Source organism: Strongylocentrotus purpuratus, unplaced genomic scaffold (genome assembly GCF_000002235.5).
Source record: "Strongylocentrotus purpuratus isolate Spur 01 unplaced genomic scaffold, Spur_5.0 spur5_scaffold_2, whole genome shotgun sequence".
NCBI lineage: Eukaryota > Metazoa > Echinodermata > Echinoidea > Camarodonta > Strongylocentrotidae > Strongylocentrotus > Strongylocentrotus purpuratus.
The window spans coordinates 25148223-25214215 of record NW_022145605.1 but is presented as its reverse complement, the minus strand read 5'-3'; the positions used below and the strand labels follow the sequence as shown (position 1 = coordinate 25214215).

At 37.0% G+C, this 65993-nt stretch overlaps 2 protein-coding genes and 1 long non-coding RNA gene across 4 annotated transcripts; 1 reads left to right on the top strand and 2 right to left on the bottom strand.

Annotated features, from left to right (window-relative positions):
• Nucleotides 1-5692: 5692 nt before the first annotated feature.
• LOC585114 (ATPase MORC2A) lies at nt 5693-48442 on the bottom strand. Of its 2 annotated transcripts, XM_030992060.1 has the most exons (27): nt 48233-48313; nt 47432-47607; nt 44983-45036; nt 43399-43433; nt 30225-30293; nt 29322-29412; nt 28582-28768; nt 26375-26465; nt 25550-25676; nt 25197-25325; nt 23622-23701; nt 22739-22821; nt 21527-21753; nt 20663-20817; nt 19834-19962; nt 19184-19289; nt 17467-17560; nt 16989-17027; nt 15663-15839; nt 14109-14198; nt 13228-13470; nt 10346-10518; nt 9679-9712; nt 8850-9199; nt 7515-7647; nt 6876-6998; nt 5693-6309 (listed from the first exon to the last, which is right to left on the bottom strand). In XM_030992060.1, the coding sequence occupies exons 2-27, from the start codon at nt 47497-47499 to the stop codon at nt 6220-6222; spliced, it is 3177 nt and encodes a 1058-aa protein (XP_030847920.1). In that variant the 5' UTR covers nt 47500-47607; nt 48233-48313; the 3' UTR covers nt 5693-6219. The 2 variants fall into 2 exon arrangements, with proteins under 2 accessions (XP_030847920.1, XP_030847919.1); XM_030992059.1 differs by lacking the exon at nt 47432-47607 and having other exon boundaries at nt 48233-48442.
• A 268-nt stretch (nt 48443-48710) lies between these two features.
• LOC115926776 lies at nt 48711-51506 on the top strand. Its single transcript, XR_004065260.1, has 2 exons — nt 48711-48793; nt 50569-51506. It is a non-coding gene; the product is annotated as an uncharacterized LOC115926776 (long non-coding RNA).
• A 1964-nt stretch (nt 51507-53470) lies between these two features.
• On the bottom strand, nt 53471-64729 carry LOC754340 (transmembrane protein 248). The gene is made up of 7 exons (XM_003725178.3): nt 64517-64729; nt 63073-63280; nt 61160-61454; nt 59656-59797; nt 58116-58281; nt 55770-55916; nt 53471-55405 (listed from the first exon to the last, which is right to left on the bottom strand). The coding sequence occupies exons 2-7, from the start codon at nt 63226-63228 to the stop codon at nt 55388-55390; spliced, it is 924 nt and encodes a 307-aa protein (XP_003725226.2). The 5' UTR covers nt 63229-63280; nt 64517-64729; the 3' UTR covers nt 53471-55387.
• Nucleotides 64730-65993: the final 1264 nt, after the last annotated feature.

The window sequence follows — 65993 nt, the reverse complement described above, 5'->3', positions numbered from 1 at the left end:
CGAAGTTTTATGAGAGGCTGTGTGTGACATAATTCTCTTGATTTGTGACCATCGGCTACAGGTAATTGGTTGGATGATTGATATTTTGACGATAGAGTGTGTGATGCAGTGGCGTACGCAGGATTTTTTCAAGGAGGGGGGGGGGGGGGTTTAAAATCGGGCCAAAAATTTCGCAACGACTCAGCCAGCCAGCCGCGGGGGGGGGGGGGGGGGGGGGGGGGGGAAGGAGGTAAGAGGACACTTTTTACATTTTTTTTTTGGTCTCCAAAAAATCGCAACGACTCAGCCAGCCTCTGCTCTGAATAAGCGGGGGGGGGGGGGGGGGGGGGGTAAGAGGACACTTTTTGGGGGGTCTCGAAATTTGAAAGTTGGACATTTTGTTCCGTTTTTAGGTCAGCCGTTGGCATAATTTTTTTTAAAACTTTTGTTTTAAAATTAAAAAACAAAAAACAAAACAAACAAACAAACTTTTTTTTTTTTTGAGGGGGGGGGGGGGGATTTTGTCGGCAGAAATGAAAACGATAATATGACATATACGTGCCAATAAAATGTGTGATTTTCCTACAAAAGTTGTGAACGAAATTCCGTTTTTAGAGAGTACTTGGAAATGCCAAAGTGAAGGGGAAACAAAACGTCAACTCGATTGCTCACTTCACTCGCTCGAATATAGAAGGGAAAATCAATTTTACCAATAAGTTGATCCATTTCGATGATCAGTCGTTACGTTTGTATCAAATTCTCTTGAACCAATGGACAGTGGTGTAAAAGCAAAAGTTGAGGGCGCTGAGGCAGCGAGAATCAATATATTTTTAAACGTATCAGGATAAAAAAAAAACAAACATGGACAATCATCCCCGGAAAATTACCCCCCCCCCCCCCAGGACAATAAACCCCCTGAAAATTACCCCCACCCCTGCAAATTACCCTCTAAGACAATAACCATCCCCGAAAATTGCCCTCTCATTCAAGGGGAAGTCCACCCGAAAATAGATTGGCTCTAATGGAGGGGGGGGGGGGGGGGTAATTGAATGTCCTAGGGGTAATTTTCTGGGAGGTAATTGTCCTGGGGGGGGGGGGGGGGGATTGTCCCGCTGGTAATTGATCGGGGTGATTTTCCAGGGGATAATTGTCCGATAACGATGCCAGCACCACGAACACAATAATTACGTAGCCCTTGGTTAATTGTATTATTTTGCAACTTTATATTAGCATGGTTACAGCACTTTTCATAAGACGGGCAAATCACAGTCTCACGTAGAATTCACCTGTTTTTATTTCATTCGATTAGGCAGCGTTGGACGTCTTTCCAAATTTCAGGGGCGGGGTGGGGGGTTTGGTGGTTGGGGGGAGGGGGTATCCCTTTGAAATTTTCGAAGGCGTGGCATTCCCCACTGAATATTTGACTTTGCATTTCGTATTAAAGGCCCTGAAGCCTCTCTTTAGCTGTAAGAAACAAGCCTTCGACAAATCTTCCTTTATAACAACTAAGGTTTTAAGTTATTCTACAACAATTTTAGAGATAAAGTAAAAAATGTGAGGAGACATTATGTTGTTTTTTGTGAAACCTTATTTAAAGAACATTTAGAAGTTGAATAGTATGTATGGGCCTGAATAAAATAATCAAAATTCAGAGAATGTGCCGACTCCCTATCAATCATTGCCCCTCCTTGTAGTAAGACATAATATGTATCTCCCTGTTCCTAATTTTGTTCAACCTGAGAAGAGAGTTGATATTCAGGGAAATTACAGATAGGAATGGTGTCGGTGTTGGCGGTGTACAAATTAATGATTGACGCTAATTTGGTAACACTGTATTGTGTGCAGAAACTTTGTCTCAGTAATTACATCTTTAATTTACGGATGGGGCCCATGGCCCCTGTCGGGGGATCAAGGGTGTGTAGCCCCGGAAGCTTTTTAGTTTAAAAAAAACAACACCATTCAGAACCTTCAAGAGCGAGCGATAGAAATTATAATTTTCTCTCTGAAATTCACACAGCCCCTATAATTTCGTCATCTCCCTGGGCAGCAATCATCTCTCTTTCTCTCTTTTACGTACTGTTTTACTTTCTTCCAAAGTCTTAGTATGTAGTATGCACATGTCGAGCCAACTCATCAGCAATGTATGTACGGGGTGTTGTATTCTTCTTATTGTTTTCTCTCTCTCTCTCTCTCTCTCCTTTCTCCCTCTCCCTCTATCTTCTTCTCTTTTGTATTTTTTCCTCCTTTTTCTTCCGTCGCTCTTTTTTCCCTTTCCCTTTTAAGGCCGCCCCCCCAAAAGGAGGGGATGGGGGTTAATTCGCACCCCCCCCCCCCGATTCGCTACTGATTTACACATTAATACATTATGCATAGCTTACGATGGGGTGGGGTTTCCATCCTATCCGATATATTGCCAATCCGTTACACAACGTAACGATTTATTTCTTCCTCTCTCCTTTTCCTCTCTTGTTCTCTTGTTCTCTTGTACCTTCTTTCCTCCTGTTTTTCTTCTGTCGCCCTCTCTGCCCCTTTTTGATGCCGTCAAAAGGGGGCCGCGGCCGATTCGCCCCCACCTGTATCCACCATCGCACACATACAGTACTCTCCCGAGAAAAATGGAAGAAAAAAAAGCTAGTTTTACAGACAATCGTTTCCTAAACAAAAAATAAAAGAGGTTTAACAAAAATCAAAATAACTGAGAGAACTGCATCGTTAAACATTTTTTCAAAAGATTTTGTCAGCTTTATTCATTTTGAAGTGAACATTATGTATATGAACAATACAACTGCAATACATTACAGTCTACATTGAGAAACTACATGTGAACAAAAGAACATTTAAACTTTGTATGTAAGAACTGATTTTAGTTTATAGGTCTGGGTTGTTCTAGAAATGAAAAAAAACTGTTGATATCTATACACATTTGAATCACAAACACAAAGTTCAATGTTTCTGCATATGATGAGATGACCTTTGAAAGTAATGTTACTTTCAAGGGAAATTGCCGGTTAAAAACAACAATAAGGAAGTTAAGCTTCTTTCTTCATGACACATCTTGACTTATGAAAAGTATAATGTGAAATACGTATTTTTGCTTCCTATCATTTTTCTACCAATTTTTTTTTATAGGGGATTCACACGCAAAGTATACCAAAATCTCCCCTCCCCCATTTTAATCATTAGTATTTAAATGTTATCTGGAGTGCTAGTGCTGATGGAAAATGAATGAAAATGAAATAAAATGAAACTTTGAGTGTTTAATATTACATCAATTATATGTGTCAAATTTTTGAAAGAAATGTATGAAAAGCATAGGCAGCCCCTTTTTTAAGTACCCCAAAGTGTTCTATTATACATGATAAGTGCCCTTATCCAAATCTGAGAGGCACGCCTTTTACATTGACAAGAGCCCCTTTTCCTTTGTAATAATTGCCTCTCTGCCCTTATAATAAGTGCCCTTTTCACCTCTAACTACCCCTTTCAAATATGATAAGTTCCCCTGGTTAATACTTTTGACAATTTTAGGAAGTTAAATGGTAAATTAAATATTATACAAATAAGAATAAAATGTAAAGTCCACTCTGGTATCGAGTGATACTTCAAAAATACCTAAAATGATAAAAACAGATCATTATTATCATCATTATCATTACAAAAAATACAGCATCTTGAGAAATGCCATATTTGATGTACGCTGTAAGCCCAGCACACGCTACACGATTCTCCTGAGATCCAATTTTCTTAGGAAGTGCGGATATATTAGATATGGAAATTCAAACAAGCGCTATCCTCTTTATTTAGGTTATAAATAATGATAAGAAAATCAACAAACAGAATTTCAGTGCATTTAACTGTTATAGTTAGAATAAAGGCAGAATCAGCTTCAAATCGTAGACAATCAGACTATTGGAGTGACGTCACTACGATTCTGAGCCAATTTAGCTTTTCCCCCTCCAAGGAGCCCGAATCCCTTGGAAATTAGCTTTTATTACTCATATGACTATTCAGATCCTTTTAGTCATTAAGATTCACATGTTTAAATGTTCATATAAAATTATATCACAAATTATTCCAAAATCGGATCATCATCATCAAATCATGTAGTGTGCACCGGCATTAGATGCTGTTATTTTAATCTTGATTTAATTCAATTGTATTTATCACTTGACTGGAAACATGTAATATAGTTCTCAGAAGCTCCAATATTGGGAGGGGGGGTTTAACTATGTGGACAAGTGTGCATATCATTAAACATTAACAGTACTATGAACTCATTTTTTAAATGATAATAACTAGCACATGGTTGAGAAATGTTGATAGTTAATGATGACATTGAATGTGGTACAAAAATAGATATTTCTACTCAAACAGAAAACAGAACAACATGCAGACACATAAATCATCAAAGATATGCCAACCAACCGACTTACCGTAGTGCATAGTGAAATCAGACTGATAGATACAAATATGATACAAATATAATACATATAATTATACCCTAATGGCAAAAATTACTGACCATACTATTCAGAGTTATCATATAAACGACCCAATTTTGGGGGGCGGCGGGGAGAAGTATAAACGGTGAAGTTGGACATAAGTAGTGCAAGTAACTTGTCTTTAATTCCATAAAAAGAAAACTAATTTTGTTACGAGGATACCTCCTTCTCCTATCCAAATTTTTAATACAGCATCTAACAATGATGAATGTTTTGAACATACCGGTATGCAAGAATGTGTTTATTTTATTTAATTTTGCAAGCATCATGTAATGGTTTTTTTTTAAATCTGTCAATGGGAAGCCAAATCTTGGCTGTATTGTGAGCAGCATTTCTTTCTTTAAGAACCATCGGCTTGATCAACCAATAACAATGACCTAGCAAAATAAAACCTACCTCGATCTGCAGAAAGGTTTCTTCATGTAGCACATAGAGCACATAACTCCTGGGGATAACGTTCATGCTTTAATAGTGGCTGCCACAAAGGTTTGGAATGGCCTTTCATGCTTTATCTCAATAGCTTTCAAAACAAGATCATTTGAAAAAGCACTTGAGACATCTCTTCAATTTGCAAAAGAAAAATAGCCATTCTGATCATTTATAACGACTACTGACTGAACACTGCAAATTAGTTCTTCAGCTATTTCATAATGTTTGAATTGGATGTACCATGCACAGTGCACCTACAGACTTTTCTTGATTATGTATTATATTTTGTGAGAAAGTGCCATGATTGCTTGAGCCCGCAGATCCTGGCACTACAGAAAACATTGTTATTATTATTAGATATTGATACAATTTTCAAACTTGATGTGTTCCAATTCTTCCTCATTATTTGTTCAATTGATCTTGTTTTACTCTCATTGAAGATGCTCTGTGGAAATGGAAAGCAATTCTTACAGACTAAAAGGTACATGAACATATCAAACACTACTAAAGACATCATGATGGCCTGCATTGTTGATGTTCAATCATCTGGACAAGGCAATATCCAGATTGTGTCCCTCGCACCTGTGATCAAAATACATGAATGTCGCCAAAGAGCATCCGCGACCCAAGGTAAGAAGCATTTGGAACGATGTATGCAAAGTAACTGGTCATAACAGGATTAACAGTTGCAAAGTCATTTGTCACACAGGAGATTCTTGCTAAAAAAAATCTTTAACATATGACCTCATATGACCTTAGCAGTGACCTGTGGCAGCACCAAGTGCGTATCTGAGAGTCTTTCAGGTAAAACTCTAACATTTTTTGTACAGGCGACAGAAAACGGACAAGGGATGGACACCTCTTGAACCCCGTCAATACTGTTTAATATCACAACCAAACAGCCCTTTTATTGTCTCGCCCACCAAAGATGAAGGCGAGACACTAAAAATGGCTCTAGGGTTAGGATTACCACAAAGTTATTCCATAAATTCAAATTTGGCATGTTCAACGCTGTCCTGCATCCACATCTTCAAGCACCAATAAGTCATCTTTGTTCCTGGTAATGCTCTTCCAAGAGCAACAAGGTCTGGTTCCATTTTGTTTGAGACAGGCCTTCTAGGACACCAGACCTATCATTTAGTTACATATCAGCAATTTTTAAGCCATCCGGTGTTACACAGATCCATATGAATGGGATTCAAAGTCAGCCTCCTTCACTGCACTGGAGAATGTCAGATTAGTATGGGTACTTCATCCTTAAACAGCAAAGTTTCTCCAAAGTGGTGTTCGATGAATGCTCTCTCTCACTCTCTCATGAGTCCTGTGCATCTTGGTCTTTCAAACAAACCGCCAGCAAGTTGTCAATTTCATCTCCTTTCATGCTCTCAATTGACAGACCATCCTATTACAAGACAAATAGATAAAGATATCTTTGTAATCAATGACATTCTACTTTTTCAATTGTCTCAGCATAGCTCTACTACTACTGCTGCTTCTACTACTAGTATAGTATTATTACTACTTCTACTACTTCAACTACTACTACTATTACTACTACTACTACTACTACTACTACTACTACTACTACTACTACTACTACTACTACTACTACTACTACCACTACTACCACTACCACTACTACTACTACTACTATACTACTACTACACTGTTGTACTTCTACTACTACTACTACAACTATCTAGTACTATCACTACTACTACTTCCACCACTACTGCTACTACTACTACTTCTACTACTACTAACGCCTACTTCTAGATATAACCACACTCAAATGCAGTGAACAAAGACAAATTGGCTACCATACTTTCCTCTGAGAAATGGTCATAATTTTTTTAATTTTCATCTTTTTTTTTACAATTTGATATTAATTTCACTTGCTCACTTGTCTCAGCACTGATTTGTGTCTAACTCCCCTAATGAAGTAATGAGGGACGGAATAGACCTTACCTGTGTGTCATGTAATGTTGAAAGGAGTTGTGCCACCATCTTGCGAAGATTGTTGAGTTTACCCTGAGCTGTTACTGCCTCCTTTTCCTTCTCCTCAGCATTTACCTGGTATCTGCCAACCAGCTGAAATTAAAATGAAACAAATATGAACTATTTAAAGTAATCATAATAAAAACAATAATCTGGATTTATTTTATATAGCGCTTCATACGAAAAACCGTCTCCAAGCGCTTTACAGTTACAAATAACCCTGTCATCAGATTCATTCGAGCACAATGTTCACCTTCTTCACTCCCTGGGGAGTATTCCTAATATATTTTCACCATGAGGGCATATGGCAAATACCGTCTATCACAAAAGCTTTTTTCCCTGTCTCTCTCCTGTGTATGGAGTAGCAAATGTAGATTAATGCCTTGCCAAGGATATTAGTACCGCGTTCAGTCACAATCATTAAATGACAACTCATAATTACATGCAGTACAAGGCTTATTCTACAGAATAATCTTTTAGGCACAATATACAAAATGTTTGTACATGTATATCGAAAACTGCTGCGAAACAAAAATATTATGAAGATCATATTTTAATCATATATCTACCATTAAATAAACAGAATAAAGTGAAGGGGACGAAACTTACATCTCGCAGTCCCTTTTCATAGTGGTCAAAGAAATGGTCAAGTGGAAACTCGGTCAGTTTCTTGGCGTCCATATCATTGATGTCATCTTTGGACATCGTCCATTCTGGAGGAAGGAAATACCTCAAACATGTCCTGTTTGGAGGAAGAAAAGAGGAGAAAGAACTTGTATTAATACTTTGCTTCCTATAAAAAAAATAATGATAAAAACGTGATTATAAAGCGCTTACCACCAAAGTCTCTTAGCGCTAAATATATTACAAATATGTTACAATATATATATTTATATATTATAACATTTATATATTTATATATTATTATATTATCCATATATTATAATTATATACAAATATATTACAATTTTTTGTCTTTTTTTTAATTCTCTGAGTAATGAGAAAAACCTTGTTCCACATACTGTACTTTCAGGTATGCTTTAAATTAAGTTGAAGTCTCTAATGAATATAATTATTGTGTACATCTAAGCAGAGCATGGCAACTTTCATCATTTCTAAATTTTGTTCAACTCACATGACCTGTTGCATAGCTATGTGTGATTGAGAAGTGTTTATTTCAATTATCAATTATTCTTAAAAACAACAACATAATTCTTCCAGTTATTTGTACAATTTATTAATTGTGCTCATGCATATTTGAATAACTACTTTCTATTTGCACATTTCCATTATTGTTATATAATTCTAAAAAGAGGCATCCTACCACAACTTTTTGAGCGATTTTTCTTTCCTTTGAAAACTTTTTTTCCTTCAGATCCAGTTAATTACTGAGGAAGTCCTGAAAGGAAACAGGTTTTAAAGTTCCTGTGACCTCCAGCAGCATCTGTTCTTTCCATCAACTCATCACATTACCTTACGCAAACATATTAATCAATATCAACTATACACATGATTACACAATATTACTGATACAAGTAATAAATGGTTATGAGTTAATCTTTTAACAAATTATGCTTTGCTCCTTATACTAATAATAAATTACATTTGGAGTCTGGCCTTCTCGATTACTTTCAGATTGCCTTCGCACCAGATTGGGATATGTGCAGGACAGAGAGGTACGCAGTCTAAATAGAACCAAAATGCATGCTCAATAGTACAAAATGCATGCTCGTTCAATAGATTTGTTTATAGAATATCATGTTACCAACAATCTACAAGTAACGCCTGGCTGGAATGCTTCCAATGACCGGGGTAATAGTATATCTGTAAAGCGCTTAGAGACATCGTAGAAGTATTAAGCGCAAATAAAAGCGGAATATTATTATTAGGTGTTGTATAAAAATAGTTATATCTGAAAACATGTATTTTGTTCTGTACACTGACCTGAAACCATCACAGAGTGAGCCATTCAGTTGGGTCAATTTCTCCACCTCCTCTGGATTTGAGCTCCCTCCTGCCTCCTCGGTACTCTTTCCTTTTGAGTCTCCTTTCCCTATCTCTTCCTTTGGTTCTACCGAGTCAGCTACATCATTTGGTTTACTTTCCTTTTTCTTCTCCTCATCATTCTCCTTCTTTTCCTTCTCCTTTCCTTTCACCTCTTTGTCTGGTTCCTCATGTGGTGTTTCCTTATCAGGCTTCTTCTCTTCTTCTTTCTTCTCTTCCGGCTTCTCTTCTGGTTTGTTTGTTTCCTGATTGCATGTGTCGTCTTGTGAAGACATAGAATCTTCACTACCCTGAAAACAAAATGTGTATAGAAAATATTAACAACAATACCAATGTGTTACCCTTTTTATAGCGTAATACATAATACATTCCGATGCGCTTTACATTAGATATCATAAAAAATAATACATAAATATGAAAGACAACCGAGAATTAAAACAGAAAGTAAAACATGTAAAACATAAATGAGCTGAAACTTCCTCTGCTTTCAGTTAAAAATATCTTCTGAGTACAGGGTCATATGATGCATATTTAAAACACCGTCACTATTCTTAATTTTCATAGGGTATCAGCGAAAAAAAGACACAGGAGCGGTGAGCAAGGTAACTTGAAAAAGAGCTTGTGTAAAAAAGAAACCTCACAATACTTACATATCACTGTGAAACAATCACAATTATACAATATCAAATCCCAAAAGAGCTCCCTTGAACATAAAAGTACATGTTTTACTCTGTGCGAGGGGGTATATGGTACTTATTGATTTACTCACCTGTAACCGAAGATCGGAGCTATCTTTATCATACCTGAAACAAAGAAGAGATTTATTACATTAAATAATATGTTGGTGTAAAAGAAATGTGTTTATTACTATAATCTGTTACCTTAAACACTGTATTCAGACAAAGTAGGTATATTGCTGATTAACATGCAACAGCCCTCAGGTTTTATGAATGTTAAATTTTGTAATGATCTCTATACGACCATTGCAGCATTGAAGGGAAATCAAACCATAAACCATTCCACATGGCCATGGTAAAGATAATATATGCAACTGGATTCCATACTGGCCACTCTTCTACTAAAATGTAATTCCATGGGCTATATCTGTTCCACATCATTATATACTTTGGAACACTTTCAGATTGTTATCTATCAAATGCATTTATATAGATAAGTAAAATACAAAGTAAGTAACAAATTTGCCCAGTATAGTTCATTACTTTAGTTCATCATTTATATATTTTTGATGACATCCATGATGTTTCATTATGGTCCAATAGTCATATAAAAATATCAGAGGTCAAAATGTCAGAGGTAAATATGTCAGAGGTAAAATGCCTGACGCTCAATTTCTAGTACAACTTGGGTCATGCCATTCAGAATTTGTTACATTATTATTAAACATTAGATAAATCACAAAATATTAGATTAATTACCATTTGTCAAACTTGTCCTTGGGATGGTCATCAAATTTGACCTTCCATTTGTCTCCACTGTCTGGCTTTCTGCTGACCTTTGCCACATGACCTTTGTGCCACTGACCCTTGATCAAGGTTTCAACTTTAATCCCCACTCCTTCCAGCTCTGTGTCTGTCTCACTGTTTGCATTCTGAACCACAGGAATTAAAAGGGATACTTCTTACCACAAATTATGCAACATGGTTTAATAAATGAAGAGTGCTTGGGTTGAAGGAGAGCATTGTATACAGAAAGCTGGTATCAGGTAATACACAGTGTTAGTCAAGGAAATGTGTTTTTCATGGTGCAAAGAGATGTTCTGAAGACCAGTCAGTTTCCTTTCCTTCAAACTCTAAAAAATTATGATTAAAGCCCCTTAGCTCCTAGCTAGTGTAAAACATTGGGCAGGCTTAACCCTTACTGTACTGAGCTATTTCGAGCACTCTCTGACTTCCATGATCTCGGCCGTCGAATGTCTGATGAACGCGAAAATTTGCATGTTTGTAGATATTTACGTAAGGAACAAGATGGTATAATTATTTTTTTCCTAATATGCACATTTTTGTCGTTTTAGCCTAATTAATTATGCATATTACAGAAAACTCTACATATTTGTCTGTAGACTTGTGAAGAATCTTGAAAATGTATTGAATAAATGTTTCCTTCACCTCAAATTCATGAGGTTCATTATTTTTCTGATTTTTGAAAATGCATAGGTTAATTTGCATAAATTATGAATACGCATTCATGAATATCAAATCTGGAAATATATATAGGGAACTAGAATCATTACAAAAATTGTCAGACTCCACTTTTTTAATGTTAATTGAAACCCATTATTCATATGAAACTTCTTTTCTAACACGAAATAGTTATTTGATGTAATTAATAATGATAATTTATGCAAATTTGATGCGATTTTCAACTATTTATTTTCTTATGTATTTTATTGTTTTTTATTTCTTATTATATCTATTGTTTTATTTCTGATGTATTCTTTTGTTCTGAAATACATCAAGTTACTTTAAGAAACATATAAAAGCAATTTGATATCAATTCATATCTTCACATTTCTGCTTGTACATGAATATATCAATTATAGCACTTTTTTGATGACATGCGCATACTAATTGTTATGTAACACCTTACAGGTATATCCGATTTCGACGAAAATGGTATCAAAATGTGCGTAAGACTTGAGGGAAACTAGATGGAACTTCGACTGCGCGCAGTCGAAAATGATGCCTCCGTCATAGAGCAATTTTACAAACCAAAACAGAAGAAATTTTTCAAATTCAAGTTCAATTGTAATCCATTAAGAGGTTCTCAGAATATCGTGATTACAAGCAATTTCTCATATACATATATGACCCTTTGATCTTTGACCTGATGACCCTAAAATCTACTCAGTTCATTGGCTCTGCAAGATGTCCTGAGTTAAATAGTAATCCATCTGTCAGTTCTAATGAGAATGCGTTCACAAGTTATTTTTGGATACATAATGAGCCCATGACCTTTGACCTCATGACCCATGAATCTACTCAGTTCATTGGCTCTGCAAGATACATACATGATCGAAATTTGGCAGGAATCCATCAATCTGTTCTAATGAGAATGCGATCACAAGCTATTTTTGCATACATAATGAGCCCTGTGACCTTTGACCTTTGACCTCGTGACCCCAAAATCTATTCAGTTCATCGGCTCTGCAAGATACATACATGACCAAAGTTTGGCAGGAATCCATCGATCGGTTCTTGAGATAATGCGATCACGAGCTCTTTTTGCATACCTAATGAGCCCTGTGACCTGTGACCTTTGACCTTGTGACCCCAAAATCTAATCAGTTCATCGGCTCTGCAAGATACATACAAGACTAAAGTTTGGCAGGAATCCATCAATCGGTTCTTCAGATAACGCGATCACGAGCTGTTTTTGCATACATAATGAGCCGTGACCTTTGACCTTTGACCTCGTGACCCCAAAATCTAATCAGTTCATCGGCTCTGCAAGTAACATACATGACCAAAGTTTGGCAGGAATCCATCAATCGGTTCTTCAGATAACGCGATCACGAGAACGGGACGTACGGACGGACGGACGGACAACCCGAAAACATAATGCCTCCGGCTACTTCGTAACGGAGGCATAAAAAGTCATGAAATGACAATTCAAAATTCTGAGCGGTTGCGGCGCGTTCTCCGAAAATGTCGAGGGGGGGGGGCCTCCCAGGCCCCCCTTCCCAGTACAGTAAGGGTTAAGCCTGGTTCAGGTATGACACAGAAAAACCACGGCACGTCACATTTCTGAATGAATCAGTCATCATAAGATATTTCCTTCCTTCAATATATTATTAAATCCTTAAAATTACACCTTCATTCTACATAAAATGCAAGCAGTTTTAAAGTGAACTCTTTTATAGGGATTGTTTTTTTAATGCTTATATGTGTATCAAAAGGATCAAGGATACACATTTCTCTCACACTTTGACCTTTTCCAATATTGTGCACTATTACTTCTAATAATAGTAATCATGAAGAGCACAAACTTTCTTTAACAAAAGGGGGATAAAATACTGGCAATGCTGCTCTGTTAGTCAAACATACTGATTTTTATACTATTTTGGAATGATACATGTGAAGCTTTTGAATACCTCTTGTATTTTAAAAATTGTATACATATATGTATTTTTATGCTGAGTGAATAACTTTAAAGGACAATTTAAAAAAAATCATGTAATTGAAAAAATAATCACATAGATTGCACTGAGTACTTTCAAGAGTTTTGATGCTACAAATATTTAATATGTGTTGCATTTAAAATAAATACAGGAGACTTATAGATATCTATTTTCTGTTACCTTCTCTGTTGTGTCTGCAGATTCCTGCGAGTCTTGAGACGACTCACTCACTTTCCTCTTCTTCTTAGGACTAGGCTCTACTGAGAGGACCGAGACCGAAGCTTGTGGTGAGCTTGAGATAGGGGCAGGGCTGGGGCGCTTGGCTGGGGCGATGGCAGCTGATCGCTTGGCGGGTTTGGGGCTTACTGGGCGCTGTTGAACAACGGGCGAAGCTTTACCAATGGGTTTCACCTTGGATGAAAACTGCTCGAAAAGAAATGAGAATGTTATCTTAGAATCAGCAGAATTTCATTCTTTAATTTCTATTGTTAATTTTTCTTAGAAAGTGTGATTTGAGGGTCAAAACTACAAAAACATGTAAATAATCATGAAATACTAATAGATTTGATGTGACTATTATTATTGTTATTATCACCATCATCATCATCATCATCATCATCATCATCATCATCATCATCATCATCATCATTAGTTTTCTCATTCATTTATTTATTTATAGATTGACAAAGACAAAATCAAGAAAAAAACTATGTCACAAGTTGTTTAGTCCTGTGAAGCATAAAGCCTCTAGCACCACCTTAAGCCATTATCGATGGTATAAGCTTTAAAAAGAAGATACTTGGACAATATCAGTTTTGTGGTGGCTGCCACCACGATTGAAAGGAGAATGCCTATAGCATGTTACTGCTATATAGGCATGACAATGAAACAATAAAACATGAGAGGAAATATCCAAGAACACCAATTCAAGGTAGAAAATGTCCTTATTCTTCTATACTCTTTTCATGATAATATGTGAATTTCATTTCTTGTCATCTACTTTTTGACACAACTATGATGGGGTCAAATTAAACCTCTTGAGTGCTGAATATTGACTTTACCTTCTTTGTGACTACCGGTAGCTCTTCTCTGGGCTTTGGAGCTGGTTTTGGTTGAGGCTTTGGTTGAGGCTTCGGTTGAGGCTTGGGCATCTGGAAGAAGTGTACAAGCAAATTTTACATCAGTGATGTTAGCAGTCAAATTAGTAATATTGCTAGCTGTTTATGCTTTAAAACCTACCCCCCCCAAAAAAAAAAAAACAACAACAACAACAACAAAACAAAACAAAACAAAACAAAACAAAACAAAAAAAACAAAAACAAAAACAAAAATTCTATGATTTTTTATCTCTTTGGATATGTTTACTAATGACTGAAGGGAGTATGCTGAGCATATCTCACTCTCACTCTTTTCTTCTTTTTTTTCCTTCTCTTCATTACAGCGCATAGGGACATATCTGTGACATGCCCTATATAAGTAGGGCATTTTATTATTATTATCAGTATGAGAAGTTGTTTCTTGCTCAGATTAACTTCAACATTATGCTTACTTTGACTATCAATATTATGTGTCCAGTATTCTATAGCAAATGAAAATGATTTCTTTTAATATCCTCTAACACCCCCAGTACGTTTGATGGGAAGTTTCTATCAAGTTGAGTCTTTTATATAACATTTTTTCATAAAGTCACTCTCCGTTACCATGCAAAATTAACAGCAAAAGCATTTAACATTTCCCCAACATGACAGTGCAACAAAAATGGCATGGTGTGATTTTTAGCAAAGAGCTCAGTAAAGGTGAATTTGGTCAGCATGCTCAAATGTCAATTTTATGTTTTTTACTGAAAACTTTCTTTTGTGTGATTAAAAGTTGTGTCCTTATATTACCATTTTTCCCTCGTTGCTGTTTTCAATTATTTACATCCGTATCTACTGGTGTCACCTTTGAATTAGAGTTAGCAGATGCTTTAATTCTTGGTCATAATAATGAGACAGACGTACTAAAATTAATGCAAAGTTTTAGGACAACCTGATAATCCCTTCATAACTTTTGTTTTCCTACTGAGTTTTAACCTTCTCTTTATTACACAATACCTTGTAAGTTAAGTGCTTCCACAGAGTCCTAACTTTTTTTTTTAAATCTCTCTAAATAAAAATTGATTCTGATGAGTAATAGATTATTTTATGGCAAAATTTCACTTAAATTGTATCATAATGTGAAAGAGATAAGATATGTGAAATATCTAAGATACATTTCTGCAAGGATTTTCAAAACAAAAGTGTTCTAAGTTGAATATTGATGAAAGAATCTGGGTACAACAGAAAACCCAAATTATGTATTCTTTCATCAATATTTGTCTTTAAACTCTTTTTTTTTTTGGGGGGGGGGGAATCTTTGCAGAAGTGTGTCTTAAATGACATCCTCTTTCACATTATGATACAATTTAAGTGTAATTTGCCATCAAATTTGAGGCGAATTTGGGGCTCCCAACCGTTAAAGAGGGGCTTTGAAGTTGAGAGTTTCCTATTTGAGTGTACATTTGAGTTTGGGTTAACGCCTCATTTTTGGGGTCCATTTTGATCAGAAAGGGGAAGATATAATTCCAAATAACTCACTGGTTTGGCCTTTCCTTTTGGAATGTGTTTGGGACTTTGTTTTGGAGTGTGCTTTGGGCTTGGCTTCGGAGTAGACCTTGCCATTTTCCTCTTCGGTTGAGGAGATGGTGGTGGAGAGGGCGATGATGGAGGAGAAGGAGAGCGCTGGCGTTGTCTTGAAGACAGCTTTTTGGTTCTCTGTATAAAAGGGAAAGGAAAGGACATAATATCAGACACATAATCAAAGTATATGGTAAGCATATTTCTTCATGAACCAACTGTGTTCACTTCATATTACCATATTTTAAATCTTCCCCAGGGAGTGGAGATGGTGCACATTGTGCGTGAATGAATCCAATGACCGAGGTAATAATCTACAATTCATATAATAATATTTAAGATTTTCAAAGTTACATGCAGGATGTCACTACAAACTTGCTGTATATTGCCTAAATCTGACACACAATGTTGGAATATCTGATAGACATAAAAAAGTTGCTTTTTCAGAGTTTAAAGGGAAAGTCCACCCCAAAATAAGTTTGTTTCGATAGAGGCAGAATAATAAGAAAATCAGGTGAGTGAAAGTTTGAGCAAATTCTGAATGAAAATAAGAAAGTTATGAATTATTGAAGTTGTGATCAATCAAATACAAATTGGCAACTCTGTGACTTATTATACGAGCTCTCCTTCATTTGCTTTGTGCATAATATTCCATAAAATCATGTTTTCTTCATTATTGATGACGGAATATATATTTGTTCCTTGCAGGGGGAGTATAGAAACATATTTGCAATTATTATATTTAGGGTGCATGTATGGTTGAAATTTTTCTTGAGGGAAAATGAAAATTTTAGATTTTTTTAGTACTGAGCAAATGGAAGTTGAGCTCGCATGATACGTCATAGAGTTGCCAATTTGTGTTTGATTGATCCCAACTTCAAAATTCCTAACTTCCTTATTTTTAATCGGAATTTGCTCAAACTTTCACTGACTTGTTTCTCTCATTTTTCTACTCCTATTAAAACTAACTTAATTTCAGGGTGGACTTCCCCTTTAATAGACTCTATCTAAATACAACACTTGAATATGAAGTTCTTTCCTAAATCCTCATTCATTATAGTTAGTATCCTTTGCAAATACACATTTTGCCCATGCACATCACAAAAATTTTCTACAATAAGAGAAATATGAAGGCAACATAGACCAAAATAGACACTTGAAGAAAAGGTAGTCATATTGCTGTATTATATTTGAACTGAGGATAATAAATGGATCAAAAATTTAAACTTGGTATAAAGGCATCTAACAGTTCATTAATACATGTAGTAACAAACAAAAACGACTTACTTCAATTTGTTGAAGCTTCTGCTGCTTCCTCTTGATATCCTGCAATAAAAATTTAGAAAACAGAAATTTTTTTTATCCACTAGGTTTGTTAATTTGGTGCTTGTTTAAAAACATATCAAATGTTACACAATGGTACTTTCTAAATTTTTTATTATTTTTATTATTTATTTTGCATTTCAAACATGCAATAGAAGGTACAATAGAATGGCAACATAGGATACAAAGTATGAAAGAATAAAGTAATATATTTTTCACATGTAGAAAAAAATCTGTCATCTGTCAACCCTACCCTTTAACAAAACAACAGTGAACAACCCCCTTAAAAGAACACCATCGCTTGTTAGCCCGGAGTTGAGGTAGTTTTGTATAGGGGTAGGTTTCTGGGGATAATTGTAACTGTCTTAGGAAGGGGATGGATGTACAATTTTGTTGAACACTAAAAGAGTGAATGTCCTCATCTAGTACATATCATACCCACCTCTTCAAGATCCTTCTGTTTTTCCTCTGCACTTTTGACCTCCTTCCTCATGGTTCCCGTAGGGATGGACAGCTTCCTCTCGGGGTTGCTGCATCTGTGGGTTGGAATGTAATGACATAGGTTTAGATGCAATCAAGATTAGTTGGAACGGAATTACATGGGTTTAGATGCAATCATGATGAATTGGAATGCGATCACATAGGTTTAGATGCAATCATGATGAATTGGAATGCAATCACATAGGTTTAGATGCAATAAATATGAATTGGAATGCAATCACATAGGTTTAGATGCAATCAAGATGAATTGGAATGTAAAGACATATGTTTAGATGCAATCAAGACAAATTGGAATGCAATGACGTAGGTTTAGATGCAATCAAGATGAATTGGAATGCAATGACATAGATTTAGATGCAATCACGATGAAGTGGAATGCAATGACATAAAATGTTTAGATGCAATCAAGATGAATTGGAATGTAATGACATAGGTTTAGATGCAATCAAGATGAATTGGATTGCAATCACATAGGTTTAGATGCAATCATGATGGATTGGAATGCAATCACATAGGTTTAGATGCAATAAATATGGATTGGAATGCAATCACATAGGTTTAGATGCAATCAAGATGAATTGGAATGTAAAGACATATGTTTAGATGCAATCAAGACAAATTGGAATGCAATGACGTAGGTTTAGATGCAATCAAGATGAATTGGAATGCAATGACATAGGTTTAGATGCAATCACGATGAAGTGGAATGCAATGACATAAAATGTTTAGATGCAATCAAGATGAATTGGAATGTAATGACATAGGTTTAGATGCAATCAAGATGAATTGGATTGCAATGACATAGGTTTAGATACAATCAAGATGAATTGGAATGCAATGAAATAGGTTTAGATGGATGCTATCAAGATAAATTGGAATGCAATGACGTAGATTTAGATGAAATCAAAATGAGTTGGAATGCAATCAAATTAGAATTGGATGCAAACAAACCTGACTGGGATGCAAACAAAAATGAATTAAAATGTGATAAACATGGAGAGGATTTCAAGAATTTGTACTGGGGTTTAGGGTCAAGAATACCGTGAGACCCAGGGTTGACGTTAGGAACTCAAATAGTATAGGACTCTTCAACACTTCTCTTTAGTTGCAGCTTTTCTACTTGATGTTCTATTTATTTCAAAAAAATAGGATAGCCTTATGTTTGATATTTCAATATGTATTTATCATTTGCTCTAGCTGGTGGTGGAATTCACTTTTATATTATTCAACAATTCTGATAGCATTGTGATAGCAAAGAGTGGGATGGATGGATGGATGACTGGATGGAAGGACAACCCAAGGAGAATAGACTGAATTACGAGCATATTCAAATTAGATGTATACTTTTAAAACAAAGGTTGTTCTTGCCCAAGACTTGCCCGGCACAGCAACAAGTAATGTATGCAGACTGGATTCCAGGTATTGTAGTTCATTAATTCATAAATAATGGAATAACTTGTTAGTAAACTGATCTACATGTATTTCTTCAGCAACACTGTGGGGAGACATCGACATGAAACATGCAAAAGGACAAGGGTAAGAAGTAGAAGTAATGCTACAAAAGCTGTATAAGGGTAAAGTGATGAGAGGGACAGAAGAATTATGACTATAATGGGAGAATGGATATGAAAAGAATGATGATTGTAAGCGTTTCTTACTTATTGAGGGTGGTATCCTTGTTCATAGAGCATTCCCAGTTGTCAGGATACTCTATCCCAATGGTACTGGTAGAGAATGGAAGCTGTCTCCATCTCAGGCAAGAATCTATCAAAATAAATTGGTACAAAATATTTCACTTGTCATGCATTATCATTATTCCATTTTTAGAACATCACAGATTTAGAACCTCCCACATGATTTAAGAAATGCCTGTAGCATAAGTCAAAGATGAAATATGTTTTCAGAATCTCCATGCTTTTATTTATTTCTTTGGTGTATTTTATTGCACATTTTGTCAGTGATCTTAACAACAACAGCAATAATGAACAAAATTCTTCCAATGTTCTGTTGAATCATGAGGGGTGTCCAAAATGTCCAAAATGTTTTTCTATGTTTTTCTAACAGAGAGAAATCTTACTACCTGCACTATCATTTTCATAGGGGAAAAACAAAAGAATGTACACTTATGTTTAATCGAGGAATTCACAACTATGAAACAGGTGCCTTAAGCTGTCAGATAATAAGCCATAATCATCATGTTCACACACTGTAAATACATGTTACAAAATGTAATGCCTCATATTTTTCTTGATAATGACCATAATATGAGCTTGAAACAGAAGTACGTGTAGAGAATAATTAAACTCACTGCATTGTATCATTGTTGGGAGTTGCATGGCTCGTTTCCTAATGAATTTAGCATCTTGTGAAGGAGGATCCTTCCAGTTTGCACTCACATAACCATAGCTCTCCCAGAACTTCAACACACCTTGGTTCACTGAAAATAACATAATAAATAACTTTAGGAAATAACCACATTGCATTTATTCTAGTTTCAGACTTATATCAACAAATCATCAGTCCTTAAAAATGTGTTGCTACTTGTGTAATCAAATACTTTTCACCCACCAGATCACTAATTTGTTTTACCTTCATGTTGTCAGTTTTAAATAGTATGGATAGGTTTAAAAAGTTATACGTTGTTTTTTATGTTGTTGTTCTTGAATTGTTTGTCTTTTAGTTTTGGTTTTGTTCTATTTTTATTCATTCATTTTCATTTTTTTGTCATTTTCAACAAAAGTCTTTAAATTTGTCTTCATTATTAATAATAGCTCACATTTATAATGTGCCTAATACTTTGTTTTTAGGCACAGCACATATTATTGATAGATTATTCTTACTTTGCCTTAAATCATTATTTGGTACATGTATAGAACTTGGCAAAAAATTGTCTATAATTTTACTCTTTTCATATTATTGTCTAGGCCAACAGAGCTGATGTGGAAATCAGTTCTGTAACAATGCTACCCTGTAAAATTAAACTACCAGCAACAAAAAAGTCTCAGGGATATGACAATGGCTATACTAAGGAAATAATGAACTGATTCTGATAAAAAAATACTCAGTTACAGTTGCTTGGTGTTCGACTTATTTTTGTTTAATAATTATTTGGCAGCTATTATATCTATCAAACCTACCTATATTGATATCTTTCCAGTACTGTATCATGTGTTCTCCTAGAGACTTGAGCAACAAACGATATTCTTTGTTGTCAGCAAAGTCCTGTTTGTTATGGGTTGGCTCTAATACTATGTAAGGAATGTTGACATAGCCTAGGACTCCGCTGCACATGCTGTATCACAAAATAAAAAAAGGGTATAACATATTTTTTAATTAAACAATACATAGTAGTACAAGATGAATGTGACTGCATCTCTAATATGCCTCTGTCCCTAAAGCATGTTCAATGATCCTGAAAACTTTAACATCTGGCATCACCAACCCCAATTTTTTTATTGAATCTGTTCATGCTCATATACTCAAGCCCAAATGGGACATAGTACCTTTAAAGCCAATCTTGAGCTCTGGTATGAGAACTGTTTGTCGAGAGAACATAGCTTTAATTCATTCCGGTTTGTTTATCCTGCAGTAGATTGATTGTTTGAACCAGTAAAATAAAAACAAACTCACAAAAACTTGCTGGAAATCATCTTTAATAAAAACCACAACTCTCATTTGCACATAGCGACTCGAGTTCAGCACATGGTGTTGAGATTACTTACCTTGATTTCCTTACATTTCCATGCTCATTATGTATTCCTTAATTGTTGTGGATTGATTTGTAATGTTTTGATGGAAACAGAAATAAAATTAAAAAGGAAAATTGAAATTGCTCAGCCCCTATACATTTTCTAACAAAATCGTTAAGCACATGTCATTCATTTTTAATCTTGAACACCCAGAGTGAGTTTTGTTGGATACTGTGAGAATTTATTTTCTATCATTACCAGAACTCAAGCTTATCTATAAGGGGTTAGTCACCCTAATACATATATACTTACACTCCCCCATCCTGCTGAGGCCCTACTTTCTCAAACATCTTTACAAGACGATCGCAGTTGTAGATGAACATCCCCTGCTGGCGTCGGTTCTCAATGTTGACACCAAAGATGAAGTCTAACGTCTTTGGTTCCTTCATCGTCTTCTGTTTGATATCAGCAACTTTATGTTTCAGCTCTGCCTCTTCTTTCATGTCTTGGGCATGAGCCTGTGCTTGCCGGAGCTTTGCCTGGATTAATGGAAAATAAGAGGAGGACAAATGATGAAAGAGAATCCTATAAGTCTAAGAAACAAGAAAGAAATTTGGACAGGCCAGATGAGTACTGGTACTCAAATATTGTGTCTCTCCCATACTTCTTTAAAGCCCCACTGTCCTACTTGTAGCTACTTGCTCCCTCTATATAGAAAACTTCCCCAATCGGTGCCTGTTGGTCCCCCATGATCCTCTATTTCTTATGTTATTTGAGAGCTGAGTTGATGAGATAGCCACCTGTCAGTGACCTCGCTGTGTGGTCTAATCCCTCCTAGCCAAACTAGTAATGACGGTCTCTAAAAGAAATTAATAAGCAAACTTTATAGCTTATAACTATTCATTTCAAACATCACTGCCTATCGTGCTTCAATGTGGATCTGGGCCAGTATTCGATTCAATACTTAAGTCAGAAATATGAGTATTTCACTCATCTTTCTGCTTAGATAAACTATTTAGCCAACTTCGGTATTCAATCGAAGTTGAAGTTTTAGCTAAGTATTTTACCCTAAGTTTAAGACAGCTCCCTATAAGGCCAATAATTTTGGAGGCCTTGATTGGTAGGCTTATGACTTATGCAGTTATCATTAGCTGTGCATAATCATACTAGTGCACATCTAATGGGAGGCCCTAATTGTGCATTAGTTTGGATTAAACATGTCATGTCACAATGCTTATTTAATAGTTTGGTACATAGATGGCTCAGGGAAATTCACTCTTTATTCAATAGTTTGGTACATAGATGGCTCAGGGAAATTCACTCTTTATTCAATGCGGATTCCTAATTGCTGACTTACTCGAGTATTCATAAGTATTCTGATGACTTACTTGTGTATTCACAAGTATTCTGATGACTTACTCAAGTATTCACAAGTATTCTGATGACTTACTCGAGTATTCTCAAGTATTCTCAAGTATTCTGACGACTTACTCAAGTATTATAACAAGTATTCTGATGACTTACTCTTGAGTCTTTGGTATTGATGTTCTTGTATTTCATCTCTAGTTCTTTGAGTTTACTCACAGCTTCTCTTTCATTCTCCTTAGCTGGATGAGAAAGGTAAGAAAGAATATTGAGACAGTTAATAGGGAATACAACTTTGTTGCAAATGTTTAATTTATTCATTTTGTATTCATTGTTATGCCTCAGCTTCTACCTTATGGACTACTAGTGACAAATGTCTACCAGTATTTTTTTAATAAACTATAATAAGATATACAGTAGGTTTACGGTTACATCATGTGAGAGGGGGGGGGGGGGGGGAATTGGGAGTCCTGAAAAGGAATGCTCAAGAATTACCAACAGTCCTTTTCAGGACTCCCCAATTATCCCCCTCTCACATGGCGTTACCGTAAACCTACTGTATATCTACATCTCCATACAAGCCGATACTTATATATATATCAAATTAAAGAATATTTATACTCTACCAACATCAATTAACCCATTGCATACAGGAACCATTTGGCTCCTATGTAAGCCTATGGGAATGAGAGAATTTAGAAGTCAACAGGTTAGATCAAGTTTTGAACTTTCACCCTTGGATGGACACATGCATTTAACCTCTCCCACCCTAAATCTAATAAATTCATCCTTGCATGCTCAAACATATATTTCATTTAAACTCGGTTTGAAATACTCTGAAGTTTTTCAATTTATCTTGATAACAATGTATTTTCTGGTATCTTTAAACACTTTAACAAATCTCTGACCTTTGCCCTTTGACCTCTTCCACCCAAAATCTAATCAGTTCATACTTGCCTGCTCATACATATTACATCTAACCTTGGTTGAAAGCTCTGTTGGCGGAGGTATAAAAAAAAGTATAAATGAAAAATAAACAAACCTTGCTTTGCTGCTTCTCCAGCCTTTGCCGCATCAGTCTCAGATCTCTTCTTGAAGCGATTTGAACTATATTTGTACAGCCTATAGGATAAGAAACACACACAAGATTAGGACATCATTTCTCTGGTATATTCATTACGTGACTTGCTGAAATCCTATCAATGAAACAAATAACAGTTGCAACAAACTTTAATCTTTCTACTATGGGGATGCCACACAGCCTACCTCATATTCACAAGTTGCTTCTGAAATTACTTCTGAAAGATTTCAGTAGAAAATTATTATTATTCATGGAAAGAAATTGGTATAACAACACTAAACAGATTAATCCTCACATTAAAGATGTCTTGATCTCTAATTCTACCCATTTTTTTATCAATCATGAAGAAAAATACATTTTACATTTTCTAGTAAAGTACTGATTTTACCTGTACATGCGACCTTCAACCTAATCCAAAGTCACTTGCAATAGTTTAAGACCACCCATACAAAATGCCTTAACTTTTAAAACACCAAACTTTGAATAGATTAATAATAAAAAGGTATTCACAGCTGCACAGCATGAGCTGTTGCATACACTAATATTTACATATACTGGCTCGATCTTTTGACAATTTGACAAGAACATAAGGGATTACATGTTCACTACAGGGGATGGCAGGTATTTTTATTAGATAATCGGTTTCTGATTAGAGAATGAGCCGTCTTCTAGAGAAGTCGGGCCGTGTACAGCAGGCTTGCTGCTAAAAGCGCTCTTGCTAATTTGACACTCAGAATTTGTTGTTGCTGCATTGCAGAAAATTTCATGTCACAGAAAATCTGACTTTGTCATAAAGCATGAATCACTTAAATGGAATCCAAGCACTACTTGATGATATTGAGCATAATGAAAAAAATATAATGTAAGCCTGGTAATAGAAATATCAATAAATTCCAGGTGGTCTTGAACTATTGCAAATGACAGCATACTAAGCTGTATCCCTATGTCTTTGACATATTTCACCTGTCAACCTCTCACAACAAAATTTAGGAATTCTCAAGGCAACATTAGGAATACAGTCTATTTTGTATACTTTTCACACAGAAAATTTCAGAAAAAGAAAGGAATCTAGGGTTCAAAACGATAGCTTGAAGGCCACCAAAATAGGAAACATTCCTGCAAATTAGGAATGGTTGGCAGGTATGATATTTCCTGGAGCAAAATAAACATCTCATTTGTCCTTTGTGTCCCGTTTTGTCATTCTTTTCTTTTTGTATTTTTTTGTTTTTGATTATTTAGATACTTTAAAATGGTTTACGAAAATATGTTATTATATTATATCTATTTTACTGTGATTATTAAGACTCTTTAAAATGATTTATGATAATAATGTTCATATTAAATTTGTTCTTGGGAACCTACAAAAACAAGCTATGCTTTCCAGTAGGTTCCTGTTTCATTTCATAATTTTGATCTTACTTTGTCAACTATATTCTTTATTGTGCAAACAATTGTTATATGAAATGAATAAATAAAATCAATCAACAATCAATTAATCTCCTAGAAGCTACCATAGAGAATGCTTCTATACCTTACCTTGGTTTATACATGACATATGTGAGTTTCCGTGTCCTCACTTTGCGCCCCTGGATGTAGATCTTCATCTTGGGTTCAGCATATAATATTCTTGCATAGGCCCGAAAAGAGTACCTTTCTGGGTACATGCTAAAAAAAAAAACATGACAGAGGCATCGTTAAAATTCAAAATGTGTAAAATCTTATCAAATGTTATAGCTGTGGCTTCTTGATATCACTCATGCTGAACACTCTTCTTTTTAAAATCTTATCTTTATAGTGTACTGCCACTTTGTAACAACTGTTTAGCTCTGACTCATGACAGTAATGCTTCCATATAAATAATTTGTCATATCCATCCCATTCAAGCTTACCCATTGTCGTAGGTGATATCCTGTGCATTAACACCTCCCATCAAAATGTCTGTGTCATCAGAAAATACATCAAGTTCTGGTTCTCCATTGTCTAACAGCTTCATATGATACACAACGACAAGAGTACCTGCAATGAGAATGTGGGATAGCGTGAGTCAATGTATAGACAGCCACAATATTGAAAACTTGGTGCTCATGGCCTTTTCTCTAAAATTTGTTTACTTCTAACCATCAAACTCCTTGAAGAGACTGTTGTGATATAGCGAGTGAAGCAAAGTAGTGATAGAAATGCAATTTTTGTATAAAAGATATAAAATATATATCGGCACCTGGCTGTCAAATAGAATGATTTTTGGACACTTCGATGCCAAAATATATAGGTATTCAGGCATTTTGCTCCCTGAAGTCATCCTGTTTCTGAATAATGCGAGCGAGGAAATACACTTTTTATCTGTAAAATGCTATTTCCTCATAAAGGAACGTACTCTGTCCTTTCACAAAATCGATGTTATGCCAAAATAATATTTTGAGGTTACTAAATTTCTCTGGCAGCACCCCTAGAGAGATCTTGCAGCACCCTGATTGAGAAACGCAGGGTTAGACTGTTGCAGCATTCCATTGCACATAGGGAATCAAAATAATTTCATCTGAGAATAAAGCCATATCATTAACGGAAGAGATCGGAAGGGGGGGGGGGAGGGACAAAATTGACCCCCATACCCTGTAAAAAGTTCTCTCTCACCACAAGATGCTAATTAAATCATTCCAACAAAAGATTCATCTCTTGTAGAAAGAAATTACACAGTGAAATGTGAATATGCCTACCTGAGTTTTTGATCTGTCTGAATTGCCTAAAGACTTCCTCCTCTGTATGGAACGGTGAGTACTTGAGTATAATATCCATTTCTATTCGATGCTGCAAAACAAAGTTTCCATAATATTACCACAACTTGTAGCCAACTACAGATTGTCATAGACATGGTGCCTAGGGTGCAAATTAAATTTGTTATTATATAGAATAAACATTGTACAATTAATTTCGATTGCCACTCAGTCTACTTTCTATAACAGAGGGTACCTTACCCTAAAAGAGGACCAGAAATTACCACCATACCGAAAGATAGTATCTCACTGGGCTACGACTGTTTGGTGTAGGTGAAGGTGGAGTGAGGAGAAAATGCCAAATCTGCTTTGGAATGTGTACCACTCACATTACTAGCCATCGATTTGTAGATGCAGATAAAATTTGCTTCCTATTGTCCCTTTCAAAATGTAGACATAATCAGATTGAAAGGTGTGTGGTTAAACAGAAAAAGCTGATAGAGATGAGTTTTTTTTAAAATATAACAACTTACAAGTTACCTATTTTGAGCTTGTAATAGTGTAGACCTGACTAATCAGAGACAAATTTTCAAATTTTTGTAAAATCTTGGTAGACTTGCACATACACATGGTCCCTATTTATTTAATATTTTCAATATTCGTGTTTATTTTCAGCTATTCACATTAGAGAAAATGAATTTCTAAACACGTTGCAAAAACTGATAATAATAAAATTAAAACTAGATGGAATTTTGACTGCGCGCAGTCGAAAATGATGCCTCCGCCATAGAGCAATTTAAACAAGTTTGGAGTTTAAATCTCCAGTGGTTCTTGAGATATCATGATAACAATCTCAATGTATGGAATTTCATAAGTTGACCTCTGTGACCCTTGACCTTTGACCTACGTGCTCCAAAATCTAATCAGATTGTCTTCCTATGGTGATACACACTATCATTAAGTTTGAAGTTTAAATCTCCAGTGGTTCTTGAGATATTATGATATGGTGATACATACTATCATTAAGTTTGAAGTGAAAATTCTCCAGTGGTTCTTGAGATATCGCGATAACGATCTCAATGTATGGAATTTCATAAGTTGACCTCTGTGACCCTTGACCTTTGACCTACGTGCTCCAAATCTAATCAGATTGTCTTCCTATGGATACACACTATCATTAAGTTTGAAGTTTAAATCTCCAGTGGTTCTTGAGATATTATGATAACAATCTCAATGTATGGAATTTCATAAGTTGACCTCTGTGACCCTTGACCTTTGACCTACGTGCTCCAAATCAAATCAGATCGTCTTCCTATGGTGATACATACTATCCTTAAGTTTGAAGTTTTTACATCTCCAGTGGTTCTTGAGATATCATGATAACAATCTCAATGTATGGAATTTCATAAGTTGACCTCTATGACCCTTGACCTTTGACCTACGTGCTCCAAAATGTAATCAGATTGTTTTCCTATAGTGATACACCAGGGAAAAAATTAATATTTATTTTTCGGGGGCTACTTTTCAAGTTTGCCTGCATGAAATTAACACTCTAAAATTTGTTTTGCATTGAACTCTATGCAAATTTACAGGGGCTCTTTTGTGATTTTCGAGGGCTCTTTTGAGCATTTTGGGGGCTATTTCGCCCTGAGCCCCCGTGTATTTTTATCACTGCGATACACACTATCACTAAGTTTGAAGTTTAAATCTCCAGTGGTTCTTGAGATATCATGATAACAATCTCAATGTATGGAATTTCATAAGTTGACCTCTGTGACCCTTGACCTTTGACATACGTGCTCCAAAATCTAATCAGATCGTCTTCCTATGGTGATACATACTATCCTTAAGTTTGAAGTTTAAATCTCAAATGGTTCTTGAGATATCGCGCTAACAAACTCAATACAAGGAATTTCATAAGTTGACCTCTCTGACCTGTGACCTTTGACCTACGTACTCCAAAATCTAATCAGATCGTCTTCCTATGGTGATAAATACTATTCCCGAGTCTTAAGTTTAAATCTTAAATGGTTCTTGAGATATTGTGATAACGGTCAAACGGGACGGACGTACGGACGGACAACCCAAAAACATGATGCCTCCGGCACCACCTTCGGTGGCGGAGGCATAAAAAAACATGTTCATAACTTTTAGTTATCCATCAACAACTGCTATATAATATAATCGAGCCATTGAGACAAGATATTTACCCTTTCTTTCTCTGCAGCGGAGGTACCAATCAGTGGTGTTCCCGTGACGGCATTGAATGATGGCATCGGGACAATGACTTCTTCTATCTTCTCCTGTTCATGGAATGTCCTTGAGAGCAAGAGACAGCTCATTGTGTCGCCCTTCTTGGTGAAGAGGATGAAGTCACGCCCTATTCGCATCGTACCCCTATGGACCAAAGTCAGAAATATTTGGTGGGCATATTTCTTATTACTCTTTAAAAGGGGTGTAAACTAACGAATACAGGGGAACGCCATCTACGTCTCCTTTGGACAACTACACGTAAAGCAATGGACTTGATTAACTGTAATCAGCGACCTAATCTCTACATGGTCAGCGTTCTCGAAACAGACCGAATTTCTATAAACCAATAATACATGATACAGTCAAACCTGCTTTAGTGACCATCTGTCTACAAAGCCATCAAGACCACATTTTTATTTTCCCTTGAAAACGGTTTATTATTGAAATATGTACCAAATGAACCTGTACATACAGACCACATGCCTATAAAGACCACTTTTCTTGTCTCCCTTGAGTGGTCTTTATAGACAGGTTGCACTGTGTTTCACTATATAATAGGGGATATGCACTGCACTTAGTTAAGTCACAACGAGAAGGACGATTAAATGATCATCATCTCCCTCATTATCTTATTGTGACTTATGCAGTGTATCACTGGTGCACTCACAAACATTAGTTCTTTGTATAATATACTCACGATTTCAGTCCATTTCCATACTGGCCTATCAAGTTTCCATCAAGCAGTCTCTTAGATGACCTTCCAAACTGGATTATGGATGCAGTATCATCTGTAGAAATCATATTCATAAAAATTGTTCCATTATAATTATCACGTGTATGTCCATTGATAAGAGATCTTGTGACCTTTAACACCTGACCTCAGTATGAACCCAAACTTTTCTTTTAATCTACATACTTGAGCCCAGTTTGGTTGACAGTGGTTCAGTTTTTTGTAAATTATTACAGTGGTAAGATATTTTCTCATATTTCAAACACTTTTATGACCCTGTAATTTTTCACCTTTGACCTCTTACACATAAAATCTAATAAGTTCAACCTTGTATGCTCATTCATATTTCATCAAAATTAGGTTTGAATTGTTTTAAATTAATGCTTTTCAAATTATAACGGTAACAGGATATTTTCAAACATTTTTCAATATTTATGACCCTGTGACCTTTCCCATCCAAAATCTAATCAGTTCACCCTTGATGGTTAAGATATAAAATGATTAAGATAAAGAAGAATTTACAATAAAAATGTAATGTTCATGTATATAAACATGAATAACCTTTGATCTTTGACCCTTGACCCCAAACTCTGAGTTAATATATGTCACCATGGTAATGCATAATAGTACCACGCTTGAAGTTCATGGCTCAGATGGTTCCTGAAATACTGCGATAGAGGCTAAAATCAAACCTGAAATTTCATGTTGACCACAATGACCTCCGAACTTTTTTACCTACTTGCCATTACCCCAAGACCCAGTTTGACGTGCATTGCTGTAAAATAATGTTCTCCTACATATCTATTAACCTCTTAATTTCAAGTCTTCATCCATATTTTGCATGAACTCTTTGTTTCCGTCTGTACTTACTTGGGTCCATTCCTGTTCCATCATCGAGGAAACATAATACGTAGCCACCTCGCATTGTCGCATCAAATTCTGCAGAAATAAAGAAATGATTTATAACTGTAAGGTCAAAATCGAAGTTTCACGTTTAAGGCCGAGAGACCCGTAACTATTAGGGACTGGAACAACCTTCCTTCTTCAACTACGGGGGGGGGGGGGGGGGGGGGGGGGGGGGGGGGGGGGGGGGGGGGGGGGGGGGGGGGGTAGTGAGCACATTTTTTTTTTTTTGATCCTCAAAAAAATTTCAATTTGCACCCCCCCCCTTGAGCGCCAGGGGGGGGGGGCCCTAACCCTCAAAAAAGGTAAAAATCACATGATTTTACATGATTTTTTTCTCAAGGGGGGGGGGGGGGGGGGGGGGGTGGGGGGGGGGGGGGGGGGGCCCGGGCCCCCCTGGATCCGCCACTGGTGGGGGGGAGGGGGTGGTGGGTGGTGAAGGAGTAATAATTGGTTTGGATACAGTATGCATAGTATGGTTTAATATAAAATGTGTATAATTAGAATCAAGTAATAACAAAGCAAATTATATCACAATTAAAATACAGAGAAAGAATCATTGAAATATCTAGGTATGAATTGAATGAGTAATTATTGTGAGTTTTAAAATGAACGGGAATTCTATATTCAATGTTAGAAATCATGCAAAGCCATACATATTTTCAACAATTAGATTGATGACCAATTGTGGAGAGCAAATTTATTTGCAAGCCTTACGAAGTATATATGCTAGCAATTGTTTATATGACAATAGGTGTATAACATTACTTGTTTTAAGACATGCGTTTTTACTTTTTTCCTACGAACTGTGACTTTTTACAAAGAAACATTTTTGAAAGTTCAGACAATAATAAGAGTTGGTACGACAAATCGTCTTCTTTCTCTAATAATTTAATGAAACGTCAAGGTTCCGCACGGAAAGGAAAACTGAATTCAGACAAAGATGTCGAAACAGTACAACGAATCGTCTTCTGTCTCTAATAATTGATAGAAACGTCAAAACTTCCACGCGAAGTGCGTGAGGGGGGAACTGAATTCAGACAAGGATTAAGAGCCGAAACGGTACAACGATCCGTCTTCTTTCTCTAATAATTGAATGAAACGTCATAGCTCCTGCGCTTCGCGCGGGAGGGGCGAAACAAGAAAAGTCTGGAACGGTACAATGAATCGTCTTCTTTCTCTTATAATTCAATGAAGTGTCAAAGCTTCCACGCGGGAGTGGGAAACTGAAAAATAACTTAGTTCCATGGCCCAGGGTTTATAGGGTTAAATGTGTAGACATTGGGACATTGACATTAAGATATATGTCGGTAATTGGTGGCTAGTTTGGTCGGTGGCCTCTACCTCCCCCCCCCCCCCCCCCCCCCCCCACTGAAAAAGGTCTAGCGACGCTCTTGATAACACAGTTTAAACACTCGAGATAATTTTAGCAAGTATTACTGGTGAAGTACCAGACCACCGTCTTTTTTTTCCAATGTGCAGCAACGAAGCATATACAACGTCTCGCGACGTGACAGATCACTTTTCTCTAACTTCTTACCAATCAGAAGGCCTCGTTTTTTTCCAGGAAGTGCCGGTGGACATTAATGCGCTAAATTTGGTTTTCAAATTGCAAAAGATCCCTACTCTTAGAGGGGGTTGGAGAAAGCAATTTTACGTCATATTACTCCAGGAAGTGCCTGAAATGCGTCTAATGTGGTTCTAAAAATTGTAAATGCTTCCCACTTTGCCCCTCCCAAACCCACCCCCGCTTGGTCGCTCCGCTCCCTCGCCGCTGACGCCTCGCTCCATCGTTTTTCATATATTTCACCCCATGCGATTTTGTGCCACCCCCCCCCCCCCCGGTAAGAAATTCCTGGATCCGCCACTGAACCCTGTGAGCTTTGATATTTTCTACCCAAAATTTAAACATTCAATAGTTTTCAATTCATTGCGGTAACGAAAAGCGGGACAGATGGATGGACATGATAATTTATGTAAAATTAGTCAGTTCTTCGTGTAACAGTTTAGAAAGATCAGAAACATCTCCGTAGTTGGCGGGAAAAGTTGTTCTTTTCCTTGGTTTCGAGTAACGGACCCCTGATCTCTACGAAAAATATCTGTCATAACGTTATCAGTCATGTCATTTATTGGGTAGACAAAAGGACCATACCCTTTGAGAAATCCACTAGGGACTTTTCTAGAAACCGACGACAAGACAGTTTTCGTTGTCCGCCAACTACGGACATGTCTCTGATCTTTCTAAACCATTTCACGAAGAGGTTACTGTTACTAGCTATACATCTCATGATATCGACACTATCAGCGAGAATACAGGAACTGTGGCATAGCGGGTCGCATAAACGGATTACGATGTTGGCCCGATGTCAAGATTATTATGTTGACTCGACGTCGGGAAAAATGATATTGGGCGGGCGGACATTTAAACAACGGTCCAACTTCACAATTTGATGTTGGCCCGACGTCCGATGTTGGGTCAACCTTGGCCTGTCGGACACTTTAACATCTAGTCAACGTCAGAATTATGTTGACCCGATGTCAGAAACTGATGTCGGTCCGACGTCGGAAAAAAGACGTTGGGTCAGCAATGGGCTGGCCGACATTTTAACATAGGGTCAACGTCAGAATTATGATGTTGACCCAATGTCAGAATCTGATGTAGGTCTGACGTCGAAAAAATAACGTTGGGCCAACATTGGGCTGGCGGACATTTCAACATCGGTCTAATTTCACATTTTGATGTTGGCCCGACGTCGTGAAATGATGTTGGGCCAACATTGGGCTGGCAGACATTTTAACATCTGGTGAACGTCAGAATAATGATGTTGATCGACCTAATGTCAGATATTCTGATGTCGGTCCGACGTCGAGAAAATGACGTTAGGCCAACATTGAACTAGCGGACATTTTAACATCGGGTCAACGTAAGAATTATGATATTGACCCAATGTTAGAATCTGATGTCGGTCTGACGTCTGAAAAATAATGTTGGACCAACATTGGGCTAGCGGACATGTTAACATCGGGTCAACGTCAGAATTATGATGTTGACCCAATGTCAAAATCTGATGTCGGTCCGTCGTTGGGAAATGACGTTGGGCCAACATTGAGGTGACAGATTTTTTAACATCGGACCAACGTCAAAATTACTAGTGATGTTGATCGACCAAATGTTAGATTCTGATGTCGGTCCGACGTCGGGAAAATAACGTTGGACCAACATTGGGCTAGCGGACATTTTAAAGGTAAAGACCAGTATTGGAAACGCCCCAATTTCAAAAAATGAAATGGAAGCTCTCATTACCAATCATGTGAAAGAATATGTTTTGACTAATACATGATGATAAAAAATTTGCCGGGAAACCGCCTACTAATTCATATATTTGGTAAATTTGTTTCTCTCATGGTCTGTGAGAGATATAGGGTAGTCCCATATACATATTTCTGTGTATAGTGCTTGTAACTTTACTAAGAATGGGCCAAATTTCTTATCATTTTGATGATTCCAGAACCTTGCAGATGCTAGATGCTAGATGATCAATCTTTTCTGATCGATTCCTTTCACAATGCAATCGCATGACCATAACTGGTCTTTACCTTTAACATCGGGTCAAGGTCTAAATTATGATATTCAGAATCTGATGTCGGTCCAACGTCGGGAAAATAACGTTAGACCAACATTGGGCTGGCGGACATTTTAACATCGGGTCAACGTCAGAATTATGATGTTGACCCAAGGTCAGAATCTGATGTCAGTCCATCGTCGGGAAATGACGTTGGGCCAACATTGAGGTGGCGGACATTTTAACATTGGGCCAACGTCAGGTTTATGATGTTGACCTAATGTCAGAATCTGATGTCGGTCCGACGTTGGGCAAACATTGGGCTGACGGACATTTTAATATCGGGCCAACGTCAGAACTATGATGTTAACCAAATGTCTGAATCTTATGTTGGCCCAACGTATTTTCTCGACGTCGGGCCAACATTAGGCTGGTGGATATGTTAACATAGGGCCAACATCAGAATTTATATCTTATTATCATACAAAATATAATTTTCGAGTCCACTCCTGGTCTCAATGCCATTTTTACTTCAACTGATAACAAAATGTAGGACATAAGTTAGATACTTATAATAAAAATGATCTAAAACCTTGACCTAAGCAGCAATCTAGGCCCATCTCTCAGGTTATAGTTCATCCAGACGTTGGATAAAGCCCTCCTTCTGAGCAGCTAACAGCTATAATATAAATCGATTATATTTTGGAATGGTAAACATTTTCAGGACATTATGGGCTTGTATAATCGCTTTGCTCTGTTTTCTCTTGTTATTGTGGGTTTTCCCCCCTTTTCAGTCTTTGAAGCGTATTCATCCCATCACTAATCTTCATGGCCAATATATATTATTATTGTCTTTCATTCCATTACTATTCATATAAGACTCATTTGTTGGTGTTTTATTTCTCGTGCTTGGTTTTGTTTATTATCATATTTATTGATTAGACATGTCGAAAAACTTCATGCAGGCGCTGTCGTGTTCTACGTGCCTTTTAAAAACGTGAAGACCCGTGCGTCCAACGAAAGGATTTTCTACGAAATATGATGGTCATATACGGCAGACCCAGTGAGGTGCACCGCTGGTTTGGACCATGGCTTTAATCAGGACTTTATCGTTTTAAGCATCACTTTCATAATCGTTTATAGACAAACCCAAATTTCACAGGAGTAGAAAAAATCAAGAAGAAGTTGCTTTTCAGACCTACCGGAAAGTATCCGGATTCGACAAGGAAAAAGTGTAGCGGTAAGCTCAAAGATTCATACCAGAACACGTATGAGAAACGGCGAGGACACCGGTGGAAAGGCCCCCCCCCCCCTCCAACCCCGTTTGACAATAGAATACACTATACAAAACCCACCTTTGTTCTCTCATGAATGATGTTTGCACCGGTGTGATGTCTTGCTGAAACATTCAGCAATTGCTTGTTGACGGCAAGAAAAAGGTTTTGAGTACGAGCAAAATGTAATGCATATACGGATTTAAGCTGATCTTTCAGTTGCTTGACAAGTAATTGCTTTACTTGAAGCAATCGTTTGCAATCAATCGCTCCTTTTTTTGCAAACGGCCTAGTACCGATTCGGTTTTTCGATTTGATTTGAAAATCCCGTACATAAATAGTGATTACAACTTTCAACAAACTAATAACTTTCTTAGGGGGTAGGGGTCCTAGGGGGTGTCCGATTAAGTTAAAACTTTCACCAATCAGCTTCTCTAAACTTTCTGTTATTTTTCCTTTTTACAAAATGTCCATATTGTATAATTCTCATTTTTAACTATTAATATACATGTATCCAAGGGTGTCGATTTGTATCCGTGGTTGGGGGGATGATAGGTGCCAAAATATTTTCGGCAATGGATCAAAGCAATCAAGAGGTAGAAGCGTGTGGCAAGTTGCACCCCTCCCAAGCGCGTAGCCAGGATTTCATTTTAGGGGGCGGTAGTGAGCACGCGAAGCGCGGTCCCTAGGGAGTTGCGTGCAGGGAGGGGGAGTTCCCCCCCCCCCGGAAGTGCGGAAGCTTTGACGTTTCACTAAATTATTAGAGAAAGAAGACGATTCGTTGGACCGTTCTCGACTCTTAATCCTTGTTTGAATCAAGTTCCCCTTCCTCCGCGCGTAGCACGGAAGCTCTGACGTTTCATTAGATTATTAAAGACAGAAGACGATTCGATGTACCATTCTCGTCTCTTAATCCTCGTCTGAATTCATTTTCGCTCATTCCTGCGCGAAGCGCGGAAGCTTTCACATTAGAGAAAGAAGACGATTTGTTGTATCGTGTCCTTCATGAATTCAGTTTCTCCCCTGCCGCACGAAACGCGGAAGCTTTGACGTTTCACTAAATTATAAGAGGAAGAAGACGATTCGTTGGACCGTTCTCGACTCTAAATCCTTGTTTGAATCAAGTTCCCCTTCCTCCGCGCATAGCGCGGAAGCTCTGACGTTTCATCAGATTATTAAAGAAAGAAGACGATTCGATGTACCATTCTCGACTCTTAATCCTTAATGTTTGAATCAAATTCCCCCTTCCCCGCGCGTAGCGCGGAAGCTCTGGTGTTTCATTAGATGATTAAAGAAAGAAGACGATCCGATGTACCATTCTCGTCTCTTAATCCTTGTCTGAATTCATTTTCGCCCATTCCTGCACGAAGCGCGGAAGCTTTCACATTAGTGAAAGAAGACGATTTGTTGTATCGTGTCCTTCATGAACTCAGTTTAACGTTTCAATAAATTATTACTCTTAATCCTTGTCTGTATTCATTTTCGCCCATTCCGCGCTTAGTGCGGAAGCTTTTACGTTTCATTAAATTATTCGTAAAAGAAGACGCTTCGTTGTATCGTGTACTTTGACGTTTCATTTGATTATTACGCTTAATCCACGTCTGAATTCAGTTGCCCCCAAACAGCTTTGCCCTTTTCACTGAATTAATAAAGAAAGAAGACGATTCGTTGTACTGTTCTCTTTATTAATCCTTGTCTGAATTCAGTTTCCCCACTGACAATAATTTGTGTTACAAATAAATAATAATAATAATAATCTTTCTCCAAAAATGAAAAACTTTTAGGAAATATCAGGAAATAAAATGAGTGAAAAAAAAATAAAAAATAAAGATACAATGACGTGAATTTTAAAAAGGGTGAACGGAAACAACATAACAACTAGAGAACTATTTTATAAGTCATACTAATGTCCGAAAATCTTTCTCCTTGTCTCCGATCTCATCACGAAATCGTCACAGAGTTCATCTATGTTTACACTGTCCAGGATTGTCTGATGTGCATTGCAGATTGCTATTTTTGCGCTTCGCGCTTAACATTTAGCTCATTGCTTTTTGACGCTGCGTCTTTGCATTTGGCGCACTGCATTTCTATGATGCTGTTGATTGAACAAATTGAATAAATTCATCAATTCCTGATGAAGCCGTATGAGCGAGAATTCAATTTATTCTTGTCTCATATACGGTTGTCTTATTTACTTCGTATATACACGCATGTATGTATTATGAAAATGAGATAGCAAAATGTGTATATTGATGGTCATCTTGCGAGTAATAACCATTAACTACTCTCATCGGGCTCTCATCCTTAATTTTTCTCTTCATTTTTTTTTTTTTTTTTGATGGTGAATTATTGGGGGGATGATTGTACAGGCCACCCCCCCCCCCCCCCCACCTGAAATATTGGGGGGGGGGGGATATATCCCCCCCCCCAATCCCCCCGGGATCGACACCCATGCATGTATCTCATTTTCTACGAGTACATCCAGGACTGTCACAGTCGACTTCTGGGCCTACTTTCAGAAAACCTTACTAGGCCCATGCAGGTGGCAATAGTCAAATACCCTCTAGTTGTGATCTAAGCATTAAGATAGTATTGATGGAAATTTGCATAAAGCCTATAGTAGTCGACTTAATCTACATTAGTGGCCAACTGTATATCGAATATTATTCATAAAACTTGACTAAGATTAGTTGATATATATATAGAGTTTATATACATAACTCTAAATAACTGATTGGCAACTAATCATTAATCTCCAACTATCAGAGGGACAACACCGATCAGATCAAATTTCAGTCAATAATTGGTAGAGGACTAGAGGTTTCTCACGGAAAGGGAAGAGAGATTATATTTCCGGAAAAGTGGAATAGCTGGAAAAGTATGAGAACAGGAAAACGAAAATATGAATTAGGGAGGGAGAGAGACGGGGAGGGAGAGAGAGAGGAAGGGAAAGAGGGAGGGAAAGAGAGAGGGGGGACAAGTGAAAAAAAGGGAAATGAAAAATTGAAGGAAAAAGGCAAAGGAAAAAAATTATATGAACAAGAAAAAGAGACTGTTACAGTAGCTGATTCTTGAATCAGGTTGTTCATGTTTGTTTTTCTATATGCTAAACATGCATTAAATGCTAAGGCTGTTTATATTTTAACACGTATAACTTTTGTACCAAGAGTTATTGAAATTAGCCTGATAGAGTGCTTTCTTTACATTCCTCCTGTTCTACTTCAGTCTGATCTACCTAAGAGCATTACCATAGTTTGGTTACCGTATTGTAACCACATGTACATACTTCACTGCCTCGATGCGAATTATTTCATTCACCCGTTACGAATAATAATATTTCATAGTCAGAATGCATACGGTATATATTACGTGTTGTTATGCAGGGCATAAGCCTATGTACATTATGTAGGACATGTAATTTTGAACAAGGATATATATCATTTTGTGTGTCACCGATCTCTACGAGACAAAAAAAGATTAGTCGTCTGGTTTTGTTCAGACATCGAACTACATAATATAAGCAATCGGATTAGCCAAATGTAAGATTTCATATTTCTGACCAACAAAGGTCTCGGAACTCTCCCTTAAAATATGTTGAGGTAGAGAGGACAGAATTTTTGGCGAGTTACATGTCTGGTTACATATCCTATAGCCTACTTATTTATTCATTCTTTTATTAATAGTATAGATCGACTATCGTATTTGAAGGAGGGACAATGGGTGCAATTTGAATGTTTTTTTTTAAAACAGATAAATGGCGCCATACAAATGCTGTGAATCAATCAATCAATCAATCAATCAATTTGCTCGTCCCAACAGACTTCCGACCAAAAGAGCCTCACTTGAAGCCATAATATGTTGCATTGGAATCACACCAAGTCAATGGACGCATGAAATGACACCTACCGAAATGCTTTAGTTGTCGTGCCGACAGACATACATTCCGACGCATACATCCCGACGCATACATCCCTATTCATTGCCAATAATGCTGTAACCACAGATGAGTGCACTTACACAAAAAGGGTACTGTACATGCACCAAAGTATCGCAGTTTTATCTAAAGTTTTATTTTTAAGTGCAACATAGTAATCATGTCCCATGTGCAGGCCCCAGAAATTAAAGAAAAAGAATACGAAATAATTCATGCATGGCTGATCGGCAGACAACGAAACGGAGTTGAGTCTTAATTTTTAACTGTTTGTTGCTACGGCAGGCAGCCAGTGAAAGAGAGTTCGTTTAATCAAATTATGAAATGCAAGCATTACTTATAACAAACAAAAATTTGTTATCCCTGGCTCATTTTTCCTGATCCACGTGTCATATGAAAGGGCAGAAAATGAACTTTTCTGTAGAAATGTGATTTTTCCTTTGAAATTCAAATACCGTTCCCCAAATGACTTTTTGGTACCCTCTCTTCAAATTGTTTTTAATCACGCACGCTTCAAATATGCATCATTTGAGTTGCATCAAATGAAAGAGGATCTAAGCTTTACAAATAAGGGAGTTTACAGATACAATCTGCGCATGGGCAGATAAAGGTCATTTGTACCAAAATGGTAAAACCCACAATCCAATCCAATCCAATCCAAAAGATATTTGATATCACTATGAATATGACAGACAATGAAAGCGGACAAAATATACAGTTCCTTAGGTAGACAAAGGAACATCCCTTCACTGCTATTATGTAAAAATGTGTAGAACAGGTGTCACATGCATATTCACCTGTTCTACACATCTTACATAATAGCAGTCAAGGGATGTTCCTTTGTCTACCTGAGGAACTGTATATTTTGTCCGCTTTCATTGTCTGTCAGACCTTCATTTCTAGAATTTGGTGGAGCTCTATTAATCCCACTCCTTGTTTTGCCAAGGAGCTCAAATTGAGCTCCTCAAATAACTCTCCTGGAAAGAGTGAGGAGCTCAATTTGAAAATTGATGTTGATGAGCAAATGAATAGACACACAAACCTCCTGACACACTCTCAGCAGTAGGAGCAAATTTGAAGAAATTGCCTTTTTAATTGTTGTATAACCAAAGAAATAAGAAGAAGTTGCGTAACGTGCGTTCCCGAAACCAAAATCGTACCTCGCACACACACACTCTCACCATACCACGAATGGTCCGTCGTGGGAGGCGAGCGGGCTGGAGTTTTTCAACGAGACCAATACAGTTTCGGAGTTTTGCAGCGCGCAATTTTACCGGGACTCGAAAGGTTCGTCGTGGGAAGCTGGCCGGCTAGCTTTCTGCCGAAACAACGCTAGGTCGGCTGCTGGCAAAAAGAGAGCAGCTACGATCGAGAATATCGTAGGTGTTCTTAACTTATCAATAAGATAATTCTAAATTCTATTTAAGATGAAATAATAAACTAGAACTACAAACAAACCTCGACAGATCTCTAATGACTATTTGAATGCTTGTTTATTTCTCCATTTGACGATTTGTTGTCTTGATCCTTCGATACATTTGTACATATATGCGTGCGCCAGCGCCACAGCAGCATCTAGCGATCGCATGATCTGAACGTACGTACGTAAACAAAGGGGCGCATTTTCACGGAAACACATGTGCCTTATTAAAGCACTAAATACGTAGCTAGTAGAGAGCTCCTGCGCGGCAAACTGTTTGTGATTCCGAATCACGAACAGTTTGCCGCGTGAGCTCTCTACGTATTTAGTGCTTTTATAAGGCGCAAGTGTTTCCGTGAAAATGCGCCCTTTACGAATCATTCGTGTATTTTTTCTGTTCTAATAATTTATGGGCACATTTTCACAGCAAACCTTGCGCCTTGCCGTCTAGTTTTAGATGATTATGGGCGCAATTGGTGGTTTTATGAGCGCAAATTTGCGCCCTGCGCCCGCTTAATCGAAGGCTTGGCGATGTAAGTGGTTGACATTTGTGACGAAGTTATAGTGTTCTTGAATATTTAGTAGGACATGCATTGTTTCGGAGAATGACTGACAAGTTGCTAGAAGCTTAAAATGGCGATTTGTTGACAATTTTGCCGGTGCGATCGGCCACAAACATGCACCCTAACTGTTAAACGGGATTTTTAACTGAAGGAAAACATTGAAACCAAGGAGCGCTGTAAACAACTCTCCTGATTATTTTTTAGGAGCGCTGTAGGAGCGCCGGCGCGATCGCGCTCCTTAGAAATGAAGGTGTGGTCTGTCATGTTCATAGTGTATAGCGCCTTTTCCTTGCAGTTACAAAGAGATGAATACTGGATATGCGCTCATGAAAGTATGTAACATTATTCATTTATGCACCAACGGTACATTCTATGATACGCAGGTGGAAGTATTCTTTTCAAGAGGTCAAACAAAAGGTATTCATGAAGCACATCTAGGACTTTGGTAGTTATTATTCTAAAATGCTCAAAGTGGAACTTCTACATGTGTAAAAGATCTGTGGATATTTGTGGTCATTAGTACCATGTGCTATCTGTAAACTCCCTTTTGTGTCATTTATCAATTATAATTATGATTAAGTTATGATAAAACCTCGATAATTCTCGGTTTCGTTTTTTCTGGAACGCACTGTATATTGCGCTTTTGCTAATTTTCTCGAAATCCGAGCAGATCATAATATATATATAATATTAATATATATATATATATTAATATTATTACCTTATAATGTCATGCCTCTTTCCTTCGCGCATTTTCTTACTTGCTACCTTCTAATGTTTTTTTTTGTGACAAAAGTTTAAATATTCGTGTCCTCCCCTTTTGCGCTTTGGTATGTTTTATAAAGATAGGATTCGCATATATTTAGGCATAACAATCCTTAAAATTAAATAAATCACAAAGACCTAAGGGTGGACATTTGTAAAACAATTACATGTTATATGGAGGATCATTATTTATTGTGTCCAGCTCAGAGTTCGGGAAAATATATAAAAACACAATAAATGATGATCATCCAAACAAGAATTGTTTTATAAATTAGTTTATATAGAAGAAAGTAGTTTTGCTCGCAGTTCGAGAAAATACACAAAACACAAGAAATTTAATCCTCCGACCTCCGTACACAAAGAAATAGTTTTAATCATGTTTGCCCTTAGGTATAAATTAACAAAGTATCGAGTTCTTTAAAGGCCCACTGCACTACTTGTAGCTACTTGCGCCCTCTATATAACAAACCATGCCTAATCGGTGACCATTGGTCCCCCATGATCCTCTTTTTCTTATGTTAACTGAGAGCTGAGTTGATGAGATAACCACCTGTCCAGTGACCTTGCAGGGCAGTCTAATCCCTCCTGTGAACTATGGCAGATACGCTTTAAAGAGTACTGTATAGAATTTGATACATTCTTGTCAGGAGTACAGAGGTGTACTGAAAATCGGCGTTTGTTGCAAACGTGCTTTGAGGGGGTTTGATTACACATTGCGGTCTCGTTCGAATTTTGCGAGTTCAGTGCTTTTTCTCTGGATTTTGATCTATTCTGGGAAACTAATCGACTTAGCGACTAAAAAACTTTTAAAAAAATCAACTACTTATACAGAGGATTAACACACGTAAGTCTAAGAAGAAAAATCGGAACTTTCATTGTCAAATCAAGAGGTTGACTGTAAATAGATTAAGAGCACAAAATTGAGTAAATGGCACAATGTGCGTCACAAATTCACGATGTTAGAGGTCTCACTATTATACAGTGCGTCCTAGAGAAAACGAAACCGAGAATTGTCGATGTTTTATCATAACTTTATCACAATTATAATTAATAAATGACACATATTTGTAAAGCTTAGATCCTCCTCTTATGATGCATATTTCAAAACAATTTGAAGAGAGGAAACCAAAAAGTCATTTGGCAGGCGGTATCTGAATTTCAAAGAGAAAATCATATTTCTAGAAAGTTCATTTTCTGTCCTCTCATGACACCTCAATTTAGGAAAAATGAGCGAGGAATTACAAAGTTCTGTTTGTTTAAAGTAATGCTTGCATTTTTATTAAATACGAATTCATTTTCACTGGCTGTCTGCTGTAGCAACAAATAGAACTGACAAAAGACTCAACTCAGTTTCATTGACGATCAGCCATGCATCAAGTCTTTCGTCCTCTTTGCGTGCATTAAAGAGGAGGATGTAAGCTTTACAAATGTGTGTCGTTTATTAACTATAATTGTGATTTAGTTGAATAGCCTATGATCATACATCGATAACTCTCGGTTTCGTTTTTTTCTGGGACGCACTGTATATATAATTTAAAAACTTCATAATTTATTGTTTATGTCTGTTAAGGCGTCTGGGATCAAAATACTGCCATTTTCCTCACGACGTTTGTTATATTATTTACCTGTGTATACATCCATACGACTTGCCTCTGCATCCCTGAGAGAAAGAAAGAAAACAAAAAATACTGCATGTGAAAATTCGCGAGACAAAGTGAATTTTTTTTGCGACATTATCTACAAGCCAAGAACTGGGGCCATGTATAAAAAGAAATACACTGCAGAGATTGTTTGATTGTCGGCTTTTATCTATCCTTAGAGCAGAAAGATGACAGGAAAGACGAAGAAACATTTCAGGAAATACACTGCCTTTGAATATTTCAGGAAATATATGTCTTTGATTTTCGATATTGTTTGCACCGAGGGAGTATTGTATGAATAGTTGTGACTTGACCAAACTCGAACATTAACTTGCCTGTTAACCCCCTAGCACAATTACCCCCCGAAAAAAAAGAAGATTGTATTATAAAAACCAAAGGCCTATTATCAGGATGGACTTCCCCTTTAACAGGAGGGGGGGGGGGGGGGTAATTTTTCCGGGGGAGTGAATGCCCAGGGGGTAATTGAGTAAGAATTACATTTAAACCTTGTTCAGATATGCAGCAACACCCCCGCAATAAAAATGTATTATTTGAAAATTCTGCTGTTTATACATAATCATGGGCAATTTTGGAAGGTGAATAAAATAGCCTCCGTGGTACAAATCATCTTTTGTGCCGCCTAGCGTCAATTTTTTTTTTGTACTATCATTCAAATTCTTACAAAGTTACCATGCATCATTACATCACGAGAACAGCCTGCGCAGCTTAGCAATTTCAAAAACACTATCCTTGCGAGAATTGTGTTACGATGGCAAGGTTCACCAACACCCTTTTCTTATTTTCCAGCGCTTCGTGGATGGTTCCATGACATTTGCTCCGGCGACAATTGCTCCGCTGTAAATTTCATACACTAATCGAATGGCTAACTTCAACCCTGGATTCAACACTATACCCTACCCTAAACCTAACCCTAAACCTAACATAAAACCCTATTGAAACCCTAACCCTAACCCTACATCTTAGACGAAATAAAGCCCGGAGCAATTGTCGCAGGAGCAAATGTCGTGTCACCTCGTGGGTTATCGCAAGACTCAGGAAGGCTCTATAAGTGGGCTCTTGTTGGATGCCATCTGAGCAAAAGCCGAAATATCGAGTGGGAGCGGGGGGGGGGGGGGGGCATATCCATTCATTCCCAAAAAGCGTAAATTAAAGGCCCTCTATATAGAAAAACAATGCCTAATCGCTGACCATTGGTCCCCCATGGTCCTCTTTTTCTTATGTTAATTGAGAGCCGAGTTGATGAGATAGCTACCTGTCAGTGACCTTCCTGGGTGGTCTAATCCCTCCTAGCCAAACTAGTACAGATGGCCTTTAATTAAACCTAACGCGTCCTCGCATCGTGTTACCATGATTGCCGCGCAATATCTGATCACTAATAAACCGCTGGAAGGACTTGCCGCTTCATATCTGAACGTGCTCGTATATACACATCGATCGTTACACATCAAGTAATTCCCTCCTTTTCTTTGGGCCAAATCATCTGCATTCATGGACATTTGTTTGGTATACATACATAGTTACATACGACAGTCATCATTCAACTTTTACCTGGCATTGTCAAGAAGTTCAGCGAGCGCTCCGAATAGAAACTCGTGCGTTGTTCTGAAAAGAAAAGAGTCCATGAAAATCTAATTGAAATTTTACGTTAGTGTCCTTAAAGTGTCAAATTCAAGGTATCTGTTCATTTTAACTTTCTTATAAGCCTTCTTATACATGTACATGTATATGTTTCCAATATCTTCCAAGGCAAGTTAGGGAAACGACATACCAAATAACGAAAGTAACATTTCTTCATGTAAATGCTGTACAATAGGTACACATTTTTTAGTACAAGGCCTATCTACATGGGCCTCAGAACTAGAGGGCTGTTGGGGTTGAAGCGCCAGCAACTTGTTCAGTAAATTCCATATTTTGTTTAATTTGGCTGTAGGATGCTCTAGATTTCATAGTTTCCGTATTCCAAAATCCAGTTTGATTACATGTACATGTCTATCATACAGTTGACCGCTCTCTTATTTATTATCCAAGATATGATATCAAAGTTTTTATGAAATGCAGAGCTGCAGAAGAAAAAATAGGGCACTATAAACAAATATTTTAAAAAAATAATTATACATATGTACTTTCATATTCAATAAAAGCGTTATACTGTAGATGACAAAAAGATATAAATAGCGGTTCTGTATTAGTATAGGCTTTGCATTTGAAGGTATCATGATGCCTATTCAGGATAACTATTTTCAAACGAATCTAAAATCCATATAATCGAGAAGAAAAAAATTAAAGGAAATTTGACAAACTCATGCAAATAAAGTTTGCAAGCCATGGTTTAACTTTAACTGAATCATCTGGTGATGGATAATAATGTCAAAGCTTACCATCTAAAACCAAGGTATTACTGGAAACAGTGGAAAGCAATGCCACCTTGGTGTAAATTCGGTTTGGAATATCACAGCCGGTCTGTAGTCCATTGATAGATTTTTTTTCAAGTGGAGACTGAACTTAGGTTTCCTGTTTTTTTAACGCCCGGTAGTTGTCAAACGTTTACCTGGACCTAGAACGCATTTGACTCATATATATTTACAGTTTGAAGCATGCATGTACAAGAACTTCTCTATCAATAATGACAGTCAAGTAGCTTACCAGGTATCAACTTTACTTCGTAGGGAAAGATTTCATTGAAGATACTTTAAAAGCATGTCGGTGGTTGGTTAACATTACATCCAAGCCATAGTCATCAAAATCAGAAATGGAACAAGAGGATCAGATCACAGTATTCGGTGGTTTACATAAGCCGCAAAACCCAATACATGAAAATCAGTATGCTAAGCCTATACAAATGAATCACATACCCAAAACAGTAGGCGAAGTGAACAAATCGCGATTTAGCTCTGGTAATTATAAGATCTCTAGTAGAATAAAAATAAAAACTTTCACTGAGAAAATCACCGCCCTCACCATCAGAGGGCGGCATGCCACTGGGAAAGCTTCGTCGGTGACGGCAAGCCATCTTTTCTCCTCTTTTGCACTGATGACTGATCAATGCCTGAACCGAACAGAAGTACATATACTGGAATTTGAGAAGGATAACTTACCCTGTTACATTTCCAATGAGTAATGAATAATGCCAATAATGATTGGTGCAGTATCTAAGTAGATACCCAAATATACTTTAGTACATAATATATTCACATGTACTACCATCTTGGCCTGTTTTGTACGTGGTTGTTTCTCAAATGTGTAGTTCTAAGAAAACATTCCACGTGAATAATCAAAACAGATTACCCTAGTCTATACTTCACTCTCTTTTATCAATTCAAGTTGTCAATTCAAAGCCCTTACCACGCATATTTTTATGCTTAAATCTACATAAATGCAAATGTTGATTAAAAAATCTGCTGTTGTAGTCTGAAGTAGGAATTGCTTTTAAAAATAAAGTTGAGTTCTGGTCATGCGATTTGCATTGTGAAAGAAACGGTGTGGAGTGGAATCAATCAGAAAAGGTTGATCATGTAGCATATAGTATTGGTGTGTATTGCATGGTTCTGGAGTCATCAAAATGACAAGAAATTTGGCCCAGTCTTGGTAAAGTAATAACAAGCAATGTACACATTAAGATGTTTATGGGACTACACAAACATGTGGCATAAAAATCGAGCCTCAATTTAAGCTGTCACTTGTCATGTTTAGAATATGGAGGCAACTGAAGAGCCATGCTTTTTAGGGAATAAATTTTCTCTGATGTTCTTTCACACTTGCATAATAATAATGATAACGCTCGCAAAATATTGTTCACCTCTCCCCAGAACTCAACTTTCTCTTTAACTTCTAAATCATAGGCCAATATCTAGCCGACTGCACTCAATCCGTCTTGAAAAGCTTGATGCAAAAAAAGAGTAGATCTTCAAATAAATAAGGTCTCTAACTGCAAAATCAGAGTCCGAATGGTTGAAAAGAAAGAAATAAAGGCTAAACATCCTGATATAGAGACACTCACGAGTTCGTGTGTAGATACTCGAATGTCAAGCCAGCACGACTCAGAGAGTTATACGTTGCAGTTGCCATCGTCAGTTCCTTCTGACAGTAGGCCTATGTTGAATATTATCTTTCACCAATCCTTTACTCTGATTGGTTTCTCACTTGTCTCGCATCGGCCTCCTGGTTTGGGCAGATCTGGATGTAGAGATAAGTAGACACGCATGTAAAGAACTTGTAAGGAGTCGAGTGGGTTAAGAACTAACTGATGCACTGGAATGTCGTGATGTCTGTAAGGCGAGCAATTTCCAATGAATTAAAGCGTTGGATTAAAGTCTAACGACTTTTGTAGCTAAAAACCATTAGGGGTATCTGGCACAATGACATATGCCACTATCTGGCATAATTCCGAGACGTTGTAGCCATGCTATATATAGATAGATTAAGAACTACACCAGACCAGTCACCAAGTTGGTTGTCCGCCCCTGTTGTCCGCCTACAGGCTAATCTAGCCCTAATTGATTCATGAAGAACTCTTTCCATTCGCAATCAACGTGGTGTGTGATCATAGGAGCTCATTTTATTGCCCGAGTTCTCTCGTTGCCTGAAGATTTCTGCCACAAGCGATACAAAAAAGTAATGATCCTTTAAAAATTGGTGAACCAGCTGTCTGAGATGTCAAAGATGTATTGGATACCGTACGTGTTGCAGAATAAGTACATGAGCATAATGCGTGCCAAGTGAATGCGAAGTGCGAAATCGATCCACACGTGGCGAAATCAGTTAGAATGCTACGTGAAGGGCTAGTAAGTAGCTACCGTACCGTTCTGTAATTTTCTCCTCGTGAGCAGTATAAGACAAAGAGATAATTACGTTGCTACCTAGCTGACCCAGAGCGTGTTCAAATATAGAAGTTTTTGCACCGTCTACTGTGTGTATAACTCCAACTTTCAACATGGCGTCAGGAAAGGTTAAGACAACGGGTCATCATCCATGAATCCCATCCTTGCTGTACTACACGCCGACATTTTTAAAGGGTTGAGAGAAAAAAAATCGTACGCGCGCGCTGCACGCAATGCACCTATTTGATGTTCTTACGCTAGAGAAAAAGAAAGATCGTAGTGACCAATATAATATCTTAAACGAACCAACATAATAATCCTTCTAATATTCAAATGAATAATTGTTTCATTTTTCATAACCAAACAAAAAATTCAACGTACGTACCGTTATGTCACATATCGGAACATTTGTTTTGTCTTTGTGTTTCTAATTTCTAATTCTAAAGCGCGCAATGATTTGGCGTCCCATAATATCAGTGCAGTGTTTTCCCTTGCAAGATTCCAAGAAACATCAGACATAACCTTCATGTTCATCTAGTTTGGTACGTATGAAGATACATTTAAACATTGTTCCAGTAACAAACATAGATCAGGGATTCTAGAGAATGTACTCAACATGTCTTCTGTACAAATTGTAAAAAGGAATTATTTTCCTGGGCTATAAACTATCACGACGCAATCCATGTAGTCGTGAGATTCTACAGTGTCTGGGCGGACATACAGGTTAAGTACGTACCGGTAATACGTGTGATTGCATGCATAGACTGCGTGAGCGGTGCATTGTGAATGAGAGGGTCGACCGGTGTCGATCCATTAAAATGATCAGGCTGGCGCTGCATAATATGCGCCTTGAATGAGTTATTGTTCATGTTTAATAGGTCTACTGTGAAAGCAGCGAAAATGTAAGTGCACAGCAGTACAACACTGCAGGTAAAATTACTGAGGACTTAAAAATTCAAGGCAATTCCAAATCCAGTTGGAAACGTAACTTGAGCAGTGGAAAATAATCACTTGACTAATTATAAACCTGTCAACTAAAACTTGTTAGATCTACTTTGTAATATTATAAGGCTACTAGCCTTACACTCCGCCGTCTGCATAGGCAAACGATTCAAACAGCGGGTCACATCTTTTCAAAATGTAAAGAAGTAGTTAATTACAATTTTGACTTACAAATGTTTTTTGACTCCTCTTGGCATACGTTCATTCAACCATTTGAAATAATAATTTGAAGAAGTTTTTGTCGGGGAAAAAGGGTGATTCATTGTTCTATATTAATACCTACTTCATCCCGTGTTGTATATCGTTGATTCAACATAGCGAAGAAAAAATATGCATGCGGGTGCTGCGCATGTCTACTTTCTCTTCGCCATGTTAAATTGATGTGAATTGCATGTCTGATTTTATCATTTTAAATGGATAAGAATATCTGGTTTTCAATTTCAGAATGTTATGCGGTTTGAAATAATCTACTGTAACTTCCTTTTCACTCTATCAATTATTTCAAAATACATGTAGGCCTACTTGGTTCATTAGTCCACCATACACTTTACCATTGGCTTATGCATGAAATTTCCACAACATTTTAGTACTACAAGTACAAGCATGGGCAGTGGCCTAGGAGTATTTATGGGAATAAAACAGTTTAGGAAATTATAATTTAATGCTAGAGCATACAATATTTCAGCTCTGAAATGCTATATTTGTAATGGAAACACCTCTCACTTGTTGCTCAGAGGTTTCATAGTGTGTTTACAAGACCTATGGAGAAGCAACAGGATTTTCTTTACTTTCACTACTCCTACTATGAAATTCTCAAATTGTTGTTTCAAGGGGGAGGACATTTTATTTTTTTTTAATATGAAAAGACTTCGTCCCTCGGTATTGCAGTGTTGAAACAACAAAAAAATGTCTATTTCATGTACATTTGTATATCATGCTCAAACTCAAACTTGTGATTAAACCGATAAAAAGTGGTATAAAAATAAAAATCAAATGAAAATTAGCTCTGATCCGACTGCCCCTCACAAAAATGAAATCCTGGTTAGGGGGTGTGCGGTACGTTTCTCCGTCCCCAGGCCCCACATACTCTCTTGGTGCTCATGTAAATAATACTGAATTGCTTTATTGATTGTTTAAACAAAATTATTCATCATTTCCTCTTATTATTAAACACAGTTCAAATTTATGTCCGTCATGACTGTAACATCTAACGGTACATGTACCAGTATTTATATATTACTTAATGTTTTGTTTGACTCCTGCAACCTCCTATATACTATTTATAATGTTCTTTATTTTTCCCCTTCTATTACAGTGATGTGACTGCAACGGGACTACCCCCAGAAAGTTGTGACCTAGTTATGCTAGTGTATCCTGCAAAGTTATCCCAGATTCATCAGCATTAATTGGAAAATGTTGCATATAGTTACGGCTATACATAATATAGTGTACAAGTAATGACAAAGTATAACTCATAGAGTGAATGCTTGATGATACAATAAACGTAATAAGCCACTTCAGAGATACAAATTAATGTCCCCCAAATATCCACAGATCTTTTACACATGGAAACGTCCCACCTTGTGCATTTTAGAAAATCAATGCCAAAGTGTGGACGTGCTTCATGATATCTTTTGTTTGCCGTCTTGAAAAGAATACTTCCACCTGTGCAGCATAGAGTGTTTCACCGATGCATAAGTAAATATCTTTTTGAACGTGTATCCAGCAATCTCCTCCATGGGTTTTACAGTTTTTTTTTGCAAACGGCCCATATCTACCCATGCACAGATAGTATCTCTGATGTGGCTTATTGTTGTACATTTCAACACCACATTATGAGGAAAACCTACATGTACATAAGGACCTACTGGTGTTTTTAACTTGTAGGTTGTAGACAATACTACAAGAGCTGTTATCCTTGAAATCAGCTGTAGAAAAAAAAATGCTTACTGTATATTTTATATACATGTACTGGTATTATAACATACAGCGTGTCTGTTATAAAGTGCTTTCATCTATAATACTAAAAAAAATCACCCAAAACACAAAGTCTGTGAACACTGGGATGTTTCAGATTATAAGTAATGATGATGTAACTTTCTAAGTACAATTTGTTCGAATAATCCGAATGTGCAATACAATGTAATAGTGTTCAATGCATTTACAACTCTCTACTGAGGTATCCTGTTATGAACTACTTTAAAATCTTCATATTGGCATCCATTAAATTAGAATTGTCAGTTTGAATACTCACTAGCACATCTCACCGACCTCATATTTCATTTCCTAGCTATCCTACGTTTGTCTTTGTATGTTTTTGTTTTCATATTACTTTGTTTATATTTTAATGGATTTAAAGTAAGTTGATTGGGTTAAAGAAGAAAGAGACTATCATCAGGATAACAGACAAATTGACAGTTGGCATGTAACAAGATAATTTAAGTGGAGAGGCTACTCTCTGCATTTATGACTCCCAAAGAATACTGGATACCACATGAACATATTTTTCGTTCTTTAAAAGAATAAGTATGTATATATCACCCAAGCAAAATAAATCATTCATTTTGAAATATTTAACCATTATATTCTATTACATACAAATCCTTTTTGTAATTATATAAATTGTGACAGTTTATTATTTTGTGAATTTTTGTTTGTACCTTCCCAGGATGACCATCTAGCTGAGGACTTAATTTGTCCCACTCGAATTTAGAAGTGAAGCATGCCCCATTGTATTTTCATTATAGTGTATTTTATTATTTTATCATTAGATATTACAAATCACAAATCTGATAATAATTGAGTGCTTTATTAATGAAATGGAATTTAATGGTATTTGTTTATGTTCAAGGGAGCAGATTTACTGAGCAATACGATTTTTCATTCATGAATAGATGTACTAAAACTTTGCCTTTTAGAGCACCCCCGTTATTCTTGTATTTACTGCATTTTGTTTTGTGTATTATCTCAAAGTAATACATGTGAATGAAATTACATGTACATCTGTTTAATTTATTGATTATTTGAGTCCCTGGTGTTCAGATTATTAGATTGCCAAAAAATGCCAAGGTTATCGTAGTAGTAAGATAAATTGTAAATATGCAGTGTACAAGCACAATACCTGACGAGAAAAACATCTGGCATTTGAGCCACACCCTGCAAGAATTTTGAATAGTTTGCCATCGAGTTGAAATTGATTTTTAAACTTTCTGTAGAGTTTTGTTGTTGTAGTGATGTAATAAATCAAGTACTGTGGTCTAGTGTGGTATAGCAGTAATTGATTATTGCTGGTACAAAGTCGTTGTGTTCTTGAATGGGCCTTCTCCAAACCTTGGGGATACCTCTACTATGTAGCAACCTTAGATCTGCTCAATAATTGCCAAACATAACAACGTGTAATGCATTGTTGCTTCATTCTGAATTGACAAATTATATCATAGGAGTATTAAGAACAGAATTCATGTACATGGTTTGCTATTCAACAGATTTGCAGGGTGGGCCGTTGTTTTCAGTGTACAATGCGAATGAAGATAACCTTCAGGGACTTTCACTTATTTTCATGTTGAGGTACATTGCATGCAATACATGTATATGGAACTAATTTTGATGGATACTGTTCAAGTGTCATTTTCCTTGTTCACTTCTCATATCATAAGAACCACTTTACTCAATAGTATTGAGAAAATTGGTGGCTTCTTCTGTGCACTGTGGTCTCAAAGGAAAACATGCTCTATTTCAAGAGCTTGGTCACAATGCTCTATTTCTGAACAGTGATAAGAAAATTGCTCTCAGAAGCTATAGATAATAAGTTTCTTATAGCAGTCAGGTAAAACAAAAGATAATAAATTTCAGGCCCCCTTCAAACAGGTCCTGAGGGAAACCTTCAAATCAAAGATGTGAGCAGTATTGGTCAACTTCTCAATCATGATGATAAGTTATTAAGTATTTTAAAATGTCATTAACTTAGTTGCTTCACCGTTGTAGATACACATTTCCACCCTTCTTACAAATATCCTAAGTGCACTACTCTGTATATGTATTTATGGCATACACTAATTGTTTTCAGGTTTGTGTTAAATTACAATTTTTTGTAAAAAGTTACATTGGAATAGATATATATATATATATATGTATTTTGTATTACATCAATGAAGGCATGTACATGTTCCCGTTTTTAATGAACCAATCACACCAACAGACCAATCAAACAAATAATGTTTTCCCACAAGATTGACATTTAATCATAAAATTTCATTTACATTTATATGTTGATTACCCACATAATTTTTGAAAGAACATGAAATATATGGACATTTGTAACATACTTGATATTTACCACATTCAGCACAGGCATCAAGTTATTTAAAAAAATTACACATTTCTACAAAATAATCCCTTATAGCGAACTTTTGCAAAGAGAGGATGTACAGATTTTTTTGGATTTTTTGGATTTTTTAAAGCACATATTAAGAGCATCTAACTGCAACAGACTTAATTGGAATGTTAATCACAGTGTATACCCAAATATAGCTGATCTACCTACAAAAAGATCCACTGTATAAACAAATGATGAAAGAATACATGAACTAGTAATGATTGAGTATTTAGAGGGTATACCTTTTAAAGCCCCACTGCACTACTTATAGCTACATGCGCCCTCTATATAGTAAACAATGTATGTATACCTTTTATGAGATAACCACCCGCCGGTGACCATGCAGGGAGGTCTAATCCATCCTGGCCAAACTAGTGCAGATAGGCTTTATAAAAAAGTCTACTAGAGCTTACAAGTCTACGCTTTCTAAACCCACGTGTATACACAGAGTAGTACATGTACATGAATTATCAGGCACATTTTTTAAATAACATCTTATTGCAACATACATGAGATGACATCTCCATAAAATATAATAAAATCAAAGGCTTTAACCTTTTCGAAGTGGCATTTTAAGATAACTTTTGAGTGGAGAGTAGCAAGTCGCACCCCTCCCCCTCAATACAAAAAAATCATATCGGGCATGTGAACTTTAATAAATGTCAATTCTGATTTTTTTTTTGGGGGGGGGGGTGCATATTACAATTTTCATTCATGGAACAGAGAGATGATTCTTTTTTATGTTCATTTTATATTTTCACTTAAATTTTAGTAAGGTTAGACAGAGGATGAAGCAAAAGGCCAGGAGAGTCTTAACAAATTTTTACAGCACTTTACACAAATTCAAACAAAATAACTAAAAGGTGCACAACACCTCAAAGTTAAAAAAAAATGCCCCCCCCCCCACCCGCCGCCGCAGCCAATGATAATAAAATTGCCAGACCAAAGGTTTGTTCAACTAGGCCACCTCAAAACTAGCAGGAATGTCCACTAGACCAAAGTTTAACAAGACCGACATTTGTGGTACACTATAGTTTTTATGGGCCTGCATTCTAACTGACCTTCAGCGGTAGTCAACTTCCTTCAACATTGGATTTCCTCTCCACTCCTCAAAGTAGATGTCCCAGGCCTGGATGTTCCAACAAATTTCTGAGAATAATGCATTCCCGGGCCCCAGTACATTCTACAATAATCCAAGCTCAAAATAATGGCCGCAACAACACCCATTTACCAAACATCAATTGGATGACAACGGCTTCCATGAGGGACCAGATTCTGCCACTCAAAATGTATGTAATTTTGTACATGAACATGGATAGTCTGATATTGGTAGAGTAATTCACAGTAGTAGTGATTTACAACATGTATTGGTAAATAAGAACATGGTACTTACACTGAAATATTTTTTTACAATTTCATTTATTTCTATGTGAATCTTATGATCTTAAATATTTAAAAAATAGTCTTTTAAAAAAGGCCATGAAAGGACCATTTCTACTATATTTATAACCCCCTGCAACCACATGAGGAAAAAAAAGAAAAGGGCAATAGCTTCTTTATGCACCAGGAAATAGAAATAACATAATTATTCACTTCAAATCGAAATACAAATGCATATTGAAGCAAAATATAGTGAATATATGTGTCTTCAATTTCAAAATCATTGTAACATACACTACTAACAAATAACTCTTGAAAGAATATTTACAATAGCTCTAAAGGAATATATACACAATATCTTTGTAGTAGAGATGAATCGTCAAATTGGTGCAGACATCTGTAGAGAAGAAAAAGAGATGGGGAGAGATAAATTCATTTCTTCTTACACTCCATACTGTAATCGCCTAAAATCAATGTAAAAATTCATTAAATTGTCGCAAAAAACTATATCAGAACATTGAGGTGTTTTGAAAAGATATGTGTGATATCAAAATGGTTTAAAGAGAAATGCAGATCCTTGAACCTTCATGAAATGTCAAAACTAGGATACATGGATTTATGCCCTCCCCCCCCCCCTCCCCCCCTCCCCCCAAGGAGCTGGGGCAATGTAATCTGGGTAACTTTCACTCTTCACAACTAATCCATGCTTCCATTCCATTGGTGTATCATCATTCTTTAATTGGTCGAAAAACTTCACCTACCTTTTTCTCTTTCGTTGTTGAATGGGCAATTGTCCTGGACTTAACTGGGGGTCCCTTCACCAATGCGTAACAGACACAAGTAATAAGCATCACAAAAAGGAAGTAACTTGTATACATCAGGTGCATGTTGATGATGGAGCGCTGAGCCTGTAAAGCAAAAACAAAAAGAAAAGAAAAATTGACAATTTTAAAGGTCATACGTACATATTGATATTTATATAGCGCCTTTACATAAACATGCTCAAAGTGCTTTACATAAGTAAATAAAAATAGAATAATTATATGCTCTCCAAGTGCATTACACTCTAAAAATAACAATTACAAAGAAAGCAAATGATTTTTTAGATTTCTCTTAAATGAACAGGTTTGGTGCACCCTCAAAAACTTTTCATCCAATTTCTTTGACTTTAGATCATAAATGGGAAGATACTAGTAATAACCTGTTGTGAAGTTTTCATCCTCCCCAAGTGAAATATTAAACGAATAAGATATAAAAATGATTGAGATACCCATCCTAAGATGTAAATTCTTACAATGGGAACCTTAACTACACACTTGTAATACGAGGACTGTGTCTATGCCCATGATGTACACTACAGTTTACACATGCTATCTCCCAGCAAAGCGCTGACATTTTTGTACAGGGAGTCATCAGGGTGGAAGGGTCCTAGCAGAGGATGGTGTATAGCAGTTATCTAGTATTCATTACATGGTTGAACAACCATATCAATGACTCTGTACTTGGTATCCCAGATGACTATATTATTTTACGACGAGACAGAGGTCAAAACCAACCAACCAACCAAGGTGGTATCCTAGTAGCTATCCATGTATAACTCTCACCAGTTATCCTTGCCACTCTCGCTCCAGACAACTTGGAACTTATATGGTTTTCTGTCAAGGCAAATGGATAATCGTGGATAATCAGTCTCCTGTATCGGCAAGCTTCCAGCAACGCATCATTCTGGGAACATCTCCACCAGAACCTGACTTTCATAGACATGGAACTTTATGAGGCACGCATGGTACTTGGGGATTTTAAAGTTGACATGAACCCTCGTGGTTCAAACGTCACAACAAGAAAAAATGCTTCTTGATGTTACGAATGACTTCGGTCTCTATCAGATGGTGTCTGAAGTAACCCGACCTTCGGACAACAATGCACAGGGAGGCTTGATAATTGACCTTTCCACAAACCGGCCGGACTGGATTCATAATGTAAACACAATTCCATCACCTGTTGATTCTGATCAACTTGCCTTAGGGACATGCCTTCGCTCTCATAGGACAGCACCTAGACGGTCTGTTGTTCCAAAATTCTTGGACACCTTCCATGGAGACTTCGAACATCTACGCAGCATAATGCATTACATCACTTGGAGTGCATTTATGAACCCCAATGATACCAACGAATCAGCTGAAATCGTTATGGACTTGCTAGACACTGCCATACGGGACTCAATTCCTCAAAGACAAAACGAAAGACTAACAACTCACCATGGAACACTCCAGAACCTAAAAAACTCATCAACAAAAAACACAGGCTGTTCAAAAAGGCTAAAAGATCAAAATTGGACCTGGGCTGGTGTAAGTATAAAGTTGTCTGTAATGATGTCGAGAAGCAAACCAGAAAGATGTATTGGGATTATGTCAATAACATGTTTTCCTCTAATGGTAACAGACGTAGATTTTGGTCATATGTAGCTCAAAGGAAGCAGAATGCTCCATCTCCCGAATTTGTTGTGAATGATATGTCTCTCTCTCTCAACCGTGAGTTTGTCACATTAAGCAAGCCAAAAAAGATTCTACAACTTTCACATTCTATCCAAGCATCACAAACGATCCTGATTAACAGTTTCTCATTAAGGCTTTTAATCTTTCATTGCAATCAAGAGAAACTTTTCTTTAAAATCTACCTAAAATTGAAAATACTACCATTCATTAAAAGTAGCTATCATCTATATCTTACTGAACAGTTCCTGCACTAAAAGTTATTCATAACCCCTGGAAAAAATGCAATATGAATGATTAGTTTTTTATGGGAATTTTGTTTGCACAGTAGGAAAGAAGGATGCAGGGTCATGTTGTGTCGTTTGGACTGGCCACATTCTACAACCTGTTTTGTAATACATGTATATGGTCCATGTGGATGCATCTCTAACCAGCCCTTGACTCTCTCTAGAACATACTGACCAAAAGAAAGACTAAAACATGGTGAACATCAAACTGTAAGCTCTCGAAACAGTCCCTGCACACTGACTGAACCTATATCTTCTGTGCACTTTGGTGCAGTCGAATTTCCTAAAAGAACGCAACCTCTTAATTCCCGGACTCTCCTGTACCTACCGAGCTTAGCATGACTGTTAGCTTTGGGTCAAACTGATGAGCAGCTTTAGCAACAGTCCCGTCATTGCACCACTGCACTGGGTCAATTTCTTTGCTTGGCTTCACTTGCATCTTGGCAACTTTCTCTGGCTTTGATGTCTCTGTTCCATTACAAGTTCCTGGTCGCCTGAAACATGTAAGAAATACAGAATTGATCACCACAGTTTATGATGCATGTATCTTCTACCTCTTCTAGAGAGGGATCTGTCAATGATGTTAACTAAACATTAAGCCATTTTGAAAACAGCCGTTTTGAGATTCAGCCATCTCTCTACACAGTGATTCATTATGGTCCGAAGTCTGGACTTCACTACTCGGAGCCCTTTATATAATGACATTAATGACAATAACAGTTGCATGACCTCTGACCTCTGACCCAATGCACTAACCCAGGACTAACACTAAAATCTAATTAAATAATACAACAAATTTTCATACAAGTACCAAGGTTTAGTTTAATTTTCTCAAATGGTAGGCCTACTCTCCAAACACGTGAAAATGGGGATAAAAATCCAGAATTTCTTGGATTTATTGACCTTTGACCTTCCTACCCTAAAATCAATTCAGTCCGTCTCCCTACGCTGATGCATACCGTAAGTTTGAAGTTCATACCTCAAACAATAATTAAAACGTTGCCATAACAAGTTATCTTGTTACCTTGTGCACACAGTACTTACCGACACAGGAAAAAAACCTGCGCATCACTTGTATACTGGTAGAAATCTTCTCATTTCTCATTTGTAAACTGATTTTCAAAACCCCTTAAAGTGCTAAAGAGAAATAATAAACAAATTTAAAAGTTTTTTATGGAAGAAGAGTTGAGTCGTGTAGAACTTTAACCTCTGGTGTTCTCATACCAGCAGGCCTCCGTCGGATTGATCTGGATTTAAAAAAAACTTCAAACTTCTACCTGTAACTGAAAGTCAGCACCTTCGTCAGTGTTTTCCGGTATTAACCACTTGGCTGCTAATGGCCTAATACGTGTTCATACCCCCTGTGCTACAGCACTTTTGGGGAAATATGATATTCATGTATATATTGCTTACATACTTGTTTTTTACCTTTATTTCTAATTTTTTAGTGAGCCCGAAAAGCTATTGTTCAAATCCTGTATTACAACATTGCAGTGCTAATTACACAGTAGGGCTAGGCCTTATGCAGTGCTACGGTCTTGACGTGCAATGCTGTAAACACGTACATGTACGTGGTGCGCACAGGCAAGTGAGAGCGAGACCACATACGTGTACGTGGCACGCAGCCAAGTGGTTAATGAAGAGGCTTTTCTCATCTTGCCAATGAAAGACCTGTTTTACTGTTTCTTTTGAATTTCATAAGACCCTAATAAACAAAAGAAGTTCAGTTACAGAAGGTTAAGAAAGAAACTTTCCAATTGTCTTCTTCTATGTAAAACATATTAAGGTACCAGAATATATAACTAAACAAAGAGTACATATTTATAAAACAGTTTGGTTCAAGAATAAAAGAAGATTATTCTACTTGCCTTGTTTTAGGGAACACGTACTGAGGTCCACGGATAGTAAGACAAGCACTCAAACTCTCACTGGTGCACCCGCTATCCTTGCATGCCAGAGGCTTGAGGGGCTCGTTCAGCTCCAGCGTGACATAAACTTGCTCACTACCACCTGAATTATCAGAAAAGGTAAAGAATGTAACATACAGTCAAACCTGTCTATAGCGACCACCCAAGGGAAACACAAAAAGTGGTCTTTGTAGACAGGTTGCTTTAGTACATGTTTCAATGAGAAACCATTTTCAAGGGAAACAAAAATGTGGTCTTTGTAGACAGGTGGTCACTAAAGCAGGTTTAACTGTATTACATTTTCAATCACTATCTGTCTGGGACCTTTGTGTCACTTGAGAGTCACTCGGTTCTCAACCCTTGGTACAGAAAATGGGATAATAATAATAATAATAATTACAGTGCTTATATAGCGACTAACACTTACTTTGTCAGAAGTCTCTAAGCGCTTTACAATAATGCAGCATAGTTACCCTGGCTTTAGCAGTGCAGTGCAGTGCAGTGTTCCCACTTGGGCATCTGCATGTTGATATTATAAGTTTATCTAAAAGACTATTAAAACACTATGCACATACTATTCCAGTCAGTCAACCATTGTAATGCTCTATTGAAAGCAAAAGAACATCTTCATGTCATGTTGTACAGACCAGATTTTCAATGGTTTTGGTCTATGTTCTAGCTTCAAGGCTGGTCTATTTGGCGCTTAGAGCATCCCTTAAAACAACATTTTCCCATTTGCAAAAAAAAATTCTCATTTGAAGGAGATTTTAGCTTTGATGCTATGAACATGGACTGTAGCATTGTATCTCTTATAAGAACCAAGCAATAAATACCAGTAATATGATTAAATGTACAAGCATCAATAGTTTACAGTGCTATATATTATACAAATATACACTGCCTTGAGAGGTTCTGGTTAAAACTATGCGCAAGAGGTGACTCCAATAGTACTATTTGCTGAGGGGCGCAGCCCCGAAGCAAATGGTACTTTTGGAGTCACCGAGGCCCATAGTTTAACCAGTACCTCGAATAGAAGGCATGGTATATTTGTTTTATATCCTGCATCAAAAATTAATTAAAAAAAAAAAAAAAAAAAAAAAAAAAAAAACATTTTTGGGAAAAAAAAATTTAGAACAAAAAAAATGTCAATTTTTATCTAAAAAGATTTAAAATATTTTGTTTTCATTAAATCAAGATTTGAAAAAAAAAATTGATTTAATTAAATTTTTTTTTTTTTTTTTTTTTTTTTTTTTTCCAACTCCCAAATAGTAAACCAAAATAGTACTCTCATATAGTACTTTCTAAAAATAGCTCAAATATTTTTGGTCATGTGACGAGCTCTCAACCAATCAGAAGCCGACAAATTTTTGATGCAGAATATAATAGATTTTATTACAGAAAAAAAATGAATTTCAATTTTCAAAAGTCAAAGAGAGAATTGGTTAGCTTCATAACAAAATAATACCTGTAATTCCAAGCTCTTCTGTAGGAAATTTGCTGTACAGATGTGTTGAGCCAAAATGGAGTTTGCTATGGCTGCTAGTGTGGGCCCTAAATGACACACTTATTGACAAAGAGGTGTTCTGCAGAGAGAAACCCTCGAGTTCTTCATAGAGGTCTGCTGAAGTGGTAGCAGTAGGAGTTGAGGTTGAATTGAAAGGAGAGCTGGCGGTTGTCGTGGTGACGGCCTCTGGCTGTGTCTCGTTGGGCAGAAGGCAAAACTCTAGCTCACTGAACCCCTGCAGTAATGTGTTCCAGTCCTGAAGCAATAACAGATGAATTCCATTATGATCAGTACTTATATTTTCTAAACAGCATCCTCATGTTAATGTCTGACATTGTTTTGTTTCTCATATAAAAATAAACATTTACAATAATTGATTTTTGATAGGGCCTGCTGTTTAAGGCTAGGTTTACATTATGTTCACGGCGGCCACGGCAATCAAGTTTCAGGCCACCGTTGACAAAACGGGATGGACGTGAGACAATGCGGGGGGACGGAATGGGAAAACGTGATTGCCCTGGATGCCGGGCGAGATTTTTAAACTGTCAAAATATTTGCCATGGCGGTCCTGGTATGGATGAGAAAGCTAATAGGCCGTAGTAAAACGGGGTGAACACAACAGTAAGTAATAAAAAAAACTTGGCAAGACCTAACCAAACTTGAATAAAGAAAAAGTTGCCAAACTCCCACGGCACACTACGTTTCGGCGCAACTACCGGTACATGTACATGTAGGTAAACAATACTTGGGACTCCAGCTCCAACCTAGTAGGCCGTAGTAAAACGGGGTGAACACAACAAAACGTGACAGTAAGTAATTTAAAAAACTTGGCAAGACCTAACAAACTTTGAATAAAGAAAAAATTGCCAAAATCCCACAGCAAACTACGTTTCAGCGTAACTACATGTACATGTAGGTAAACAATACTTGGGACTCCAGCTCACAATCATTAACCAATGATCTCACAATTAATGTACAGTATTGCTCGAAAGAATATAGACAGATTCACACCGGGTAACGCGGAAATCAACTCAAGATTGGGTCAGGAGTTTCTGATCGCGCCATGCGAATGCCGTAGGGCTTATGAAAGCTAGCTTACAGGTACAGTGGATGCTCAAAAGAATGGCGATACCCATGTCGTGCTGAGAAACTGTATATTATTCTTGCTTTATGCCTCTCTCATACACTTTGATGGGGAATCTTGTAGATTAATGGGCAAGAACACAATGAATCTCTTAAAATAGCTAAAGTTATTTCTTGGGGTGAGGTTTCCTTTAAGGGCTTAGTTTAAAGGTAATACAAAGTTTTGGGAAATTTTGAAAATTGGTTGGATAAAGAATCTTTACAATTTTGATAAATTTGGATGCCCCTGTGGATGTATTATAAGCACCCACAAAATTAACCCCTAAAACACTTCTGTTTTTCGAGAAAAATTGAAAATAAAAATTTACCTGTGCTCCCAGTAAATTTTGATAAATTTCAAATAGCACCTACGGCCGTACAATGGTACAATGTAGCTGCGACCATGAAAATCTCAGTATACATGTATGTAGTTGTGATATATAATTTCCAAACGGGAAGAGCTAATCGGTCGATTTTAGACAAGAAACATTGTTTCATAGCTCGGTTGATATCTTGACCTTGAGAGGGAGCTATACAACATAAAGAGTTTATTATTTATAATTTCTTAACTTTAGACTTGATTTTAACCGGATCAACGATCAATGAATATTGTAGGAACACATGCTTCCAATATGTTAATTTGAACCAAATTCATGACCCAATACCAAAACTTTGTAATACCTTTAATCCATTTTAAAATAACTAAAAATAGTGCAGGATTTTGGGTGTTTGAAAGGTTTCATCATACTCACATAGTCAATGTCATAATTGGGCACTTCATTTCTCTTGAAGTAAGATTCCAGGGAGAGGAGAGTTATGGCAAAGAGGAGTATGCAGATGGTGAAGACAACCAAGGGTGGCCTAGTGGTTGTGAAGCTCTTGAGATTCTCTAAGGGTTTGACAGCCATTTCTCAAGAAGTAAGTCTTTCAATCTGGATGACATAAGAAATCTGATGAACCCTGTTAAGATGATATAATAATGACATTGGCATTAAAAAAAAGGCTAACTTTGGATGACATGCTAACTCTAAAGACTATAGGGAAGCAATAAAAGTAACCCCCCCCCCCAAAAAAAAAACGAAGGCAAAATGATTATGAAGGAAAAACTGTGCGCCATCTACACGTTCGTAATGGCGTTATCACAGTTTTTCCTTCATAATCATTTTGCCTTCGGCGTAGACTAGAAGGGATGAGATTGATTTAGATGACTCCGGCAGCGAGAGTTTTACACGGCTTGCAAGATTTTCATCATGGATATCGATTTTGACCCATAATTTCCTAAAAATGGACCATTAAACAGATTATTTCAGTCAAGTTGGTAAGTGGAACCGAAGTAGTCAAGTTTTAACCTAATTTACAATATAAAATGCATCGGATATGCATCCTGTGAAAGGAGTAATTCGGGGATAAGTTTTGCAAGTTTGGTGTGCTGATTTGCCCACATAACCCTACACATTTCGCGGGATAGTCTGTTTCGGTCTCTAAAGAGAGAGCCGACCCTACCCCAATAAGAGGCTAACAAACGAAAGAGATGGAAAATTCGGTCTACACTTAATATAGCCTACGTTTATTGACCTCTAGCACCGCACTACGTTGTGTTAAAAGGCAGCATTTGCACACATAAATAGTTAACACACTTATTATACACAAATGCACACAATCATGCCGATGTAGCTGATCGGCAAGTATGACAGTAGACCGAAGTTCCTGTCCCTTTCGTTCGTTAGCCTCCGAGTCTGATTTGGGCAGGGTCGGCTCCTCTCCGAGTCCGACCCTGCCCAAATCAGACGCTAACGAGCGAAAGAGACAGAAACTTGGTCCAGTATGACTATGACAGTAGACTTACAATTTGAATTTGTTTATATTATTCTCTCTAACATCGGTAAGTTGAAAAAAATTGTATTTTACTGCTAATAGGTGTCATCAATTGTCAATAAACATGATAAAGTAGGTCTAGGCCTAGACTAGGCCTACCGATTTTGAGTGAAATCAGTTGAGTTTTGTACAGTAGTGTTTGAAATGTTGAGAATCAATAGCACAGCCAGGATAGTAATGCAGCTATGTGTGGACAGATGTACTGTAGATCTAGACTACACGCGTTTTTGAAAGAGGAAATATAAGCATCAACAACATCGTTTCACGAAACCGTCATCACATTCACATTCATTCACATTCATTTATGGACCTTACACATACCAGTATTTGTCTGATCTGACTTGACTTCTGTGGTTAATTTGCCAAGGAGATGCCGTGTATGGATTTAACCCAGTAGTACTAGAACTTGTCCTCGATCAATTTTCTCAGAATAGAAGAAACAGATCCACGGGATTGACTGTAGCTGTGCTATGTTACCGTACCGTAGGCCCTGCGTATAATCGCCATATTTGCCCAACGATGCATGCAATCAAAACTAGCTAGAGAGCGCTAGACAGTCGGACCAACGGACAGCCCGACCCTAGATAACCCGACCAACTACCCAAGACAACTCGACCAGGGCCCTGCTGGCACAAAAATGACCACCGTGATGATTGATGGTAACTTTTCCATCAATATCAATCACTATGGCAATGTCATACAACAAAAAAAAAAATCAAGGTTACCATAATTAATGGCAAAGTTAACACCGATGGTAAGTTTTCAGGGGCGAATCTAGGGGGGGGGGGGGTTCGGCGGTTTAACCCCCCCCCCCCCCCCCCCAAGTGAAAACAAAAAGAAAAATAAAAGAAGAAGAAAAAAGTAAAAACGGCGCGATTTTTGGAAAATCCTGGGTCAACTCCTTCCCCCCCCCCCCCTCCCTTGGCAAAAAGCTAGATCCGCCCCTGGTTTTATGCAACGGGGCTCTGGTCGAGTTGTCCAGAGTATATAGGTGGAGAGTTTACTGGTGTCACCAACACGACCATATCAATTATTTTGGAATTCTTTTAAAAATCGAAGGACACGTGTGATTAAAACTGTTCGCTTAGCCAGTCTTTTTCTAGTTATTATTGAAATACAGAAGCCAGTTACGTAGCCCTAAATTACATGTATATATATCAACGTGAGGTTCAAAATAATTATTGTCTGGATTTTTTACTGAGATAATCAAATCAGGTATAAGTTGCGTATTGACCTGTATAGGCCTACAGAAGTGGATAAGAACCATAGACGTGATGGCCTCATTCATAATCAAATGGCTTGTTTGCCTAATGAATGATATGAGGAATTAATCATTTCAGGGTCGGGAAAATGTTTGTGATTGAATAGCAACATACAAAAGTCAAATTTTTAAAATTAAATCGGATTATTTTCTTTTACGTTGATTTATTTAATTAGTTTTCCAATACAATTGTGATATCGTTATTGAGATCATGAGGATATTTTGCATTAACTGCCTTCAACACAATCATGATCTATCATTTAAGGGAAAAACCGACAATTAGGCCTAGTACGTGTTTTTTTTTAAACATCGTCATAAAACATGAGGTTAAAGTTGTAATTTCAGATTGAGATAAATTAATTGAGTTGGGGATAATTTCCACAATGTATAGTCCTACGGTAATAGATGAGGAACGATCATGATGGCCTCAAACATTATGGCTAATTTCCATAAAGAATTAAGAATAAATTACTTTGTTTAAAAAATGGTCCTCAAGCAGTGAAAGAAAAGATGGAAGAAGGATTAAAAACAAAGAAG

Bases quoted from the DNA above. Each gene is read 5' to 3' on its own strand.
- LOC585114 (XM_030992059.1), bottom strand. From the start codon at position 48,366: ATGTTGAAAGTTGGAGTTATACACACAGTAGACGGTGCAAAAACTTCT. The intron at 30,294-43,398 runs GTAAATAATATA...TTATTTCTGCAG, and splicing joins TCGTATGGATGTATACACAG to AATTTGATGCGACAATGCGA. The intron at 10,519-13,227 runs GTAACAGAAAAT...CCTGTGGTTCAG, and splicing joins CTGCAGACACAACAGAGAAG to AATGCAAACAGTGAGACAGA.
- LOC754340 (XM_003725178.3), bottom strand. From the start codon at position 63,228: ATGGCTGTCAAACCCTTAGAGAATCTCAAGAGCTTCACAACCACTAGG. The intron at 59,798-61,159 runs GTATTATTTTGT...CTGATAATTCAG, and splicing joins AGAAGAGCTTGGAATTACAG to GTGGTAGTGAGCAAGTTTAT. The intron at 55,917-58,115 runs GTAGGTACAGGA...TTTGCTTTACAG, and splicing joins TAACAGTCATGCTAAGCTCG to GCTCAGCGCTCCATCATCAA.